The 63,977-nt window shown below is 27.9% G+C and overlaps 1 protein-coding gene across 1 annotated transcript; it reads left to right on the top strand.

Moving 5' to 3' along the window:
* The first annotated feature begins 16,255 nt into the window (after window positions 1-16,255).
* On the top strand, window positions 16,256-18,467 carry LOC136976894 (transcription factor HES-2-like). Its single transcript, XM_067272267.1, has 4 exons — window positions 16,256-16,309; window positions 16,395-16,499; window positions 16,728-16,818; window positions 18,157-18,467. The coding sequence occupies exons 1-4, from the start codon at window positions 16,265-16,267 to the stop codon at window positions 18,399-18,401; spliced, it is 486 nt and encodes a 161-aa protein (XP_067128368.1). The 5' UTR covers window positions 16,256-16,264; the 3' UTR covers window positions 18,402-18,467.
* Window positions 18,468-63,977: the final 45,510 nt, after the last annotated feature.

Genomic DNA, 63,977 nt, shown 5'->3' with positions numbered 1-63,977 from the left:
TTGCTGCATAATTCCATAATCCATGGATTTTATTTAAAGATTCAAAGCAATTCACATTACATAAAGACTCTTCAATTGTTGCCTTATATTTTTACTTGTTAAGGTTTTTTCTCTTAGTGTTTTGTTCTTATTCTATTTTCAAGCCAGAAAAAATTAGATAAATGTTTTCATTATCTTTCTTTTCATATTTTAAAAAGCTGTTTTAAGACTTTCATTTCTAGAATTGTATTATATTTTACTGATGTATCGAAATATAGCTACAATGTAAGCGAAATAGCCAAAATAACGAATGAAATATTATAATGTTAATTGTTATTGTTCTTTACGTTTTAATCAATTTTCGAGAGAAGTTTTTATCACTTTCATTAAGAAAGTATCAATACTTTAACATAACAAAGTAAGAAACTCATAAGAATTTGTTTTAAAATAAAAAATAAAATTGAAAGCCCTATTTTTATATTTACAAATTTTTCCACCAGATGGAAGCACTATAATTTATTAGTGGTGATGTCATTAATTATCAATAAGGCTTATTTTCATGTTTTGGGACTAATTATTACTCTAATAATTTCGCTTCTTATTTTTATTTCTTAAAATAGTAATAAAAATTTTAATATTTTAAAAATAATATTAAAATATAAAGTTACATAGTAATTGACCAATTAAGCAGTCAAAAACAGTTTTTTCAGTCTAAAATTTGAAATTTAAAACTCAAGAAACTTGATTTAGAATCGAAAAACTTTTTCGTTTGGAATATTACTTATTATTAAAATAAAATATGAAAAATAACTATAAATTGCTCAACACTTAAATGTAAAATTAATAATTTCTTAATGATAAAGAAAAAATTATACATTTTGTAATATTAACAATTTTATTACACTAAAGTAAAATTTTAGGATTTTACAGTTTATAACTTGCTTTTACAGAATAGCACTTTAAATATTTAATGTATATTAATATTTATATTTAACATACATAATACATTCATTTTATCTATATTTAATTTTTATAGCAATAAATTTATAATCGGAAAAATAAATTAAGAGCACATTTAATTAGTTTTAGAATAATCATTTTGATCTGTAAATATCTTATGAATATTAGAATAGAATTAATAAAGCTAAAGCGAAATTATATAGAAAGAATTCAAAGATTTGACCTATATAATTTTCATGTCTGAATTTTTACAAAACCGTTTCCTTTATCAGCTTTAAAAAAGTAAATTCCAAATCTTTCTTTTTATCATTTCACCCTATTTAAATTTTTCAAATATATATTTTCTATCTTTAATTTTCTCTGTAAACAAAATTCTTTATTAAAAAATAAAACTCGATTAATTTCATCACAACTGTAATTTGATCCATTATCATTAATTTTAAGTCATTTTCTATCTTTTATTCTTATTTTTAGCTCTTATCTCTTATCCTTTCAGAAAAAAAGCATATTTTATTTGCTTGAATAATTTCTAAATTAACTAATGTCATAAACAAAAATCACGAAACCAGATAAATTTGTAAAGTCAAATGTCATTCGAACCCCCATCTGGACCTTATCCAATTTTACAAATACATTTGAAACAGATATATCTTTATATACTTCTTAATTTAATGAAATGCGATTTAAAATAAAAATTGCAAACGAAATAAATATCAGATTTTCGTATAGATAAATTCATATTTGGATCTTATCCATCTTACAAACACGTTGTAACCAGGTATATTGTATTTGACTACTAATATATTTTCTAATTTTATGAAAAGCAATTTAAATAGAAATTGTGATTTTAAAAAAAAAGTTTGATGGTGAAGTTTTTTTTTATAAATTTATAAATATTTTATTACATATATTTTCGAGCTTTTTAATATTACAAAATATTCATTAAATGGAAAAAAAAATTTTAAATATTCGACAGTTTACTATAAAACCTGCATTATTTCATGCATAATTTAATATGCAGAAGATTATTAAATTATAAAAATTGAATATAAAGAAATTAAGAATATTTTATTAGTTTTAAAACAAGCATATCCTTCTATGAATTGCTTATAAACGTTAAAAGTAAATTAATAAAGCTAAAGCAAAATAATATAGAAAGAATTTAAAGATTTTGAAAGACAGGAACTTAAATATATGTAATAAAATATTGATATTGGTAATCAGTAATAAACCTGTATACATGGGGGAAATGATGTTGATAAATATAAAAAATTCGTATTAATCTTAATTTATTTCCTAATTAAAATAAATAAAATATGTAAATTATTTTTACTTTATTTATATTAAAATTTTATTAGCATAAATGCTAAAGTTAGAGCTGTTTTAATTCTTTTATTTACAGTACTTGCTACAACAATATTTAATTTTAAATGTCTTTAAATAAAAATAAATGCCATAAAGTATTGTAAATAAAATAAAAACATATTGTTTTTGAAAACAACAACATATAATACTACAGTTTTTTTATTACAAATTTTTATTTAATAAAAAAAATTACTGTATTTTTATTTAACTTCGAGGCTGTCATGGCTTTTTACATTACAATAAAACTTTTTAAAACAAAATTTGATTGCTATATGCTAAATGTGGTAATACACGAGAATCTACTTGATTTTTTCTGATGTAGAACATTTTTGTAAACATTCATCGAAGATTTGAGCTTTATATCAAAATGTAGTATAATAGTAAGATTCGGTGATTGATTGGAATGAAGCTAGGATTATTAGTCAGGTGCGCTCACCATCTTTAGCAATGACTTTGGAAAAATTTCAGATATATAGATCCGGCAGTACAGGCAAATGTTTAAACTATAAAGACGCCACAAATTTACCAACAGCATGGAAGTATATAATTGATCATAACCAAGTATAATATATTATACAGCACGCACTCGGTCCATATAATTAGGTTTATTGTGTTGATATATTTTATTGTTATTTTATTTTGTTTTATTTTATTTTATGTTATTTTAATTTACTTGGATCTATGTATTTATTTATTTTCTATTTATCTTTTATATATTTATATTTAAACGAATTGTTCGAACGGATATAGAAATTTGAATTTTGTTTCGCATAACGTTTGAACTGGAACCGATACAAAGAAACGTTCCAAAAATTTCAAAAATACCCGAGAATGACCTGTGGAGCAGGTAGAAAACGTTAGTAGGATAATAAATATTAATTCTCGGATACATAAGGTGATTGCGTTAATATATTCAAAGAATCTGAGTGTTTATTGAAAAATAAAATATCATAACAGATGGCGCCACACACACACACACTCGTTGTTGCATTTTTGATTAGTAGCTTTTACAAACGCTACAGTTTAGTTTTAGTATTTTATGGAAATGATGTTAAAAAAAACAAACAATCAAATATTTGAATAGTATTTTTATATTCTTATAATGTTATCAATAAATAAATTCATCAATCATGTAATCCTGTGAGTTTTCTGGAAAATTATTGAAAATTATTCTATTTTGAATCCTTTTAACACTGTACAATAAGTTTAAATATTGTAGTTTTATTTTAAAACATGAATGAATATTTATAAATAATAATATAATCAGAAAGAAAGTTAGTATTTGTTAGACAATGTGTTTTTTGTAAGTTCTCTTAAAATGCGAAAAATTCTTTAAACTTTTGTCTAAGACATATTTCAGGAGAGGTGAAATTCTTTCAATGAAACTTTTCGATCTTCAATAGCTAAATTCTTCAGATTTAACATTAATGAAATGCGATATTCTATTAAAATATTTTTTTTAAATCTCAATATACTGGAATGTTAGTGTTCCAGTACAGACACTGATTCTTTTAAACGAAACCATCTTGAATCACTGGCAGCTTTAATAAAACCTGAAAGACCCTTGTCATTTGGGTCTTTTACTTCATTTAAAAATATTGAATTAACAAAATATAACTGGAGACATGAAGAATATGAAATAAATACCTGAGATTTCTTTGTAAAATATCCGTAAGAATGTTAAAAAAACAATGGTGCATTCAACTCAATATAGAAGACTATTTACGAAAATTGTCTCTAACATTGATTGTTCTATTGCAGAAATAAGCATTTTCATTAATTATTTGAAGCTATTTAAAAAATGCGTTTAGTTCAAAATTTTACTAAATTTGCTTATTTTCTATTAAAACCCCACGCTAAATAATTAATAACATTTTAATTGAAAATATGTTGTTATTATTTAAAAGACATTTCTATGTTTAAAATTTAATAAATAAATAAATAAATATATGTAATTCAGTAAAACTGGATATTTCAATTAATACATACATTTATTTAACAGTGATGAGAAATCATAATTTTAAAGAAAAAATTAAATTAAACATTTTAATGCTGATTTTAGTTAATTGAAAAAATTTAATTAAGCTTATTTCAATATTTAGGTTAACAATTTTAATTTTAAACTTCAATTTACTTAGCCATATTAAATATTTGAACTTTATAAAATTAATTGAGTTATTTTATTACTAGCAGGTAGGCCCGGCGTTCCTCGGGCAAAAGTAACGATAGTGAATATTAAGATTATTACGTCATAGTCAACCTTACCCGTTTTCACAGAATGCAAGAATTGGGTCCCCCTGTTTCCAGACTGATCAGAGAATTTTTAGATGGGTCTATAAATATGTTCGATTTCTCGCAAAAACGAAAAAAACTGCATCTGTGTATTGCATGTCGCTTTCTCTTAACAATTCCATTGTTACGTAATACTTCCATTGTTACGTAACACTTCCATAGTCACTTAACACTTCCATTGTTGATGGAAGTATTAAGCCTTAATCCTGTCCCTCTCCCCCATGGGGAGGAATTTCGAAAAATCCCTTCTTAGTGTGCGTTCTCGTGACATACCCTAACTGTGTACCAAATTTCAACTTTCAACTCCTAACCGTTTGGGCTCTGCGCTGATTATTATTATTATCAACTCGTCTCGATTATATAAATAAATTATGAAAACTTTAATTAAATCAATAATAAATTCTCATGTCATTTAGAATAAATTTCTAATAAAATAAACTATATTTTAATTGTTTGTTTTATTTGATTGTTAAATGTTTATCTTTCAAATTTATAAAATATTATAAAGTCTATTAGGTTAAAAATATTTAATTTTAAAATATCATTTCTAGGTGTTCTTCAATATTCTAAAGTATTACAATTAAATATTTAAAGTTAAAAATTTAATAAGATTTAAAATTTAATCAAGTATGTCATTCATTCATGTAATAATAATTTTTAATTATATAATGTATAAACTATTTTTAATATAAATATTAAATTAAATTTTTTGCTTATATGTTTTTATAGTCTTAAAAATTATTTTCAATATTTTCCAGATAGAAAAAACTATTTAAGTACAAGAAATTTCTAATTTTAATTAAGATTTATATACGTTTCCACTTCTATTATTAGATAAATATGGAAAAAATTTCTATGAGGAATGATGCAAAGATTTCATTCTTCTTATTTTAATTCGCAGAATATTCAAACTGCCCTAATTAAATGTCGCGAATCTTCGCAAAGCAATAAAATATATATAAAACTCTTAGCTTTTGTTTAGTTTGTACAAAAACTCTAAGATGATAAAACATTTTTTGTAAATCACTTGCATGAATAAAAAAGCAATGGAATTTACTCTTCCTTGAGAAATTATTATAGAAAAAAATGGAAAAAATTTCATCATATCAAATTATAATTTTTTTTTTTTTTGATAAAAAGTTTTTAATAAATGTTTATAAAATCTTTGAATTATCTAAATCTAAATGCAACAATTTATTAATTAATTTAAAAAGTATTGAATTAAAATAAAAAAATAATACAATACAAATTAGCAATACAAAAACAGAACAATTTCTCTGTTATGGGGGGAATAATACAAGTGGTTCGAAGGATTACAAATTAGCAAATCTAAAGTACAAAGATACAAAGATAAGTCATAAACACTATAAACAACAATTTTATGATTGCATACATAATGTTTCATCTATAATTACAAAGACAATGAATACAATAACAATCATTAATTTTGATGTTTCAAATAGTACTTTTCGGAGATTTTAACAAAATAATTGTATATTTGGTAAAGATTCGTTTTACTGAGATTATTTAAATTAAGTTGGAAGTCCAGTAATGAATTATAATTGCATATTTGAGGTATTTTATAATAGTCACGCAAGCTATGAAGTTCTTGACAATTGTGAATTAGATGATATAATGAAAATTCTTCAGAATTACATAAAGGGCAATAAGATTTTGCTAAATCAATATAAATATTATTAATAAAAAGAGTATATTTATTTAAACGGAGTTGAATTATTAATCGTTTTACATTTAAACTAACTAGTTGTGACATATAAGGTTGTGAAGACGGAATTTGTAATAAATCAATATACCATGGGTGATAAGTACAGAAGAGCATCGATTATCCGACTTAATTGGGGACTGGGGTTGGTCGGATAACTGAAAAGTCGGATAACCGAAAAGCATGAAAAAATACATTATTAGTATAGTGTATTAGGCCTGGTTTAAATACTAGCCTCCCTTTCATGGTCGAGCCAGTGCTGCCAGCTAAAACATGCAAAAATTTAACAAAAATATCAAAGTAGCCAAGACATAACCAAATATTGTAGCGCCACATCACTAGCGGACATTTGAATTTGCCGACTAGAACGCGGTCGGTTTACCGATAAGTCGGTTAATCGGTGGTCGGATAATCGATGCTCTACTGAACTTTGGTATAGTGAATTTTGATCTTTGCCTGGGAAATTGCGGAGTTTATTAAAAGTGAATATCCAAATTTCCAATCATTAATGTTATCTTTAAATAATGACTCCGATACACCAAAACTATTTAGGATTTGGCTTAATTTGTAATGCCATAGATGCTTAAATTTCTGATTTTTACTTTGATTAATATTTTGTTGGTGTAAATATATTATAGTATTGTCATTTTTAAATTTGATTCTGTAGTAAAATTTTATTAAACGTTTCAGCAAGAACGTGAAGAACCAAATTCGGTTTACTTCATGTCTCAAAGCATATCCTGGAATAATTCTTTCCAGATGAAATAATCTGCGTAAATAATAGACGTGAAGATATTCCAATTTATAAATATAATCTAAACTCCATATTGGACTTGCATAATATATTATGGGTATGACAGTTGAGTTAAATAGTTTAATATGAATTTTCAAATTAGTAGTTTTCAACTTGGAACATACAAATAGTAGATTATCTATGGCTTGCTTTGCTTTGATTTTTATTTTATTAAAATGTGCTTTAAAGGATAGGTTCCAATCAAATTTGACTCCCAAATAGTCTATTTCATTTACAGTTTGTAAAAGAGTATTTTCATGATATATTTTAGTGTTATTTTCAGATATTTTGCAATTATTACGGAATATTATGACTTTCGTTTTGGTCGAATTTATTGTTAAATATAGTGATTGAAGAAATTTATTAAGTTGATTAATTTTCCTTTGTAATGAAATCTTTGTTGGAGCCAGAAGCACAAGATCATCCGCAAAAAGAATGATAATGAAAGATTCTATTTCCTATTTCAATTCCATCAGTTGATTCGGTAAAAAGGTGATCAATACCTATGAGATAGAAGTTGAATAAATAAGGAGAGAGAGGATCACCTTGAAGAATTCCACGGGATAAAGTTAAAGTTTGAGAGATATTATTGCCTTGTTTTATCTTGATATTATAGTTTGAGTATAGTTTAAGAATTGCTGAAGTAAATCGGGAACTTGCACCACAGGATTTCAGATTATGCACCAACAGAGGAACGTATATTGAGTCAAATGCTTTTTGTATATCAAAGAAGGAAGCATATATTTTCCTATGTTTTTTTAATAGATAAAGTTGAACTATCATTAATAAGGTAAAAACTGCAAATTCGGTTCCTTTATTTACAGTAAATGCATATTGAAATTCGGCTTCTAATTCCATAGTTTTAGTCCATAGCTTAAATTTGTTTGCAAGGAGTGAGGTAAAACATTTCCTTATAATAGATAACAATGCTATCGGTCTGTAATTGCTAGGAGAGGAATGATCGCCCTTTTTATATATCATCGTAAGAATGGCTGAAATCCAGGAATCGGGATAGGAAGCAGATTTGTACATACTATTAAATAAATTTAATATTTTTAGTCTACAATTGTGTGATAATATTTTTAGGAAATCAGTTGAAATATTGTCATTTCCTGGAGTTATTTTACTTTTTGTTTTTTTAATGACATTATTCAATTCAGTAATAGTAAAGTCAGAATCTAAAATTTCGTTGTAAACTTCTAAACTTGTATTTAACGATAATTCCATGTGAATTTGTGGAAATCTTTGATAAAACTGCTTCCAGGTATTAAAGTCTATTGTGATAGAACTTCCGATTAACTTAGGCCGAAATCTTCGTATTGTATTCCAAAACAGTTTACCATCTTTATTATTTTTAATTAGGTTTAGTTCAATTTTGCGAAGATAGTTTGATTTTTTAGTTTTAAGTAGTTTGTTATAGGATCGTTTAGTTTTTTTTATAGTTTTCAAAATTATCATCATTAGGATTTTGCCTAAATTTATTTAATTCCTCGTGTTTTTTCGTTCTCATTCTGTAACAGTCAGAATCAAACCACATTTCTTTAGCTTTATTTTGAGTTACTTTTATTTTTATTAAGAGATATGTAGTCGTTTAAAATTGTCATCATTAGCTTGTATATCTCTATATTATTAGTATCCGTTATTTCCGGGATGGTAAGCATACGATTATCAATCTCAGTTCGATAATTTGACATTTTGTAATTTATTTTTGGGCTATTTATAAATTGATTACTACTCTTCTTTAATGAGGTTAATAAAAATTTTGCTATTGTAGGGAAGTGGTCAGATGCATCAAATGAAGTTATCATGAATTCCGTACAGCGGTCCAGCAATAGATCAGAACATATTGTATAGTCAATAGTGGATTTACCAGTATTGGTTAAGCAGGTATATTCCGCAGGAAAATCTGGTTTAATGCGTCCATTCAGTATAAATAATTTGTATTCAGTTATTAATTCTATTAGTCTTTTCCCCATATTGTTGGTCTGTTTGTCCTTGGATTTTCGGTAATTATGAATTAAATGATTAGAACCCTTATATTTAGTATCCATCAATTCTCCAATTCTGGAGTTGAAGTCTCCTAGTACAATAATGTAAGGAGTTATATGGTACCATGTATCGATCATTTTGAAAATTTCATTAATTGAAGTTAGATCACCAGGCGTTACACATAAGTTAGCATTATTATCAATAAATTATTATTCTTATTTAATACTTTGTTTTTGTTTATTGAAATGAGAAGTAAAATATAATTAATAGATTTTTTTAACTTGAATTATTGTACCATAGTCTTTTTCTATCAACATGCAAAGACCTCCTCTTGGGCGACCTGGACCTGCTGATTTACTTGCTAAAGTGGTTACTACCGTAAAATTATTAAAATTAGATATATAGAAGTTGTCAGTTGTAATCCAAGTTTCTGTCATAGCAAAAATGAACGGTTTATATTTAGCCAGCATAAATTTAACAAATGAAGTTTTATGTTTAAGTCCCTGACAATTTCAGTTTATGACAGATATTGGATTGTTATTTTCGAGATTAGAGTGACTTTGCGTTTGATTTTGTTTTATAGTGTATCAGCTATTGGATCTTGTTGAGTTAGAAAACGGTAAAAATGAATCTGCATAAACCAGACTTTTTCTATTGATATTGTATGTAATTTTCTCTTTTCCTGTTGTTATAATATCATTATGTAGTTTGGCCTGTGGATTTAGTTTTCGAATTTCACAAAGCGTTGAAAGTAAGTTTTTACGTCTGATCCTTGAGTTTTTTATAAGGTCTGGTGATAGTTGGATATCTTCCCAGCCTTCAAGTTGGTTTTGTTGTTTTTTCCGAATGTAAGTAAAGAAGACAGACTTTCAAAGTTGATTATTACCAAAGATTATTTTTAAAGTCAATTTAGGTAATTTAATTAGTTGAATTATCTCTAAAATATCTTCTTGAACCATACTGTGAGTATTTAGTAAAGAGTCAATAAATTTATAAATTTCTTCCTTAGTAATAGCCCTTGAAGTGGGGTAATTGTATAATATGATATTATTACGATTATAATCATTGGTTAGAGTGTCCATTTTAAATTGTGTAAAATCTTTTTCGATCTGCAAGGTGTCAATCAGTTGATATAATTTAGTTATCTGTTCTTCTATCTTAGTTTGTCTTTCTTTGGTTTCACGTAGGTTTTCATGGATTAGATTCAGTTCCTCCTTTATATTAGTAATTTGGTTGGATAGTTTATCACTAGTTGCTTCTATAAGGTTGGAGATTTTGTTCCATAGAACTGTCAAAGAAGTGTTTAACAGATTGTCCGTGTCCTGTACTGAAGTAGATAATAAGAATGGCTCACCTGATTGTTCTTGAATGTGTTGGGGTATTAAATCTTCACTAATACTCTCATATTCCTCGGAAATAGCATTTATATTTTTATCCGTTTGTAAATTATAATCCGTAATTAACTTGGAACTTGTTGCTGTGTAGTCGTTGCGTTTACTCACTGGTTTGGTTCTGTTAAGTGGTGGCCTTCCTCGCTTAACTGGAGAATGTTGCATTTTCGTTAATATTAGAAATTTCTTATTAAGGTTAAATATCCAACTGTTAATCTTCTTTAGTAATAAAATCGGCGTGTTAATCAAATTAGTAACTTCAGGCTTATAGTCACAAGTGAAGTGCTTAACAAAAGTCACCGGCAGTCGGGATACGCCCCCCCAAATCCCATATCAAATTGTAATTAAAAAGTGATTGTTTGACAAAACTGTTATATTAGATAACAAAAATTATCAAAAACGAATTTCTTTTCAATATTTAGTCATCTCTCCCATGCTGAATAAAGGTGACACATAGCATTGGATTTCAAAATTTGTTTTTAATATAAAATGATCTAATATTAATTAAAAGTAATTGGTTATTTTTCATCTTTTTTTTAAATATTCGAAATTTAAAACAATTATTTTTGTCAAGAAAAGCTGTTTTTTATTGAGGATGGCATCTTTTTCACATTTATCCCATATAATCACATATGATGTTTAATTGATATCAATATTAATTTCACCGATATTTTGATCGAGAGAAAAAACTTTGTTAATATAAATCGATAATACTAGACAACAAATTTAACTTTCGTAGTTTGTACTTAATTTTATTTTATCTGTTATTTGTCACCATTAAAGTAAGAACAAAGTATTTCTATGACTTCAGGATAAGGAAATAAAAGCCAACTCGTTTATTATTAATTTTATTGATAATAAAAAAGATATAAATGTATATTAAGATTTAAAAAGTTTTTCTTGTACTTTTGGTTTCTGAAATCAATGATCATCTGTAGCCAGCCAACATTTACTTGTACAGTAAACGTACTGTACATGTTAACGTTATACATTCCTTTTAAAAAATCCTTTACATTAGTACTATATTAATATAGTCCTAAAATGTGATGGCCTAATTTGGAAATTAATTTAATAATCAGCATTAAAACGTATATACTACAGTATACTTAAAAAGTAATATTAGCATACTTAATAAAGTATAAGAAAAAAAACAGTCATGTTAATCGTGTAATTACTCAATTCGGCTTAAAATATGATAGATAGATCTTGATATATATATATATATATATCTGTAATTAGTTCTGTAGTTTTGTAGCATTAAACATGTTTTATTTTTGGAGTTTATCTTTAATTACTTTATCTGGAATGATAAAAAATTTAAAACTTTTTTGCAAAGTACAAATCTGTTTCAGATAAATCGTTACTAAATGTAAAATTTTTTTTTGTGGTTTTAGGCCCTTTTCCACTCAAAAGAGAGCATTAAAAGGCCCCTAATTCATTGATATATGCATAGAAGTTAAAATGATCTTAAATGCAATACAAGTAAAAAAAATTTGTTTATAAATTTTTATTTTTTTCCTCATTAAAATCACTTTTTTTTTATTCCTTTCGTAATAAAAAATATATTTCTATTTTAAAATTTGCGAAATAAATATAATTCCACACCATACAACAAAACAATATTTGTATTATTTTTATTTTATTTTATTGGTTTTTATAAATTATTGAAAACGTTTTACGTTAAATGACTGCATATTTATTATTTATACCTGACGCTTGAAATTTTGGATCTAATTTTATTGAATTAAGCAATTAAATAATAAAAATGTAATTTATTATTTAATATTTTCGAAATGTCAAAATGTCAAAATTCTTAATAAAGTTATCAAAATATTTTGATAGCGTGTTTAAACTTGACAAAGTTTGCATTGTAGTTTAAGCAGGTACGGCATTGTTTAGTATACGATGAACTGTCGAAACGAAGAAGCTAAACATAGAAGAGGTCTATGTGGCAACTTCTATTGAAATCGTGGGAATGATGAGAGGAGGTTTGACGCCAAAGCGACGACAAAAGAACGACTTCTGAATCGTGAATGACTTTCATGATAGCTTTGGGCTAAATGTGTAGCTGTCACCTCCGCCCCGTCGCAGCTGGGGCACACCTTTGGCACGTGACGCTGAATGGAAGGGAACGGATTGAAGTTTGGCAGGTGGACACTGCACGTGTACCCGGGACTTTCTCCAAATGTGTTTTGTTCACATACTCCACCAATTAGCCCGAAATTTTCTTTAAAATCTGGTTCTTGTATATACGAAGGCCCATTTTAACTTTCCCGAATCCTATACGTTGCTAAATACGTGTAAGCAGATGCAGGAATAGAAGACAGCACGATTATTAATTTCTTAAATTTAAAACTTTTACATATTTTTTCTGTAAAATGCAAATTTAAAAAATTATATACAGAAATCGAAAGAAGAAATAAAACAATGAATAAAATTTGCATTTTTGAAATCTCTCTCTGTATTGGCTAGTAATTATAAATAGCATAAAATTAAATACGGTATATCTTAGATTATATTGAAATTAAATTTTATACTTTAAAATGAATTATTTTATAGATTTAAATTATAGTAATTTTTATTCATAGCTTATTATAAAATGTATATATTAAATTTGCATTTAAGACTATAATTATATATATAATCAAAATCGATACTTTTTATTTTAAATGCCTATTCTAATTTTTAATTTAAAACTATTATTTAAATTTTTACCATAAAAAATACCTGTTAGGTAAGTTAAACCAATGTGATTAGTAGTCTAATGAGGGCTTATCTGATAAAGGTTACGCTCGATTTTTTAAAATTAAGCATGCTTCAGGACTACCACTTTTGATAATAGCTTAAATTTTGGAAAAATGTGCTCTCTTCCGAGAAGTAGCTATGTTTATGGATTAATTTAACAAAAAAATCTTAAATAAATTATTAACTTGATACATAATAGATTAATCAGAGATATAGAGACATTTATGTTAATAGTTACAGATTAAAATGAGTATCTGTTGGTTTAACATTGCAATATATTATTAATATTTTTACATTTATGCTGTAGAGTTTTGGCTTCATTAACCTAATTACCGTTATTTTCATTGCCAAAAAAATAGGGCTCTAAGGTAGATTAAATGAAAGAAAATGGAAAATAAAAGTATATTTACCAATATTATTGACCATTCTGAGATCATTCAGAAATAACTGTATATCTTTTACATGTCTGATGAACGAGTTTACAGTCTAAATTCGCTTATTTAATTATAACACAACAGATATAGTATAGAGTTGATTGAACATAATTTTTGGCTAAATATATTTACAGAAAATATTTAAAAAAATTAAATTATTAATAAACTAAAACTTTCTTCTCTTTAGCGTATTTTGGGCTCATTTAACAGCAGATCTCTGCGCAAAATGTTAAAAAGTGCAAGGCATTTAAAAATACATTATTTCCTCATAACTTCATTACGTAGTTTATTCATGTAGGTATATAGCATATACACCTTATAGTATAGGCATATAGTATTTAGATGTTTAGCTATATAAGTATTCTATATACCAATATAAGTATTATAGAGCAACACAATACAATAGACTAAGGAGGAACTGAACGGATACAAAATAAATGTGTTATATACAATATAGGTTACTATTTAAGTTTTTTAATTCTTTCCATATAGAAGGGGTAAATCCTCAAAATTCCCACTTTTTTCAACAGTTTTTATATTTTATCGTGAATATTTAAATACTTATTAGATAGTCTGTAATGATAAATGAAATAACTAATGCACAAAATCACTGAAGCTCTAATGAACGTAATTGCAATTTAATTTTATTAGAAATATAAGTTAATATTTTAAATTAAAGATGTTAGAATTTTAAAACTGGAAATGTATTATCTATGATGTGAGTATTTTTAGAATATATTAAAACTCGTATTTATACTTATAGGACTAGTGCTAACATGTTCTTTTTCATAAAATCAAAAAGTTTTAAGATATTTTGCTAATATTTATAATATATTTAAGAGATAATTATTAAGTAGTAACAGTAATAATTATATTTTACTAGCGTTAAACGGACTCTGCAAATTAGTCAGGCTTATTTTATTCTTAACGAATATAATAAACTTTTCTTACTAAAATTTTTATATAATTTAAACATAAAAAGATTTAATATTTATTAATTAACATCAGCGACAATAACCTAAATATTTTTCTTTTTTTATAATTAAGTTATTTGAAGAAATATCTTTACAAATGTCTTTTAAATCAGACAATCTAATACTATTTTAATGTTATTATTTTCACGATTAGATATTCTTATAGAGGAAAATTATAAATGATATTAATGAGAATTTTTATCAAAATTAACTCATGTTAATGATCTGTATATGTACTGTACGTTATCTTCGATAATAGCATTTCTGCTTGATTAATTTTTATTATTAAAAATTTCACAATTAGAACAAAATGAGATCGAAAGATAAACACAAAGCGTAAAGATATGAGAAATTTTGCCGTTAATAGATCGTAGTTAAGAAATTAAAACGGGATAAAGTAATCCCATAGGCTCCAGACAAACGAGCCAAATCCGGATTAGCCACGCGACAAACGACCCACCGCATTTGAACCTGTCATTAAAGAACAGTTGTTAGGAGGCTCCTTTCTCCTAACGCATATCAACTGAAGTTATTGTGCATAGTTCGGGTGGTCTGCTTTTATTATTTTTTTAAACGGATTTTTTTCGACCTCCTCGATTATGACTCCTGTTAGAATTTTAGCCCACCCAAGTGAAGCTAATCGATAATTGATATTTTTCTATCGCATTAATATGTAATTAAAAGGGAAAACCTTCTTTGCTTCGATGTGATCTGCATAATAGAAAAGACAAGCAAATTAATCAAGAGCCACCCGTGACGAAATTAACGAAAGCACTTAAAATTTTTATTTTAATAGCATAATTTAATACGAAAAACATAATTTAAGCTCATTTCGAAAGTTTCGAGATGTTTTCCTTTCTTTTCTAACTTACTTATTCAATTTATTTAACATTTTTGTTTACATAAGTTAAAATTTTATTTTTAATGTTTTAAAAGCCTGCAAATTTCATTAACTTTAACGACTTATTAATACATTATTGAAAGAAAGATATTATTATGCTGGTTATTTAATTAGGAAATTTTTATGTAGGCCTAAATTTATGCTATTCTGCATTTAATTTTAGTATATTGTTATATGGAAAGTTATAAAAAATTAAATATATTATTTAAAATATAACTGTACAGGTTATCGTTAGTTCTCCTTTTTATACAATACTAAAAATACAGTTATAAAATTGTTTATATAATTATAACACTAAAATATTTATTGGTGATTAAAATGTAATAAAAAAATTATAGTAGCGAGAGTAATTCTAGTAAAAGGCGTATTTTAATAAAACACCAAACTGCTCATCAACAAAGCAGATCTGTTAATGCGTGATCAATGATAGTGTGGGTTCCTCTTTTCTGCATCAGCTCCGTAGATAACTGTTGTAGGACCGCCAAACTATTGTTGTGCAGTTTGGACTGGGGCACAATAAACCCCGAACATAATAACCTTTCTACGAAAATTCGTCCGGGAAGCGCGTGCCACTCTCTCTCTCGCCTTCTTACCCTCCCTACCCCGAGTGACCAATCAGTGGTGACACGTTAGATTTGTCACGTGATTCGGAGAGACCCATGGTTTAAGTTTTGTCACGTGGTCAGACCCTTCAAACATCTGGACAGTTAGAAAGGACATGGCTGCCCAAAAAGAAGAAAGTACAGCAGCCCAAAGAAGAAAGGTAAATCAATTTTCTTACGATAGAATTTTAAAGTTTTATTAGGATAAGATTAATAAGTATGTATAATTGTTATAATTCTATTTAGGTGACAAAACCTCTTATGGAAAAGCGTAGGAGAGCACGAATTAATCATTGTTTAACTGAACTTAAAAGATTTTTGTTAGCTACAGAAGGAGATAAAAATTTAGACGTAAGTTTGATTAGTTATTTAACTTAATTAGTTCGATTCTTTTGATTAGTTATTTAACTTTTATTTCTTACATTCCATTACATAAAACATATCTTTTTGTGATAATATCTTACAAATAAATAAAGTTAAATGTGACAAATAAACTAAAAAAAGGAAAATGTCTCACAGATACACTTTTATACGAAACTATTTAATTTATTTAAGTCTTTATTTTTAAAATTATTTTAGAATGGAAGATCTTCAAAATTAGAAAAAGCTGATATATTGGAAATGACCGTTAAGTACTTGAGACAAATCAGTAAGCAAGAGAAAAGTTCAGGTAAGAATTTATCTGAATTATTATAAATTTCTTATTAAGTTTAAAATTTTTAAAATAATTTCGTGTAAAGTTATTAAAAATTAATATTTATTTGAATATTTGAAATTAAAAAGCTCGAAACAAATAGATGACTTCACGATGTGTAAACTGTTCAGATATACAGTAACATTCTTTCATTGTTACATAAATAGAGAACTTTTAAAGATATTTTAAAGAAATATTATAAATATTAAAAAATTATAAATATTTCATTAAAATTTTAAAAAAATATATAGGCTTAATATAACATTATATCATTTTATAGAACTCAAGTAACAATCTTATCTTTATAGTTCACCTTTTAATCCTTTAATTTTTCTCTAAATCAATTTAAACTCTGTCTTCTAAATATAAAATTTTAAATTAAAGCTTAAATTTTACATATTTTATTTTTTATTTAATAAATTTCAATTATTTATAAATATGTTAGAAGATTCTCGAAAAACGAATCGAAGCGATTTCTATCATAAACAAATGAATATTCTTTCAATAAATTCTTTAATTTTTATCACTAAATTTACTTAAATTATTTAATTTTAAAATAGATTGATATCTTTATTATTAATTTACTAAATAATATAATTATTTTTAATTGTAATCTAAACATTTAATCACTTTTAATTACCTAAACGTACAGCTTCAGCCATTGAATTAACATGATTAATTAATCATTTTTATATCGACAAATTTGCAAAAAAAAAAAAAATTATATTAAATCTATAATTTTCTGTATTTTATTCTTAAAATAATATTCTAATTTTAATTTGAAAAATTAAATTATTTTTAAAGCAAATTGTACACCTACTTTGATTAAATTTAAATTAAGATAACTTAGGCCTATATTTTCTTGTAAGTATTCTGTGTAAATATATCGGAAATTATTCTTCTGAAAGGTTAAATTTAAATAATTTTACAGTACTTATATTATTTTAAATTATTATTTCTATGTAATAACACATTAATTAGTAGCCATAACTTCAGTAGTTGATAATTTTTTTTTTTCAATAAAATTTTAGATTTAACAAAATAAATAAAAGAAAATAATAAAGACATTTTTACCAGAAGTTTTTGAAATATCAATACAATATATTTGAATGGCAGACAAACAAATTATTTCTAATTTTCTAGTTCTTAGAGGCGCCAACGGGTCACAATTCTTTATAATCCATCCACATTAGTTGTCACATTAGTGAATAATTTCTACGTCATTTCGTCGACGTCCTTTATTAAAGATTAAAATTTACCTGACAAATTTATTTATATTTTATTTATTTATTATATTTTTATTATATTTCACAGGAGAAAACTCTAAAAATGAAAGATATCAAGCGGGTTATAGACAATGTATGGGTGAAGTAGCTAAGTTCGTATCTATTACCCACCCGTCTCTTACTGCAAAGTTTTTAGATCATTTAGATCGTCGTTTGGCTTCGGAATGTTCGAAAGAAGACCAACTTGGAGAGAAAGAGCATTTAATTTACATTCCTTGCAAGATGCAACCGGAATTTTGCCACCGAAAACCTGAAATGTGGAGACCTTGGTGATGATTGATGATCGTTTCGTTTGCTTTCGTGTTTTTACTCATTTTTTAAAAAAAATATATGTACATTTATATAAAATGATATTATTGTTAATAAATAGTCTTTTTTATTGTTAATTTAGTAAAAAATTTGTAGAGTTTTTCTTTATTTTGTCTAAAAACTCACTCGTCTTTAAATTCATGTAATTTGAAAGATAAACCTAAATTTATATCGAAATTTTGTACAAATATTCATAATTTTACGGAAAATTTTTAAAGAATTACTCACAAATAAAGGCATTTACATTCTTTTATATTTAAACAAAAATGCAGATAATATTGTTTCTAAGTTGATCGTCTGAATTTTAGCTATCATTTGTATATTCTTTCTTATATAAAATTTTATTATTGTTAATAAATATGGCTTAAATTGTTATTCTGATAACCAAAATAAGTAGTTTATTTTATTTTATTTATAATTTTTAATCAACTTTAACAATGGATTCTATATTACATTTTAAATAAAAAATAATTTAATTGCATGTATATTTACATTTTATTCAAAATTTCTTTAACACAATCACATTAAAAACATTAAAAAATTTATTAGAGATTTTTTTTTTTAATAAAAAGATTATGAGAATGAGTTTTTTTTAGAGTTACATCATTTATTTCTTCTAAATTCATTTACTTTAAACACGATAAATTTTTCAAATAATAATTATTTTCTAAATAGCCAAATATGATAATATAATTAATTAATTCAGTTTATTCAAAAGTTTAATTAGTTTTCATTTTTTTTAAACAATCTTAGCTTGCTTTTCTATCATATTTTGCCTGGAAACTTCGATTACGCTTAGTTTTATTAGAAAAAAAACGTTCAAATTTATAAATCTTTAATTAAAAAAGGATTAACGTGTCTTATTTTTAAAACATTTTAATAAAAACAAACGTTTTTATGTGGATAACAAAGCTTTGATTTAAGAATAAGAAAGTACACGATGCAAGAGCTAAGTATGTCCCACCGATTTACAGATGTTTTTATTATTAGATGTATTGTAGTGAGTGGAAGCAACGACCCTGCTGTGAGGCAATCCAACGTGGTTTAGCCCATAGTCCCAAAGATAGAGAAGCCCACAGAAAAGACCTGAAGGTTGTATTTTGATGAATGTAAGCCATAAACGGAATTTCGGAAACAGAAGACTATCTAATAGTTTCTTTCCACTGAAGCGGTTATTGACCAATCATGAATAATTTAGAATGATTAAGTTACAGTATATATGTAGGCCTATATATATAAACCATTATTTTTCGTTTTAATTGCGTGTTTTTTTTTTGTTTTGTTTTTTTTGGATAGTTCAAGATTAAAACGCAATCAAAACATTATAAGGTTGTTTCGTAAGCTTTTTACGTATTAAATTCAATACTCTAAAAGTGGCCAATTACTTTATGAATTAATTTTTGTATTTTTATTGTCTATCTATTTTATTGTAGACTATATATAATATTAATTTTTTGACTTTGCTTAATGAATAGATTTAAAACGGTATTAAAAGACCAAAAAAAAAAAAAAAAAAGGAAAAGAAAAAATCAAGATAAGAAACACAGAACTACTTAGAGGGATTATTTTTAGATGAGTATAAATAAAAGAGACTTAAACAATTTGTTAACTGATCTTTCCCCCTTCGTTTAAGTCGTAACCAGCGAAGAAAGCCAGGGATATTTCAGTGGTGTAGACCTACATAACTCTGTTCTAGCTTGGGGGCTTGTCAAAAGATCGGTTAGTTCGTTTGCCTCCCGCTACGAAGCTCTTCACCACCTCTTTCCGCCTTCCTCCAACAGTACACCCTTCTTTGTATCTAAGGCTCGATCGCTTTTAACAATGTAAGCGATACAAAGCCAATGGATCGTTTGTAGCTCGTCTGCTTTTCTTTCGAATTTTACAGGCGCGTTTTGATTTTCACCCACTCTAAGTAGTTGGATACAGATGCGAAATAGCATAATTAATATATATTTAAGAATTGTTTACTGAAAACGAGTACTTTAAAACGATGTTTCTATCACAAACTATAATTACAAAACAAAATATTTTTAACTTTAATTTAAAATGTAATAGATGGATAAAATCGTAGTTTAAGCTCTATATAAAAATATGCCAAACACTTGTTGCTATTTGCTAAATAGCAGTTGATATTCGATAAATTAAAATTACTAAATTTCTATCGGAATTTATTTTATTCATTACTGAATTATTTAATTTGAAATATATAACTTAAAGTATTTTTTTTCTTCTGGGAGTAAATTTTTGTAATAAAAATATAATTATTATATCAGGATTTCGTGGTTAACTGAATAAAACAAATTCTTGTAGTAAAAAAGTAAAAATACAATAAAAATAACAACATAATTTATAAAATATTAAGCAAGCGTAGCAAATTAATGCTAAATTATTATTATTTTTTTACTACAGTAATTTGTTTATATATATATATATAATAAGTATATATAATATATAGGCATATACATGATAGAACGACATTACGTTTCTCGATGAGAGAGATTAGCTTAGGCTATATCGATAGAACAAAAATAAAATAAATTCACTTCTCTGTATCCTTTGTTCGTTTACCTTTAGGCTATACATTCTTTGAATATTTAGAAAACCGCTTGAAATGAACGTTTAAAAACTTTATAATGATTCAAATGTTTTAATATACTTAGCAAGATTTATCAGGATTAAATTAAGGATGTAGAGCAGGGGTGGAGAACCTATGGCACTCATGCACGTCGGAAAACTCATCTGGCACATAATGTAACGTGGGATATAGGTTTATCATCCTTCTTTTTCAATCATTTTTTCGATTTATCACCTGATCATTTTTTTTCCAATCAGCTTCTTTACATTTATTCTAATTAAAGCATATTCGTTTTTCGATTCTTTCATTATCATTAATCGAATCGACACGCATAAACATTTAAAAAATAAGCATGCTTACTATATGGCAAGCGGAATCAAAAAAGTTCGCTATCCCTAATGTAGAGAATCTTACATAAAATTTTAAAAATATTAGAGTTTGTTTAAAATATGCGGTATTCGGCCTAATTAATTTCTCAAATAGAGAATTTCAGAAAATTGGAAAGTGCATAATTATATCAGTTTATTTAAAATTGAAAAACGATCCTGTTGCATTAAATAATTAATTTCTTATTGATCAAATATTTTCAGTTTATTTACTAAAATAATAATGGGAAAACAGTACTTGTAAATTATAACAAAATTTATATTATTTTAACTTAAAACAGAAAAGAAATAAAAACGCAATAAAAGATTTTAAAATTATAATTTTATATAAAAAACAATTCTGATTAATGAAATGTATAAAGATTTAAATATTTCAAAATTAGTTAACTTTGCAGGTTAAAACTTCTCTTAAATTTGGAAATAATAACATTTCAGTGCATTAATTAATACTAATGAAATGAGAATGTTTGAGTAGATTTAAATATATTATAGAATATGAACTTATTTCCAATATGTGCATTAAATATAAAATGCTTTAAGAAATAAATGTCTCGTCTTATAGAACCTTCGATGATTCATCGCGACACTCGCGATGAATCATCGAAGGTTCTATAAGACGTGATCAAAAGATCTTGTTTGTTCGCGGAAAAAAAATGAAAAATATATTTGCTAATGCCATTTTGTATTTTAGTTTATGCATTATTTCTATTTTATAAAGTTATAAATATACAATATAAAATATTTATAAATTTTACTTGACATTTCTTACATAGTTGAAGAAAATAATTTATTAAAATAGTGTTTACTCCGAAAATGCTTGATTTATTATTTAAATTTCTATTAAACAATCTTCGTTTATAATAGATAAAATTTAATTTTTAATATAAAAAATTTATTTAAAAAAAAATAATAATTAGATTCATATTGTCTTAAATGTTTAAACATGTTAACTTCGAATTTTCTCAAATAGCGAAATTTGCGCTGTCGTTTATTTATATTCTTACTTCTCGTTTAAGTCTATAATTTCCGTATAAATTTACTAATATATACGTCAAATTTTAATCTTACATTTTATTTTTTTAATGTAATAATTCTGTAGTTAAAAACAAATTAACTGAGAGAAAAACTAGCAACATTTTTATCGATTTTTTTTTTTTTTGTAGCATTTAAAATAAAAAAAGTTATAAAATTAATGATATAAAATCCAATTTAAACGGGCGTAACTGTAATTTTTTTTTTGAAGATTTTCGGATTAATTATCTGTAAAAAATGTCTATTTTAATAAGCTAGTTGGGGCAAATTTACGAGTAAAGATATTTATATAGGTTCTAATTGAGCATGAATTTAATATTTAAATGAAGCAAGTGGTTTTAATCACAGGTGTTTAAATAGGTAAATTAATGCCATTTTACTAAAGGGATACTTTGTAAATATTTCGGTTGCAGCCTTCTTCTATAGACTGGGATAAATGGGTTAGACAGGTAAGCGCAAAAATTGTGTCCAAATATTTACCATTGAGCGACGACCAGTTTTCTTTTCAGGTAAAGGGGAGGGTTGTTAGAGGCACATCACCTGGACAACAACACAGGTAAGACCTAAGAATTCTGCTCGATTGGACGCTTTCTTTTCTGCGTCATTTAACAGGACTCCTGGCAAACATAGGTCTTTTGTTGCGTGGCTGTCGATGTTGGAAAAACTGAATACCGCCAGTTTGGCGTTTCACGCCTGATCATCAAATTACTGTACCGTTTGGGTCAACGATAGCTAAGTTGTTTGTTGACAATTTCTGTTTACTGTATCAATCGCCACACTTCGACATCTGTACCTTTTTGTTGTGGGTATTTCAGAATAGGAAGAGCTAAAGTATTTGCTAGGTGGATAGAAGATTCTAATACAGTATTTATTTAATTTACCCCACTAGAAATGACGAAAAATATATTTAAGTGTTTAATATATTAACACAGTCGAATGTAAATTCAGATAATTATACCATTAAATCATTAGAAAGAAATTTAATAAATAAATGACTTAATAATTAATAACTACTTCTAAGCATGGCCTAATTATTTAATTATGTATAGATTAGTTAATAAATATAATAACTTATATAGTTATAAATATAAATTCATGTAAATTTATAAATTATACAATAATTCGTGGCATAAGCAAGTAATGAATGTTGTATTTCTAGTCAGGAATCTTCTCATGTTACCTTCAAGTGAGAAGAAAGGCTTTTATCTGAAGCGATTTTTCCTCCTACCTATTACAGGAATGTTCTCAACTTTCAACATTAAATAGATCAAAAGACCTTTTCTCCTTGTCCTTTCTTCAAAAGGAAAAAAAGTTTGAATTTCTAATACCGAGAGATGAATATATTGGTTTTTTTTTTCTAAGGTTGAAAGTGGTCTGTTTTTACATCGCTTTCGGATATAATTTATGGATATTTAATCTAAAACATTTTAATAGTTTTTTTAGCTACATAATAATGGAAATATTATAAAAATACTTTTTAAAAATTATAAAAAGTATTGCAAATATAACTGTTTGGTTCTTTTGTTATCGCAATATTAATTTTAAATAAGTACCAGTGATACAAAAATATTATAGCTGAAATTATATAGATATGTAGATAATTAGGAAATGGATATAGATGGATGTAGGTGGATGTAGATGTAGAATGGATGTAGATAATTAGGATGATTGATAAAAACGAAATAAAATCTCCCATAAAAAGTATATTTCATAAATTAATAAATAACTTTTTTTAAAAAAGCATATCTAAATCATATATAGGCCTGTTACACTAAGAACTTAGAGTAGGTCAGAATTTAATGTAAAAGAAGTTAAAATATATAATAATTATAATTTAATAATATAAATTATTTCAATGCTATTAAAACAGGATCTAGAACTTTTAAAATAAAAAATAAAGGTATATATCCAAGAGAAGACGGACGTGTGCACCACTTTACATTAAAAGGATCTTTCTTACAATAATGTTTGCTACTACGTTGGAGGAATAATTCTTACAGGGATTAGGACCAAAGGATAGATAGATGTTTGTTAAATGGCTTAATATAATCGGTTTAAGAGGATTTCTGAACTACACAATAAACAATAACGCTTTTAGAATCAGGAAATCGGCATAATCGACAACAAACTTCAGATAAGAACAAGGCACAAATATAACAAATTTCGTTATAAACACGATAGAAGTCCACAACTCGGTTCTATTCTTTAAGCTATGGCTAGTCGTCTCCTGTCACTTTAGCCAGAAACAAGTTGGCATTGGCTGTCAACTGCAGAAAAGGAACAATTCACACCCAACAAGTCATCCAGCTTACAGAAGAAAGACGTGAGGCAAGAAAGTCACCCGTGCCCATGAAAGCGAAATTGAAATTGCACAAAACCACAAGAAAAATAGAAAAAAATGTTCTATAAGTGAATATATGTTTAGAAATTTCAAATTTTTCTTCCATGATTAACAATATATTTTCTAAATTTTTTCTGGTATGTTGTATAGTTTATAGTGTAGTCCATAGATTATGTTTTCATCGAATTATTCTAGTCAAATTCCTAGGATATGGGGAAAGTGGAGAAAAATAAGGGAAAAAAGATGGATTAGACACTGGTTAAAGCAAAGAATTCGATTTTTACGCGATTCGCGCCAACCCAACGAATTTAAATAGAGGTCATGTTTGTCACATTTGTCAATGTCAATGATTTAAAAAAAGTATTTGTACAATGTAACTATAGTTATACATTGTATCTATAAAATAATTAGCTTATTAAAAATTCTTAAATATAAAAAATACCAAACATAACATTTAAAACTATATCGCCTAGTTAAATCCTAATGAGAGATATTTGAAATTAAAGTTCATTACGTATTAATTTTTCATAATCAAATGAGAGTCTACTTCTTAATCACTACAAACAAATTCATATTTTTTAAATTAATAATATAGATAATAAGCGGTTTAAAGGTCATTCTGTGGTTTTCTTTGAAGTATATATTATTTAATCCATTTACATGACAGTTTCATCACTAATGTCAACCAAGCAGCCTGAATTAAGATGGATTGAGGTCAATAACTTGAATATAAAAAAGATATCTACTTACAGAAGAAAGCAAACTTTTAAAGAAAAAAATAATAAAAAATAAAATGAATATATTAATAAATAACTCTTTAACTACACTTTGATTATGTTTGAGAAAAGCTAGTGGGATAATTAAAAATAGATTCTTTTTATCAAATACATACCGATAAATAATCTTTCTGCCATTAAAAAATAATTTGATAGTTAATTATAACAATGTTTCATTTTATATTTACTTTTAGCTCAAAGAAAATTCCTTGTACTTTGAAAATAATTATAAACGCACCATTTGAACTTAATTGTGTTTTCTGGATGGTCATGGGCATCGTTTTCTGGATTTTTATAGTCTCAAAAATTTGAATGCACATTAGAATCAGGCTCTTCACTCTGTTTCGGAAATTTGCGTGACAGTATACGATGACAATATAGACACATCCCTCCCACTACTTCCCTCTACTATTCTAGTTTTGGTTTTGAACTGGTTTGATCGTCTTTTAAATTACAGAAAGCCATCAGACCATCAGACGAATCTCCTATAAAACTGTGTTTAAGCAGAAGGTTATTCACTATGCTGAGGAACATGTACACAGATATTTTAATGTAATACTATATCTCTTGTAAATTTTATGATTGTGCATACCGACGTGATATCTCGCTGTTAAAACGCTCGTAGTATAGTATTTTTGACTGTGATTTTGTATTGGTCCGCAGATCCTTTGTACTGATAATGAAATCATGAATGAATACATCGAAAATGTGGACATCGTGAACCACTGTTTAAATACATTAATGTTTTCCGGCTACGTTTTCGATATAAGGTGCGCTTTATATCTTCAATGTAACTTTTTTCGGGTTTTGACATCTCAAAAATCGGGCGCGCATTAGATTCGATGGTGCATTAGAATCAAGAAAACACTGTATATTAGAATGTAAATATCCAAACTTCATTATTAGAGAACTTCATAATATAACGTCTAAGGAAAATAATTATTTTTGACATCAGACTAACATTGCACTGCAGTTTTATTATTTAAAGTTTTTATATAATTGCTCGAAAATATGTAATCATGATTATAAATGAACGATTTTTATCACTCTTTTTATTTGCTTATATTTTGTGTATATTATCATTTTATCACTTTTATATTTTGTCCTTTTAATTTATCTTAATTTATTGTCAGTTTAATTTTTAATCGGTTCCATTATTATTGTTAGGCCCTATACATGGAGGAGTGGAGCAAGTTTTCCTTGTCGTAGGACATTACCTTTATTAAGTAAATAAACAAAAAAAAAAAAACCTAAACTTGGTATAAAAATTTTTATATTATTTAGTGTTGATTCAATTGAAAAAAGTTTTATTAAACCAATTCTTAGACTCTTTACGCATAAAAAAACAAACAAACAAACAAAAACAAAAAATTGTAAATTATTTGTACTGTGCATTTAAAATTTTATATTAAAATATGTATTTTTTCACAGCGATAAATAGAATTTTTCCTTAATCATATAAAATTATAGATTTATTATCATCTGTTATTTCGATTTTCTTTTAGCTATGTAAGAAAACAAATTAAGAAATAAATTGAATATTTAAATTTATAAGTTTACTGATTTTTGTAACTTATAAGCAGAACCACAGTTCTTTCATTGATTTCCGACTTCTAAAATTTTATTTTGATAAGTTACATTAAGAAATGAAACTAAGAAAAAGAATTACCAAATATTTTTTACTTTTAGATAAGAAATACTGAAATACTTTATGAAAAATTCATAAAATATAAAATATATTTTATTTCTTATCTGTAAAAATAAATAAATAAATAAATAATATAGAACATAAAAAATCGAAGCTAAATGTACAATGCATGAAATTTACTAACACATTTTTATATTTACCATAAACATAATTTATATTATAAGGCTATATTAGCCTCAATCACAGACGTAAAATGTGCGTAAAACCAGACTTTTTACAGAAGAATGAATTAACGCTTTCGAAAGAAAACCAGAAAAATTTCAAATCTCCCAAAATTAAATATTTTTGACCCTACAAGACTTCAAAGTTCTACCGTCGACGTCTCATTTTTATTTTCTCTTACCATTGACTATCCTTTATTAGATTTTAAAATATTATATATAATTGTTAAATTAATATGTACAGTACAGTATATGTAACTAATATTGTTTTAAAAGATTATTATGAATTTCAAAACAGATATGAAAGTGTCCTGAAACGTTAGATATATTGGGACTGAGTGACTGAGCATCCAGTATATTTAATAAAAGTATATTACAATACAGACCTGTTACAATATATCTAAGGTAACATATAAATTAATTTGTAAAGTTTAAGTCTACTTATATATACATTAAATTTTTTTAAAAATCAAAATTATTTGACCCTCCATGCCTCATAGACTGAAGTTTACGTTAAGATTAAAAAGAGCTTCGCTTAATCTTAATGTAAACATCACAGCGCTTGTTTTTTGAATATGCCATTATCCATAATTATTTAGCAATGGCATTTGAATTTTTAATTCATCTTACGCCATTTTTAGTTCAAAATAATTTTTATTTCAAAATTTAATCCTTATAATTTATATTTTAAATTTACTAAGTTTATTAATAATTAAAACTGATACAAACTTTTCGATATTATCATCATATACAGCATATTTATGGATCCACAAAATGTTTATATTCCCTGTCAATAACGTAAATTTTGTTTATAAAAATAATCTTGTAACGTTTAAAATATGTTTACTTGTTTTTGTTTTGTGTAAATTCCCATTGATTGTGGATACGTTTCACCCTATCATCAAGTTTTCAGTGTATATTAACTGAAAGAGCTGATCATTTAGAGTAGTTAGTAAACCGTTATTAACTTTCAGGATTGGTAGCGAGTAATTACACTCTCTACAGGTATACTTGTGCACATACCATCGTCATTCATTTCTACAATAGCCAACGTGGCAGATGTCAGCTGGTGGAAGCTGTAAGATAGCAACGGCGTAACGAATCGTTTCAGCTCCAAGCGGCCACTTTGAAGCAGCTTCATCTTTTGTCAATGGCGCCAAACCCACCTGCACTCAGTGTACACACAACTTTCAACTTTTTCTAGGACGATGGTAGACACGGCGAAACAGGCGTGACTCACGCATGGAGTGGATACCAGAACACATCCATACATCAAGTCTATCAAATCCGATAATTGTTAAACTGCTGTATCATCGACCTACTTGCTGCTTTTCAGTTGCTTCTCGGTTATTAATTCATAAATGACACATTCAAACAATAAAAGAAAAAGAACTTTAAAATATTTGAAATCTTACTCTTTCGTTATAAAATGATACGACTAAAATATAATTTTAAGTTTATATAAAAGTGTAATCAAAGATATTTCGCTGATAAATATACAAAGTTAAAATTATTAAACATCATTTACTTTAATTTATACATAAAATTTTAAATTATTAATATGTTAAAATTCACAAAAACCTCGTCTAAATAATAATTTATAAATTTTACGCTTCGTAAATTATCATCTATAAAAATTTCATACGGTAAACAATTTATATCAATAAATTCCGATCAACAAATAAGAAATAATAAAGATAACAGAATTTTCTATTTTATAATTTATTAGAGTTTCATAAAACGGACATTAATGGATATTGTTGTTCTTTAAAAACAGTTCCGTAAATGTCACTCTCTATAAATTTAATAAATTGATTTTTTAAAAATTTATGTTTATCGTTTAAAGCAACTACTTGTAACTGAAAGGTATTTAAAATTTATATGTTTTGGTGACATTAATTGGAAGGTAACAATAGACGATTATGAATACAAGTATATAAAATACTAATAGTTTTAATTAATAATCTGTAATAACGAAAAAAGAGACTCGAATTAATATTACACGAATTCGAATTGCCCAATTACTGTAAACTTGAAATTATTAATTAACTCTTGATGCTTTTAAGATGCTCCCAAGTTCGTACTTGAATGCATGAATGAGATAAATTAAATATTAGTACGAAATGAATAATTTACTAATTCTTTCCATAGGCCTATTGTTTTCAATTATTAGTAGCTTAAAAAAATAATGGATTTTAAAATACATAAAATAAATGATAGTGAAAGACAGTAATTTTGAAGCTAATATTCACTTTCATATGCGGTATTAGCGCCTTTGACAGTTAATTGTAAAGAGTAATTATTATTGTGAATGCAAATTGAAATGAAAAAATATTTAATCGCTTTTAAGATCTTATTTTTATATAAATCTGATTAATTATTATAATTTATTTTTTTAAAGTCCTATAAACAAGTTTATTTATTTTAAAATCCTGTAGTTGTTGGGAGTGATAATATTATAATTAAATTATTATGAAATGTAATTATAAGTTTATGAGAAAATATAATTAAATGTTTCTGATTTTAATTAAATTGGATAATTTTTCATAGAATTGAAAAAATTTCAGATTTCTGACTTACTTTTGTAAACGTAATTGAGGTGGTGTTAGAGAAATTTAAGCAGATAAGTGAATCAACTACTGAATAAATATTTTGCAACACAAAAAATAGAAAAAAATGTTAATAAAAACATTTATTAGAATAGAATTTATTAATGTAATTAATAGACGAAGTGAAATTGAAATTTTTTCGTAGTTTCATTCGTTTTATAATATGATAGGGTCAGGGTCAATGTATAATCCATTGATTCTGATAGGGCTAATCATTAAGTCTGATTGAAATTTGACTTGTTACTTTCTATTTGGAGTTTCCTCTCATTAAATTAATGAAATTTATTAAATCCAATATAAAATGCCATTATATTTTGTTTTGTACATTATTAATTAAATTTATCCATTCTCAAAGAATAAAATAATTTTATCTTTTAGCTTAAAGAATTAATTAAATTTAAAATGTTTAATCATTTATTTGTAAATATTTATTATAAAAAACATAAAATCAGTTTATAAGGATATAATGTAAAAAAAAATTGCAAAGTTTTATTATTATGAATTTTTAATGTTAAAATTATATCTTTGAATTGCAATAAAACCTTTTAAATAACCACATAAATTTGATTACAAAACTAAAACATTTAATTTAATTAAATTGCTTTAGTTAAAGTGTACTGGATTTTTTTATTTTTATTCGCATTTTTATATTTTAATTTTAATTTATAATTTAATTAACTTTTAATATTAAATACTTTAATTAGCATTTTTTATGTTTATTCAGCACAAAATTTTTTTTCTTTTCTCTTTTATATTCGTATTTTTATTATTTTTTCTTTATTTTATTCTATATTTAACTGTTTTTTTTCGTCAAAGTCTTCAATATATTCTTATTTTAGTACAGATAAGTTATATATTGCATTCTGAAGAATTATATATTAGTTTTGGTCTTGGATTTAATTAAAAAGAATTCTCTAATCATTAAAATTTGACAGACAAAAATTATTTTTGATAAAAATTCAATTTCAAAAACTGATTTTATGATGATCCATACTTTTATCTCTTCCTGTTTCATTTCTATACTTAGAAAGCATTGCATAAGAAAGCACATGAAATTAAATATTTAAAATTCAAATTTTTTACTAAGAATTAAACAAAATCCTTAAAGAAAAATTTACAGATAAAGAGTGAAAAAAGATCGAATATATTAAATTTCATATCATTTCATCATTAGATTTTACATTTAGAAAAAAAGAATTAAATATTTTAAGTAGAAAATATTGTAAAAAAAATAAATATCAAGATAAATAAATTCTTATGTAAATTTATCCTTTGTGCCACTTAAAGATATTAATCAATAGAATTATACAATAACTCTTCTAAGTGTTGAGTAAAATAAAAAATTTATAGTTTACTACAAAAACTCCTTTAATTTTCTTATAGTAATTTTGATTATTTTGACAGAATATATTCTTATACATATTTTAATGGTCTCTTCCATTCTAAATTTTCTATTTTACCAGTTTCTTCTTTTAATTTTAGAGATTCTACTTGTTTATATTCTTCATTTGCCCGCCTTAACGTTACATTTAAATCGTTTTTCTACATATATCAAAAGACTGCTGTAACCATTGAAGATCTATTCTTTTTTGATTTTTTAAAATTTAAATTAATCTGTAAAAAACTTCTTTACGACTGTATCCCGCATTAAAATACAAAATTTTGTAAACTTTTCTATTTTTTATACGTTTATTGTTTATATTGTTTGCATTTTTAGTCTTTTTTTTAACTTTATGGGTTTGTTTTTTGTTTGAGGAGTCAGCTGCCATTCTTGTAAATAAATAAATAAATCATTAAATTATTTTATAAACTAATATATTTTTAAAAATTATTAGTTATTTGATGGATCATATCTAATAGAAAATTATTTTATAATATATTTATAAAATTGAAATATTACTTTAAAATTTTTATTATTAAATAAAAAATAAATAGACTCATAACTAATCTAATATAATTAGGAAAAATATTTAAAATCTTTTCTTATGTTTAAAGAAACTTTGATGATAGTTATTTTAAGTATTTGCCTCTCATAAGTAGAAGAAATAATTTGAAAATAATTGAACGTAGATAATAATTATATTGTAAACATTAAAAAAAGTATGAAAGCTGATTAAGACTTAATTGATTTGTTAAATGTAGCAAATAGTCATGTTTTGAGATCTCCTGAACCCCAAAATAGTCAAAGAACGGTGTGTTTTTGTGTCTGCTGACATCTATTTTATTTAATATCTCAGGATGAGGTGAAGATTAAAAAACAAAATTTTGCGTGGTAGCTTGGGTATAAAAGACATTGATGCTATTAAAGTTTAATGTTAAAGGTCAAAGGGTGGAAAGATAGAGTGGTTATGTGTCTACGACTGGGATCGAACTTAATGAAAATTTTAATTGTTATTAGCATTTACAACTTTAAAAAAAAATAAAACTCCTCTCTAACCTCAAAATTAAGCCTTTTGTCATTTTATAGTAATCAATAATATGAAAAATTTTTACAATAAAAATCTCATAACAGATGGCGCCACAGACAATTTTAATTTTCAGCTAATATGTCTTACAAGGAGACCCTACGGCTTTGGGGAAACGGATTTTGATGATCTTCGGTGTGGAGGTAGTACACCGTGTGAATGAACTACCTGTAAAATACTAAAGTGCAATACTCAAATGTAATCGAGAAAAATGAACTTAAAGTTTTCTTTAGCACTTTATATATAAGTTACGCATATTTCCACTTGAGCGAGCTGTGCCGTGACTGGTAACGCTCCTGACTCGTACGCTTGCGTACTCGGGTTCAATTCTCTTGTTTTGTATACTATTTTTTTTATTCATAAATACTTAAATAATATAATGTTATTTACTCATTCATTTTAATTTAATTTCTACTGTTTCAAGTCTAATATTTTTACTTTGAAAACCCACCTTTTTCAAGTTGAGAGAGAACTACTTATGCCGGGTTTGAACATGGGTGTAGAGTCTTTTTCACTCACTCTTTAAATTAAAATAAATAAATAATAAAAAATAAATGAATGAGTAAATAAATAAATACATTAAAAGTATTTATGAATTTAAAAAAAGTATACAGAACAAAAGAATTGAACCCGAGTATGCAAGCGTATGAGTCAGGAGCGTTACCACTCACGGCACAGCTCGCTCAAGCGGAAATATGCGTAACTTATATATAAAGTGCTAAAGAAAACTTTAAGTTCATTTTTCTCGATTACATTTGAGTATTGCACTTTAGTATTTTACAGGTAGTTCATTCACACGGTGTACTACCTCCACACCGAAGATCAAAATCCGTCTCCCCAAAGCCGTAGGGTCTCCTTGTTAGTGTTTTTCGCCAGGAAAGTTTTGCGACCCTTTGCTGAATTTTTTAAAAATAATTTTACTTAAATACTTTAGTATATGAAGATATAATTTAACTTGGTGCATTTTCAGCAATGACTACTACACCATCAGATACCTCGCTATATGTCGCTAGAATTTTCCTTGACCAGTTACATTTAAATGTATGTTATACTTTGATCAAATATATAAATACTTTCATTGTCAACTATCTCCAAACCATATAAATAAATATGCTCCTACTGTTTTCATCGTAATAAAACACGTTTTTACATCTCTTATAGAGAACTAAATTTTTCCACGTTCCGAACTCCGTCTTCATTGTTGAGGACTCACTTTACCTGAATTTTCATTTATGTAAAAATACGTGTAAAAGCTTGATGTATTATTAAGCCTAGATGAAGGGCTAAAGGTTGGTTAAACACTTTGTGTTACTATATTTTCCAGTCTCTTCTATACGTCAAGACGACTGTTTATTTGTTATTTTTGTTATTGTTTTCGTATATTTTTAATAGGGTATCTCGTGTTATTCCTGAGATCCTCCTGGCTTTGCTATTGGAATAAATTAAGTAAATATTTCGTGTGCTTTGCGATTTTCTAATGTTGAAGCAAATTAGAAGCAAATTATACAGTATTTCTTGCAATAATTCATTTTTTTTTTTTTTTTTTGATATCTTCGTTCTAATATTTATAAATAGGAGCTAATAAGCATTCATTGTCTCTTGTAAAGGCTGTTCTATATTAAGAATTGCTTTATTTTTATGATCAAAGTACACTAATAAGTGACTGTATCAGAGCGAGCTATAATATAATTATACAAAATTGTCACTTGTTAAATCGAAGCTATCGATGTAAAATATTAATATATTTTATTGAATGCTTTAACAAAACTAGGGATGGTAAAATTTACTTGAACAGTTTTTAAGAAAGTAAAAATTTTGTTTCTATATCACTTTTCTTAAAACTCCATACAATTTATTATTGTTTTAAAAGCAGCTTTACAGATAGACCGGATAAAGTCAGGATAAACAATGAGACAGAAAATTCAATCCTGGCATAACAATGAGTTTTCAAGAATAATCGATTCTACAAAACAAAAATTATAAGGTTTTTTTTAAGTTAGACATTTTTAAAAGTTTTAAATGTTCTTATTCATAAATTCATATATAATGCTTTTTATTATATGGAAACTACTCAAAATGTAAAGTATAAGAAAAGAATACAAATATTTTCTAATAAATTTTAAAAAGTTATTTTTATTTTTGGGAATTCCACTTAAAAATGATTTAAATATTTAAATATTTATTTCGTTTTATATTTTTAAAATAAAATTTTATATGTAGTCTCTTGTTATTTAGTGTTACAAAGTATTACAGTAATCTCCCCATTTACCCAAGTAAATGGTTCCACGAAAACAATGTGTAAATGGAGCCATAGAAAGCTGTTTAAAATAGAGATCTGTTCTATATTACTTAAAATTGAAAAGTCTTTCAACCGTGTTAAAGTGAATTCACGTAAATGGAGAGATTACTGTATTATTCTTTTGAATTTGATGCTTCACGACATGAAGTAATAGTAAAATATCATAAATTTAAAACTTGTTTCGAAATAATTAAGATATGTGCTTTTCATGCAATATTTTATTTTCATAAATATAATTTGTAAAGTTATAAAAATGTTAATTTATCACATTTTAGTTTTATTTAATTTAACTTGACCTGTCTACAATACTGAGTAGACTATCGAATCAGTAATAATATAGTTTTCTAATGAAGCTCGGCATTAATATGTCCGAAGAAATCCTGTTGTTTTCAAATCCAAAGTGAACCTTCAATAAAATTAACAGTTTAGTAATTAAGAAGAATATTTATTTAGTGCGTATGTTTATTTTTAAATTAATTTTTGTTCGTTAAGCAGAATGTCTTTCGCAAATACTTCCTTAACTACAAAGCAATAGACTTAACGAATAGAAAGTATTTTTCAATTCAAAACGAGAAGTTAGCGTCAAAACTTTTATCGATAGACTCGAATAAATTATGAATGTGCGAGAAAATGTGAATTAAAATTAAAAAAAAAAGTTTAAAATTTTATTTTTAATGATTTTTATTAAAAACGTAAATGGCATTTAAAAATTAATTACAGAAACGGGGACAGTATATAGGGTCATTTCGTACAACATGGGCCAGAAAATCATTATAACAGGTGCACCATTATTATGGTCCTCCTTATTAGCAAATTTAAGTTCTTTAGTGTGCATAGAGAATTTCACTTTATTCAAATCGGAATAAGCAGCAAAAGGGTAAATTGTCTATTTTATTATTGAATTATAAATATAAAAACTATGTAAAGTACTGAGTGCATTATTAATGCCAGTACGTGGATGAAACTTTATTTATAAGACTAACGTGTGTCTTGGACTTACCATACTCGTATGTCACATTATGAGTTTGGGAGCTTGGTGGCCGGTACTATATGAATTTGGTTCCGTTCACTGCAATAGAGTTTTTACACGTGTCAATACTAGTTCGAAAGTTACAGTTATTTTTTAATAGGCCCATGTTAGATAAGTCCGGAATGACTCAATTAAATTTTAAAAAGGAGAAAAAGCATAACATGAAAGTAAATCTCTAAATAGAGCTTTCTATGATTAAAGAAAAATATTTGTTTACTAAGTATTATGATTACTTTATTATTATCTTTAATTAATTCATTAAGATAATATTAAATACTATTACGTAAATCTTATGAAATGTAAGATAATAAACATATTTCATTAATAGCTTACACTGTAAATATTGACGACAATAAATAAATTATCCTAAATACACACGTTTAGATTAAGTTATTATTATCAATCGTTTAGTTTTCGGTAGTCAGTTCATGTCATTCTGATAATACTATTTACGTTATTTACATCATAACAATTTTCGAAACTTGGCACCGTAGTGACATTTCAATGGACTAGTAGTTTAATTCATGTGGCCAAAAATTTTTAATTTTAGAAACGTTTTCGGTCATAATCTGCCATCTTCAGCTTGCAGAAGTTACAAATAACAAACTAGAATACATTTGAATAATTTACTATAATGAAAATTCAAATAAGTTATACAAATTCTATTTTAGATTCTGTACAAAGGTTCTTTTCTATATATTAAAACAGAACTTTTGAATTAAATAATTCAAATAAATCAGTTTTTTTTCTCTTGACGTCCATTGTGGGAAATTATATTATTAGAACTGGAAAATATATAAAAACTAAAAATAAAGTTGGAAAGAGTTATAGTTATCATTAGATTGATAAAAGCAATAAATTAAAATAATGAATTCAAATAAATATTTACAAATCGAAATAACTAAAACAAAATTTTAATACATGAAAATCTAATTTAAATATTTAAAAAATAATATTCCAACTTGTTATTTTGCTATTACAATTCGGCAATGATTAAGAAAATATCATTTATAGAAATTTTTGAATGAAATAATTTATATTAATGTCTTTATTCAATATTTTATTTTTTATTTCAGTAAAGATTAATTTAAATTTATCGATTTTAAAATTATGAGTGGTCTACATCTAAACAAATTTTAGGAACATGACAGAGTGTTTTTTGCACATTTTCTATCATTTTTCTTCATTTAAATCATAATCAGATTGTTACATTTTTATGCTGAAAGATTGACAAATCGATTTAGTTAATAGGCACTTTAGTATCTATAAAGGATTGCACTTAAAAATGACTTATCGAAAAATTCGTGAGAGAAAATTTTTCAACGAAAGAAAGCCGTACTTTAAACGATTTATTAATGGTTCTAACTGCAATTTTTCTTTCGATGTATTTTTCTCACAATTTAATAAAGCTATTAAATTTGGCCATGAGTCAATTTTTTACTTTTTCTTTCTTCCTTAAAAAAATAAAAATGTTTTTTGAAATAGATTCTCTCGAAAGAAAACTATGGACATTTTATTATTATTATTATTATTAACGTCATAATGATTTTAGGCTATTGGCAAATGAAAATTATCACCTAATCCAGTACGAGTGAAAATAATAAAATACCGTATATCTCGGCGGATAAAACGACCTTTAGATAAGACGAGGTATAAATTTTCGTCGAAGTTTTATAGTTTTAGCTTATATCTGTCCTATAAGACGATCCCAAACTATCAACGGCCTATGAATTTAGTTAAGATCAGCGATCATCATCTGAATAATAATACTGTATAGCGTATACGGAATTAGGCCCTACAGTATTTGTAATTTTTCAAATGAACAAATTTATTTTCTTTCATCTGGCAGCACTGCCTTGCGATTGTTGCAAGCATTCGCACTGATTCGGCATTCGAGTAATGACCTTGACTATTCACAAAAACATACTCTACTCTCTATTAGTAAATAATTACGGTTTGTCCGTTTTTTATAATGGTTTTAATTTATATAAATTTCAATCTAATTTTTTGTATCTGTCCTATAAGACGACCCCGGATTTTCGGGGCCTTTTTTTATGATTCAACTATCGTCTTATCCGCCGAGATATACGGTATTTGAAAATTTAATTTATTGACAAATAGAATGATTTACTCTTTATCATTAGTACCAGTGATAATGCAGTCGTAAATGAAAAATTATTAATAATAAATGATTAGATTTTATGTCTTTTCAAAATAAGACTTGATATACATCTAAACGAATTACTTTTGTAGCATATTAATTTGCGTTTATAAAGTATTTATTTCTTTAATATGCGGTATAATTTTGTATATCACTGAATTCAATTTTATCATTACATAAGTAACGCACCCTTCGTAAAACTGAACTACTGATTTACGAACAAACTGTTACATTTTTATATCCAAAACAGAAAATTCTACTCATCATCATTAAAATTATTATTAAAAAATATACTTGATTATTATAAAATTACAGCTGTAATGATAAAAGTAAGAACATTTCTTCTTTTTAATTCATGTCTTGATCATAAATTTTATAAAATTACTCAAGTTCGCGTTAGTAAGAGAACGATACTTAATAAAATATATGCTCTCCATCTCAAATTAGTAGTGTCTTGCCCCTGTACATCATACTTTTTCTTTAACAAGAGTTTAGAGTCGTTCTTGTCATCTAACTCTTTTCAGGAAAAAAATTTTGAATTAAAATAACGTGACTTTCGGTGAAAACTAAAAGCTCTTGCTTGTATAATTAATCGGCATCTCCTGCATCTAGGCTTTTCATATCTAGTCTCGATTTTCATTTAGCTAACTCCGTTTACGAAATTAAGGAAGGACAGACATACAGACGACAGTGAACATTTATAGGTCTACAATTTAAAAAAAAAATTGTAGCCAATTATTATAACTGGATCTATTCTTTATTTAACGAATAATACGAAAGTTAATTTCTAAAGGCAGTAATAAATATTTTGAAAATTTTAATGTTATATATCAGGGATGGCCAAAGCTTGTTACGATAGAAGCCATATACAAAGAATCAGAAATACGTGAGAACCGAGAGAGAAATAGCACCAAAATAGGAACCCTACCCCCTTAGTAATAAAGGGAAGTCCGATATACGGGAGTCTCAATAAGGGTTTAGTAGAGCTGCTGTGGTTACATACTATTACACAATTTCATATAAAAATTTATAACAATTTCATTTAAGCAGTACCGGAATCGTGTTATAGCATTTAATTTACTAATATTTTTTTCTTTTTTTTTTATAAGAACTAATATTAATTCATATTAACGCTTTCACTAATAAATAATTTTCTTTAATGGTTTTTAGGAGGTTTAGAACAATATTTTATTCATTATTAGTAAAATAGAATCAAAATATGCAAGGTTTTTATTTACGAAATTATAAACCAACTAGCTTTTTTAGACAATTTACATTACGACTCGTTGACTATATGAAAGTAACGGAACTAGAAACAAGTAACGATAACGTAATTGTTGGAGACGTTATCGTTAATCGAAAAGAGAAATTTAACCGATCTTAATGACATTGTTTCTTGGACAATTATTTCTGCCATTACTTATTGCGTTTCCTATTAATCAATGGTGTAGGGTTTGGAATCGCCTAGGGAAGCGATTTCCGCCCTGTTTTATTATAACGAACTTTCATAACGGAAAAACCGTTAGAAACTTCCGTGGGAAGAACCGTTAAGTTTCAAATCGACGACCGGCGGACGATTGGCCGGCGGGAAGTGACCGTTGGCGGCCGTTGTGGGAACATTCGAATTTGATTGGAGGGGGTTCGAACGTTGGACATTATTTAAGGAGTAGTTTCGACGGGAACAGGGTTCGTATCGGGATCGGCTGAGCTCGTATCGGGAAGATCGGATCGGATCGGATTAGGATCGTTACCGAAGTTCTAACTGTCTCTCTCGTTGGACGCAACGGAAATCTGGTGAAAGTAAACCCCAGTGTTTAGTACGAACTTGTTCCTGACTCGGAGGTGCTGTTAATTACGAGTCTGTTTGTGGAGGTCGTAAGGAGTTTCTTTCGACGAACGTGTACGGGAATAGTCGGTTGTCGTTGGATTAGTGTTTGTGCATATTTAATTGTGACTCTAATCGGTATTATTTTGTACATTTATATTGTAAATATAAACTTTGTGTTTCGTCAAACCGACTGAGTGGTTATTTTGAACATTACTAACGGACTAAATGAACTTTACCTAAGAGTACTTTTTCGTTAAGAAAAGTCCTTAAACTTGTCGTTTACCTCTTGGGATCATCTTCAGATTCTGAATACTCATACACGTGAATTTATTATAATTGTTAGTTTACTTTTTCTTATTTTAATACCAATTCCTGATTCATTTGGTTAGCGATTAAATATTAATCGTTAAAAAATTCTATGACTCACTACTGATATGTATTAACCAAGCATACCCTCAATAATATGCTTTTCTTGTCAATTATTTAGGCCTACCATTGTTTTTAAGATCTAACATTAAAGTGATGAAAATTAACATAAACTCTATAGTCAAAATACCTGCACATTTGATTTCTCTTAATTTTTATAAAAGTTATGCAATTATTATTATTTCTTAAAGAAGCGTATTTATGAGTCATTATATCAATCTGCTTTCGAGTTATTTTATATTCATTATATAATAAATCTATTAGACATTGGATAGTTTACTAACAGCATAAGCTACGTTCTCAATATTTATATATTATAACTTTATGTAAAATTGATAAAAGTATAAACTGTTAAAGTTTTGTATAAACAACGAATTTAATTATTTCAGCTGATATTTAACAACTAATTAGTACAAAATATAATTAAAAATATAAAATACTACAGTAATACTATTCGTAGATATCCATATAAATTTAGTTTTTATATTTATTTAAAAGTAATCACTAGACACGTCTTCGATTTTCTTATAAGCGCTAATCCATTGGAAGTAAGACAGATAATAAAGTATATAAAACTAGCAGATAGGCCCGGCGTTGCTCGGGCAAAAGTAATGATAGCGAAGATTAAGATTATTACGTTAAAGTCACAGAAGAAAAAGAGTAATTTCATCAACAAACTAAATATTTCTAATGAAAGGTCGAATTTGAAAATCGAATATTCTAATATTGTTCGATTTTCACGACCAACATGTTCTGATTATATCGTTCGATTTTCATCGAATGTTCTAAAGAAGAAAAGTCGAGAAAAACCGAATCAATCTGTTTAAATTTGAAAATCAAATATGTTCTAACATATTACTTTTTTTTTTCCTCCACCGCCCGTGAATCTTGCACGTCGCTTTCTCTTGTTCTCCATTGTTACTTAACACTTCTATTGATACTTAACACTTCCATTGTTGATGGAAGTGTTAAGCCTTAATCCTGTCCCTCTCCCCGTGGGGAGAAATTTCAAAAAATCCCTTCTTAGTGTGCGTTTTTGTGACGTACGGTAACTATGTACCAAATTTCAACTTTTAACTCTTAACCGTTTGGGCACTTAACATTTCCATTGTTAACACTTCCATTGTTGACACTTCCATTATTACTTCACACTTCCATTGTTGATGGAAGTGTTAAGACTTAATCCTGTCCCTCTCCCCCGTGGGGAGGAATTTCGAAAAATCCCTTCTTAGTGTGCGTTCTCGTAACATACCCTAACTGCGTACCAAATTTCAACTTTCAACTCCTAACCGTTTAGGCACGTCTCGATAATGTATATAGAAGCTTTAATCTTGTCCCTCTCCCCAGTGGAAAAGAATTTCGAAAAATCCCTTCTTAGTGTGCGTTCTCGTGACGTACCCTAACTGTGTACCAAATTTCAACTTTCAACTCCTAACCGTTTGGGCTCTGCGCTGATTATTATCATTATTATTATTATGTTGGGTTAAGTGAGATATACTCGGTTAACACCGGTGGCTGTGTACTATGCCGGACCAAAGTCAAGGCATAGTAACCAAAACAGAAATTAAAGAAGTGTATCAGTGTGTGTGTCTGTATTCAGGAATTTTCTCACAATATGACATGTATTCAATATAGTGGCCTTCTGTAGTGTGATGTATATGTTTCTATTCAATTGTAATGTGCCCAGGCTTTTGTGTAGTGTGTGTGGTATGACACCTGTAGAGGAGAGAACAACAGGTACAATAAGCACTCTATCCATCCTCCACAGATGCCTTATTTCCTGGGCGAGTTCTGTGTACTTGCTAATTTTTTCAGTGCATGCGTTTTGTATATTGTGAGTGTTTGGAATGGATATGTCTATAATGTATGTGATTTTATTGTGTTTGTCAATGAGTGTGATGTCTGGTCTGTTGTGGTAAATTGTTTTATCTGTGATTATGGCTCTGTCGTAGTACATTTTGTGCGTGTTGTTTTCCAATACTGTCTGTGGAATGTATTTGTAGTATGGTTTGTGGATGTCTACTAATTTGTGTTTCCTTGCAAGCTCTTGGTGTATTATATTTGCTACTTGATTATGTCTGTGTAAATAATCTGTTTGTGCCAAGAGCTTGCAACCAGAGGTGATGTGTTGTATAGTTTCTGGCATGATGTGACATTTTCTGCATGTGTCATTTGTGAGTGTTGCATCTTTGAGTATGTGTTTTCTGTAGTTTTTAGTATTTATGACCTGATCCTGTATGGCAATCATGAATCCTTCCGTCTCCCCAAAGAGGCATCCCCGAGCTAACCAGCTGTTTGACGCAGTTTTGTCAACAAAATCATGGGCCAGATCATAAGGATGCCTGCCATGGAGTGCCTTTCGAGCCCACGATTGCTTAATGGTGTCTATGCTTTTTATATGTTGTGTTGTGTCCATATGATGTGAGTGTAAGTTTAATGGTGTGTTATTCGAGTCTGCTAGAGTTACGGCTTTATGTAATTGTGATCTTTCTTGTTTTTTGTAGAAAAACTCTCGCAATGACTGTATTTGTTTGTAGTGAAGGTTAACTATGTCAATCAGGCCACGTCCGCCATCTTTACGTGGAAGGGTTAATCTTTCTGTGGCGGATTTAGGATGATGTTGTTTATGCTTAGTAAGTGTTGTTCTTGTTTTCCTTTGGAGTTGCTCGAGATCTGTGTGAGTCCAATGTATAACTCCAAAAGAATATGTGAGTACTGGGATGACATATGTGTTTATTGCTTTAACTGTGTGTTTTGCATTTAACTGTGTTCTGAGAATAGCATTTAACCTACTTTGGTATTCTTTAATTAATCTTTGCTTTATTTGTGCATGTTCTGTTAGTTTGGCCTGTTGGAATCCTAAATACTTGTAGAACTCGCCCTCTTCCATGGATTCAATAATGTCTCCATTTCCAAGTGCTAAATCTCCTTTCTTCAGGATTCCTTTTTCTATGTGAAGTGTTTTGCATTTATCTAGGCCAAATTCCATTTGTATGTCCTTGGTGTATGAATGTGTGATTTGTAGGAGTTGATGAAGTTGTTTTTGTGTGGATGCATAAAGTTTTATGTCATCCATGTACATGAGATGTGACAGTGTAAACTGTGTTGTTTTTTCGTGTCTGATATTGTAACCATATTGCGTGTTGTTTAACATGTTGGATAATGGGTTCAGGGCTAAGCAGAACCAGAGAGGACTCAAGGAATCTCCTTGAAAAATTCCTCGCCTAATAAAAATTTGGTTTGTTTGTATGGAAGTGTTACTAACCCTGAGATGTAGTGTTGTTCTCCAGTGCTGCATAGTGTTTTGAAAGAATGCAATGAGTGATGGATGTATTTTGTACATGTGTAGAATATGTAGCAGTCAACTGTGTGGAACACTGTCGAATGCTTTTCTGTAGTCTATATATGCCATGTGTATGTTTTTGTGTTGTTTGTGTGCTTGCCGTAGAATGACTGAATCTATGAGTAACTGTTCTTTGCATCCCCTGTGGTTTCTACGACAACCTTTTTGTTGTTCCGTAAGAATGTCGTGTTCTTCAACATGTTTGTATATTTTGTTTGCAATACAGGATGTCAATAATTTGTAGAGTGTTGGAAGACATGTAATTGGTCTGTATTGTGTGGGGTCTGTGGTATTGTTGTTTTTAGCTTTCATGTAGGTGATGCCCTGGGTAAGAAAATTTGGCATGTCTTGTGGATTGATGATGATGTGTGTTAGGTGTTTAGCTAGTTCCTGGTGCAGTGATGTAAACTTTTTGTACCAGAAATTGTGAATGTTGTCTACACCAGGTGTCTTCCAGTTGTGTGTTCTGTTAACAGTGTATTGGAAATCATGTATGTTTATTTCAACACAGGGCATAGATGGTATGTTGTGTAAGTTTTTGTTCTCTTCCTCAATCCAGCCTGCTTCAGCATTGTGCGTGACAGCACTGGACCAAAGAGAAGACCAATATGTTGTGAGTTCTTCTTCTGTTGGTGTGCCACTGTGCTGTGTATCAGTGTTTGCTTTGTTATTAATTTGTCTGTAAAAGAGTTTTTCATTGTTTGTAAATAATTTATTTTGTTGTTTTCGTAGTGTACATGTTTTGTATCGTTTAAGTCTACGTGCTTTGGCAGCAAGTTTTTGTTTTAGTGTATCAATGTATTCTGTAATGTGTGTGTTGTGATGTTCATGTTTTGTATGCGTTTTTATTTTTTTAAAAATGTTTTTGAGCTGTTTCCTTAATTTGGGTGTTATGTTGCTTTTAGAGTATTGTGTCAGCCTGCCTAATTGCTGTCTAATGTCATTTATTTGTATTTCTATTCTTCTCTGCCAGGCAGGCTTGTGAAAGTATTGTGTTTTCTGTGTATTTGTCTGTGACTGTACTTTCAGTCCATGGTGTGTCACTACTGTGACTGCCCCAGCATAAACTAATGTATGAATGTCTGCGAGTGTAGAAATTGAATTAATGTAGTGTGTTATTAAGTGAGTATTTACATAATTTAGTGTTTTTCCTACTTCCTTTGACGTGTTGATTTTTGGTATTCGTGGTCGTTGTGTGGGATCTGTGCCTGTATATTTAGTGAGTGTTTCCTGAAATATAAGTGAGAGCGTATTAACTAAATCCATGTCTATGTTATCAGTGATGGATGAAGAAGTGTCTGTAGTATCATTAGTGGTAATTGTTGTATGTGTGTTATTATCAATGCTTGTTGCTAGATTATCCTGACAGGTTACATGATCTTCATTAATGTTAGATGTTTCTGTCTGTTGATGTATTTGATCAGCAACCTGTTGTTTGGTAAGTTCAAGTGTTGTTTGTGGAATAAGGTTGTTGTGTATAATTGTTCTTTTTTGATCAACAACCCTTTGTTCGGTGACAGTGAGGTGAGGATACTGTTGTGTGAATCTATGGTGTAGTTGTTGTCTGTATGCTGTCATGTTTGTTTCGAGTTTTGTGATTGTGTAGTAAGTACGGATGATAAACTCGTTCATTTCTACTGTCCATTTCATCCGTTGGCGTGGTTTTCCAGCCTTTGTGGTCTGTGGATGCATTACCATAGAAACACCAAGGCTGGGTTGGTTCCTCACATCTGTTGAGGGCATTGCAGTAGCCATGCTTGGGCCGGTGCTGCTTTCGCCACCGGTAACCAAGGGAGACTGTGGCCTATTTTTCGAACGTGAGCCTCTGCCTAACCCACGAACGCGGACCTTGTTAACCCGGGCGACGTCCGAGCCGGTATCACACTTTGATCTAGTTATTACCATAATAAATATCACCACAGAGTGTGGGTGTGGTCACTCTTAGCTTCATTTCTTCCCATAGACCTTACTGGCATGGGTGTCCCTACCAGGAGCTTGTGCTCCAGCCTGCATTGCCCTATGGATCAGTAAAATTACTGGGCTCTCCCACCACGACCAGGTGGTGACCATGGGAGAGTTATTATTATTATTATGTTGGGTTAAGTTAGATATACTCGGTTAACACCGGTGGCTGTGTACTATGCCAGACCAAAGTCAAGGCATAGTAACCAAAACAGAAATTAAAGAAGTGTATCAGTGTGTGTGTCTGTATTCAGGAATTTTCTCACAATATGACATGTATTCAATATATTATTATTATTATTATTATTATTATTATCATCAACTCGTCTCGATTATATATATAGATACGTTTGAAGCGATTACAGTTGCATTAATTTCATTTATCGCACTTTTATTTCTTTGATGTAAAATCACTTTTATCTACTTCATCCCTATTACAGTTTTTTTAGTGTTTTATTTTAACTGTACTAATGTTTCATGTTTAACCTTTGATATAGTGCATTTACTCCTACACACTATTCTTAATGAAAGTTGTTAAATTTTATAAATTAATTTCAAATAATTAAAAAATATATTTTGATATCTTTACTTAGAAAATACATTTCTGGACATAAAGAAAAAAAATATAAATTTTTGATAAAAATGAAATTATTCTTAGATAATATATTAGAAATACTTTAATATAGTCTGAATATTTTTCATTTATTCATATCTTTTTCTTTTAAATTATTAATGAAGTAAAAGGAAAGAGTTTTTTTTTTGTTTTTTGCATTATTAATATAATAATTCATCGAACAAAGATCATATCGTGCAGGAAATAGCATTTTTGATAGTTTAATATAAAAAATATAATTTTAAATTCGTTCTTTTGAAATATGCATTCATTTTTTTTTTTATATATTAAATATATATTTTATTTTATGCGAAGGAAATGGCGAGCGCAATGCGATATTTCTCAATTTGGAGGGAGGAGGGAAATACTTATGTACCGTACTGTACATTGATAAAGACCAGATTGAAGTTTTATATCCAAAACAAAAACTAATGAGAAAATTATTAATTGATTGTTTTTATAATAACGACTTTTTATTTCAATCTTCTATCGCCAAACTTATCAAAGTATTTTATTAATAATATCATTTGTTCACAATATACAAAAAATACTATAAATATTCATTTATTTTTTAAATATATTATATTAGTTGTATTCAGTACGTGTAATTTATTAAGCTATAAAATTACTTAGAGTTCTTGCCATTTATTATAACGAGTTTACTGTTAATTTTAAATAAGATTATAAAAGATTGAACATTAAGCAGATTTATTTCACTATTGCAAATAGTCTTAAGTTGTAGAAAAACTTATAAATTAGATAAAATATACTATGTAAGACAAATAACTTTTGTTTTTTAATTATGGTATTAAACTCTACAAATTCCATCAATTAAGTCTGTTCAATAGTTGTTGAGTCGTGCGATAACATTATAAACATTAAAAGTAAGCTGCATATTAGGTAACAGTGCTAAAATATAAGCAGCTTTGTTTTCAATTAATTTACTTAACCTTATATATTTTATTGTAATGTATGGGCTTTACACGATCAAATGTACTCGTTAGATGCTCAATTTTTTATTTTCATTTAAGTTTTCTACTAATATCGTATTTTTAATAGGCTCTCTTTATACATGTGTGAGATAAGAATACAACAATATATCTTACTAGTTAATTTAAAAAAAAACCATTAAACAATTATGAAAAGCCATTTTTAATTATGGTTAGAAGTATATGGTTCAAATACAGGGCCATCGAGAGAGAAAAGTTTGGGATTTTTTTCTGGAAAGGAGAAAACTTAGGGCTCCTACCTCTTATAAGTTAATGTTACTTTTACAAAAATCAAATAAGATCTTTAAGTCTACTGTTTATAAATAAAGAAACAGTTTATGTATTTCGTTTGTTCAAAGAAGTGGCAAAAGGGGCTTGCTAAGGAGCAAAAGAAGTTTGCTCTACCTCTGGGTCTATACAAGCGCTTGACGGCCTTGATATCGCCTATAGAAATGGTATACTTTTAAATTCATTAGAAAGAAATTAAAATACTTACATGTAATTAAATAAATTTCTATTATATTATATCAAATAAAAATAATTAAATCGAAAAGAATTAACAAGAAAATCTACGGACACCAAAAAATGACAGTTAAACAGTACATTTGTAATGTGGCGCCATCTTTTACGTAAATATTTAAGTAAATTTTATTTTAATTTAATATTGAAATAATTTATGGCCTCCTTTTATTGAATTTTTCAAATATTAACAATTTAAAGCAGTAATTTATCTCTGAACTATATTATTTAAATATAAAAATAATAACGCCTGCTATTGTTGAAAATATAGGCCTAATTAATATTTAAATAATTGATGATTTGAATAAAATAATTAAAATTACTTTGTATAACGATTTAATTTAAAAATACATTATAATTTAGTATTTTATTATAAAAGCAAAAAATCTTATTTTAACAGCCGTGAGAATTAATAACGTTTCTCATTTTTGGATTACTTCCAAAAAAAGTATGAACATAAAAATCGATTAAAGCGCAAAGTAATTAACAATATTTAAAAAAACTGTAATATTCCGTTAAACTGAATAAAATTTTACTTGTCAAATAACCTGGAGATAACGAATTTAACACGTAATACATAACCGTATATTAAAACCTTTATGATTAAAAATATTTTTAACTAATTTCACTTAATAATACATTAAAAACCTTGTCAAAATGTCTTTTAATTATGAAGCGTTTTCAACTGTTCTTGCTGCCATCGTCAGGAATAACGCCATTATTTTATTAAATATAGATCCAATTAACGCCTGCCGAATGGGCAACACGGTTCAAGTGTAAGCTTAACTCTACGGGGGAACAGGAATCGAATCCGTACGGTCGAAAATCCCAGGAATTTTTTGAGTGATATGTACTTACTACCCGGTCGCCCCCATTGTGGGCCTAGCAGAACCCACGATGGCTTTGTGGAAAGGCCGTCTGAGTACCCAAAAGGTAGAAAGAGTAAATATATAAAAAATTCGTGATTATTTTATAAAAATAGAAATTAAAACACCCAAAAATAATCACAGTGCTTCAAAAAATATTTTTAAATTTAATCATATAAATCTTTTTAATTTCTAAGAAAATACAGTTTTATATTTAAAATACTGTATAATAGGAACAAAAAGAAATTTTCTTCATTTTTATTAATTTTACTTTTTCAACGAAACCTTTTGCAGACAAAACAAGGCAACAAATTAATGTTTAAAATGTAATACTGTTTGTATAATTTAATTAATTTGAAGTTGTTTACTAAATTTAAAATGTGTTAAGTTAATTAAATTTAATTAACTTATTAATAGTTATATAGTTATTAATGAAGTTAATTTAAATTTAAAGTATCTCACAATATTTTTATAGTCAGATTTTATTTTTTAACGAATATTTTCAGTATTAGAAAGTATTTTATAAATTACAGTATATAATTCATACAAATAAAAAAATATTTTGGATAATATGCGACAAAAGTCAATAAAATATTCTTTTAAAGTCAGATATTTCCTATAAATTAATGCATAAAATATTGAATGATTATTAATATATTGAATATAAACTATGACAACTGTAATAATTTATCAAAAGTTAATTTTCGGTCTAACGTTTTCCTCTAGACAATCTTCAGAATCCGTTACTTTTCAGAACAAATTCCCTGACTACTTATACAAGAATCAGAGTTGTAGAATTTCGGGAATCAATTTCTCCGCATCCAAATTCACGAAGTAATTCCGAATATCTAGATCGAAAGAAAATTGGTTTTTTAGGTAGTGTGCAAAATTTCGACATTTTCTATAAAGCGGTTGCTGAAATATAAGCAATTAAAAAGTGCAAAAATTGCCAAAAAAGTGTATTTTCTTTTTTTTTCTTCATCCAGCACTGCAGACTCTTTCGACAAGCTTATCTTTACCAAAGAAAAATTATTTTAAAAAAATTTTGACTGTCGTCTAAGTTGTCATAATTTTTACTTAGCGAAATCTTTTTACATGTCAGATGATTTTGTTTGTTTGAATCGGGTGCCAGAATAGGTATCTGTGTGAGTTATAGATAGATTGTGTGAGTTTTAATTATTTCAAATTTATTATTTATATGTGACAGGTTCAACTGCATCTCACGGGTTAAGTGACGCACTACCTTCTGGCTCATAGGAACCTTCCGAAAAACGCGCGAGCGGCCGCGTATTTGGGAACTGACGGAGGAAGAAGTTGAGAGACAGAGAACCCGAAAGTAATGCATTTTAAAACACAATTAACAACAAAATAACAAATATTTATTTTTTCAGCTGAATATTATATTCAAGAAACAAGAAAAATGAAAATAGAGAGAGAGAATGTTTACAGTCGATTACGTAGATAAATACCTTTGAAGTCCGGCGATCGCTGGCCAGTTTGGGTTGCTGAGGGGTAGAAAAGTCTTTCAATTCTACGAAGAGTCGGGAGTCCAGGTAGTAATATTCGTAATATCGTATTAATATCCAGAATTGATCACAAATATTACATGTCAACAGTTCTTTAACACTGAGTGGCCAAGGTCCGATAAAACAGTGGGAATCCGAGATCAGCGGCGAAGGAGTTCTGCGGTGGAGGGTTATCATTTTCATGAACAAACGGAAGAACTCTGCGAGGGACCTGCTGTCACCTTTCCTTTCATTTGGGGACTTATCCTCTCCATTCCGATGCCCAAATTTGATAATCTTGTGCAGGGAGCTGTCTGTTAGTCCAATCTCCAATTTTGGTGAAAGTTCCTTTGATGAGTAGGTTTTTGCCGGAAGATGTGTAATTTACGGAGGAAAGAGAATTAAAGAGAAAATCTCGCGAACTTTCCCTATTGTATTTGTCATCTCGATTTAAATTGTTTTTTTTTTCTCTCTTTAAACAAATATTAAATAATTAAATCACCTAAATTACAAAAGTGCCTGGCGTTCACACACACACACATCTACACACACACCTACACACACACCTACACACTTATATATAATAGACCGTTGTCTGTCCTCTATACGCTTCTAAACCCTTTGATAGTATTTATTGACCTTCCAGCGGAAAAAATACAAATCGAATGCCCATTGCATTCGAATAGAACAGTGGTTCCCAAACTTTCTTGATTCTCGGCGCCCTTGCTAAATGCAGATTTTCGCAAGGCGCCCTATGTCAAATTCCAACAAGTACAGTACATTAAATTCTAACATTATAAACATTTTATAACATTTTGTGGCGCCCGTGTGAGGAAGCCGCGCTGCCCTAAGGCGCCGCGGTGCATACTTTGAGAACCGCTGCAATAGAACAAAAATTTTAAACATTCTAAAATAAATATTTCAGATGTTGATAGCCGTACCTTTGATCTTACGAATAAATAAAATATAAAGATACACGTGTAAAACATAAATATATAAGAGCAAAAACTAATAGACGAATACGAGCGCTACCCCCATGCGCACATGCTTAGCGTATATTTCAAAAAGCGCTCTTACCTTGTCCCGCGAGATCGAGGTTTGAGTCAGAGGTTTATTTCGAGAGGAAATCTTTAAAACGAGATATGTGGAGGCGTTACACATCTATAAAATGCTAGTATTTCCTTTTACGGTATCTTTCATTCTTTATAAATTTTAAATAGAGTGACCCAAGGGGTGACTGGTGGTTATAAATTTTATAAAGTTTATTTATATATGTTATACATATAACAAATTGAAATAACAACTAAAGAATATAAAATAAACACACAATAAGAAACAAAAGTAAATGTTTATAAATCATAAACCAAAGCTAATTTTCATGCCGAAGAAAGTGTGTATGATCGCAACTCTAGCATCTAAACACTCTCCGTAGCTTTTTGTTTAAATATTTTCATTCGATCGTTCAAGAGTGCATGTGATGGAGAGGTAATATGTTTTTATAACTGTAGCCTCAAGCCACAAAATTTTAGCGTCTTCTTGGTTCAATTTGGTTTGATACGGGAACGTAACACATGAACGATCTTCCAAAGGGAACAAAAGGATTTCTTGGGAGGACATTCTACTGGAAATTAGGTCCTTTATACGCGAAGGAAAACAGAAAACTCCGCAAAATCAGCGATTGTAGACTAGAAATTTTAAAATGCTGTCTATCTGACGTAGTCATGGCCACTTCAAGCGGGTGACGTCATCAAGGGAGCCAAAATAATTCTTAATTCCTAATTAAGTGACTGATTTGAATTACGAAGTGACAAAAAAATAGAACCAAGCATGTTGAAAAAGTAAAACTAAAAGCTCAACTGTCAAAGTGTTAACGCTTGCATTATATATTCATATGGATTTATAGTATTGCACGTTCAACCGCGTGCCAAGTGGTGGTCTTGCTGGTGCGTTTTTCGTCCGACGAGAAATAAACTTGTAAGAACTAGTATATAACAATGCTGGCCATTCATACTATCCAAACTCAATTCAAAGGAGTTTTGATGGTGATCAGAGAATAGAAATTTACTGTACATATTTGCAATTATTCGTAATGGACGCAAAAATAGGACTCTCACGTGGGCGCGAGATACCCTAGCGTAAACGCAAATGCTTATACATTAACCTGGAATTTAATTGCGAAATATTATATAAAAATATACTAAATTTAGTATTTTTCTAAGTATAAAAATGATGCCCTTTTACTAAACAGTACGGTTAACATACATGGTTTTAATTAAAAATTACATCAGACATAGTAACGTAGTGTGTGTTTATAAGTGGTCAAAGTTATTCATCTAATGTAATCGGATTATTTAAATCATTATCTTCATTTATTTATGTAGATGACTTAGTAATTAATTATAAATATTTTAATATTTAAAATTCTTTAGATCCTTTTCCGAAATTCTTATACTATGCACGCAAATGTTGCCCCTCTCAAAATTTTTTTCTCTAGACCCGAGTTTACTGTGTCTATTTAGAAACCCGGTTCTGTCATCGGGACTTTATCTTTGTTATTTCTTAAGAGATTATATAATGTGGGATTCCATTTACAAACAAATTTTAATTTCTTTTTTTTTCTAGCAAATTCATTGATGTTGAACGTAATATCATTAGGCTGCAATTTGAAAAAATTGTAGAACTATAAATTGGCCCACCAGCGGCCAAGCAGTCTTCTTCGTCTTCGTACCCTAAACACTGGGAGTTCGGTCGTGGGTTCGCGCCTCGCTCGGAAGGGCCGGCCACACGGAGTTTTCCGGGTTTTCTCCACGTCTGTAACGCCTAAATAGGGGCCAGTTTCCCTTAAAAGATCTCCCGGAAGGCATCCCTCCTAGGCAGATCGCCCAAGTGTTGCGTTGCTAAAACAAACAAACAAACAAAACAAACAAGAACTATAAATTCTCACTGTCTGTCTGCCTTTCTTTAATCTCGAGAATGGAGTTAGACAGATGAGATGAAAGCCGAGACAAGATATGGAAAGCTTAGAGGCAGGAGGCCCCAATTAACTATATACGAACTTCCGATGCAAACCGGAAGTCACGGTTATTTCAATTCAAAAATGTTCCCCTGAAAGGTGTTAGATAGATGACCGGCACAACTCTATTGATAACAGGAAAAGTATGATGTACAGGGGAAAGACACTATTAATTTCAGTTGGAGAGCAACTACTTTTAATTAAATAAATTTTTAAAAATATGCTTAAAAATTGAAGTGCGACATTGTGACAATGTCACAATAAATAATTGCTTGTTGAAAATGTAAACTTTGTATAGTTCTTATCGAATGTGTTCTTTATTCCGGACTAATGTGAGCGGATTAAATTAATAACCATCTTCCTACTACATCTAAGGGCAAATAATTCTGTCAATTTCTATTTCACAATCTCTAGCTGATGTACAGTACGTATGTGCACGTCGGATCAATGCCCTGAATGCGGCGTGTTTGTAAGAAGATGGATCGTGCGAACTTGTTGGGATGTAGGCCTACAATAGAAGAAAGGTCAGTTTAACATAGTCTTTGAAGTAGACCGAAAGCATTTGAAGCAGAATTAATTCCTACTAAATTAGTGTAGTTTTCATAGCTTATTGTTAAAGCAGAACGTATATCTTCGTTAAATTAAATATATTGATAAAGTCATTATTTAATGTTGTTCGAAAGCATTAATTAAAATTAGAAGATTTTTATATAAAGATAATTAAAGATATGCGAAGCGTTTAAAGATAAATGATTAAAAACTGCAATTATGAGTTAAATAATTCGATTAGAAATGATTGCGCAACATTAAATTAATATATTAAAGTTTTCATATATTAGTGGTAATAAGATATATATAGGCTATATATATTTGTAACTTATTAATTTAATAACTCATTAATTTATATGTTATTTAATAAATTAGGGGATAAAATAATCTACATATATATTCTCTAAAATATGTACTACAAATAAATTTTTCATATGTGTGTATCTTATAATATATACAATTCGTTAAAATATGTTTTAACTATTGTTAAAATTAAATTATTAAATTATTTTTTTGAATTTTGAGATATAATGCTTCTGCTGTTTCTGATGATGACAATAATAATAATAATAGTCTCGCTAGTCACCACCTTGTCGAGATGAGAGAGCTCAGTAGTTCCAGAAAACCATAAAACGTTGTCATAGAGAGACTAATGGAGAGTAACTCATGCTAGTCAGGTCTGTAAGAAAAAATTAAGCAAAGAGTGCTTTACAAGAAAGTTTGATGCAGAATGGATCCTACTAAACAATATCTGTTCCCCATGTCAAGAGCGGCTGATTTACAAATACCTGGCTCTAGGTATTTTAGCATACCCACTTCTGTAACAGAAAAAAAAAATATGATTGAGACATGTTCTCAGCTTAATATCGGTTCGGATGTCGTCCTGGTTAACAAATTTTGCGTTCATTGGCTAGGCAGAGGCCCACATTTAAAAAAAAAACCTGTAGTCTTGGCAACCAATAACGAACGCAGCACTGGCCCAAGTTTGGTTACTGCATCACAAACATATTCACTGTCTCCCTCACATAATGGATAGATAACACATGCCAACCGACCAAACGGTGCATATACTGTTCGTTTCAGATCTGTAAGATCGGATTAATCTTTGTCATGTGATACAGATCTTTCCTGTCATGTGTGTTAGTTGGCAGAAAGTATACAAGTAGAATCGAATCGTATTTATTCTGTGAATAAAATTGTTTAGAAAGCGTCAAAGTGGAAAAGTGCATGCCATGCATTCTTGCCGTACAATCTCGCAAAATTATCTCTTAAACTTGTTTCCATTTCAGTTTATCAGATATTTTAATAATAGTACTTTTACTTATTATTTATAAGTTTTAAATACTTTTTATTGTCGATAGCTAAGCATATTTTTTTTCCTTTTTGTGGTCAACTGTAAGCTTGACTTTAACCATGATGATCGCCATCTTTAATCTTTTTTATCTGATCCAAACGACTACCCTCCGCTCGGATTAGTTTGATAACGATCCAGTTGATCCTAGATGGTGTTTATGTACGCGGATAGAGATTGATCAGATCGCTATAGTTCGTTTGTATGCACGGTTTAAACGATCAAAGTAATCTTTGATCATTTTGATTCCAAAATACATTCCGAGAATATTTCTGCAGAAAACAACAAATATCGAAATTACTCAAAGCAAAAACTTTTGCAGACAAAATCACCATTACAAAACCAAAAACAGTACCATTAAACTTACATATCACTGATCTGTATCTAAATAGCGTATCAGGCGAATCTCAAACAACACACTGAAAATATACTATAACTGATTATTGTCGTTAATCACAGACGTGGATCGGAACAAATCAGACATCACATTTATCGGCAAACAAAGCAAAATAATATACATCATAAACATATCTGTACCAAACACCCCAATATACAAATTATATATATATATAGTTTGTAGTTATTAATAACTACTCAGAACCCTCCATGAAATAAAGCGTCAGTTGAAAATGGATGAGGACTGTACCGGTATGTATTGTGCCAGTAGTACTACTTTGTATAGGCGTCATACTATATAAATGTCTAGAAATATTAGGGCCTTACAAGTTGTAAGGTTAGTGTAATACTGTATTAATAAAATAATATAATTTATTAATAAGAAGTAACTGTTGTAACACGTTTAATATAATTTTTTAAATTACATTATTGAATGTAGACATTTCTCTTCTAATTTATAATAAATCTGCAATCTTCTGTAGTGTGATATACGTGCTGTTGTAGCTTACAACAGCACGTATATCACACTATAGAAGATTGAATACTAAACATATGTCAAATAGAAAGTTTTTAAACACAGATATAAACATCAGCAACACGTAAACAAAACATTTGTTTCCTGTAGTTATGCCTTGACTTTACTGCGGAATAGCACTAGACACCGGTAGCTTATATATGACGTGAAAGATAGTCGTGCATTCCAACAGCACCATAATAATCAGAGGTTATTTCAATTAAAACATGATTTAATACTTGTTTGAAAGGGCTTAAAACCACAAATAAAGAAAATATATATACATATATTTTTAATATTTAAATTAATTTCAAGTATTTAAAAATTAATGTTTTAACTATTTAAAATTAATTTATAAATTAAAAATTCAGTATAATGTTTGAATATTTAAAAGAACTTTTCGTTGATAAGAATTCAGAATAATTTGGCATCGTGGTCTTGTAATATAAATTATAGTTATTTTTTAAATAAACCAACAAAAAATAAATAAACTAAAAGATCAAAGCAATTTTAATATATTTTTAAAAGAATTTTAAACATAATTTATGAATAATTTATGGATTATTCAAGGAGAAACAGATGGACACCAGAGAAAATTTATAGGCTTGCAATTTCAAAAATTGCAGGTCTATAAATTTCCATTGGTGTTTATCTGTTTGCCTGTTCTTCCTTAATCTCGAGAATGGAGTTAGATAGATGAACATCGAGACCAGATATGGAAAGTTTATTAGGCAGGAACCCCAATTAACTTATATACGAACTTCTAGTCCAGACCAGAAGTCATATTATTTCAATTCAAAATTTTCTCCTAGCGGAGTTAGATATGCCTCTATTATATTGACCGGCATGACTATATTCTTAACAGGAAAAGTATTATGTACAGGGGCAAGATTCTACTAAAATTAAGAGCATCGTGACAAAAATTGCAGCCCAGTATTGTGACGATGTCGCAATAAATAATTGTTCGTTTATTTTTTTATACAGTAAGAATATTAAAAATTTCTTTGACAAATGCACTAAAACGATTTAATAAATAATTATTACACAATAAAAATGATATTAATACATTTATTAAATGACGTATTCATGCAGTACTTAATGCATTTGACGCATAAAACTTAACTTTAGTTATGTTGTAATATTAAATTACCAATTCAAACTGTTTATGAGTTTTCCCTTCGGTGGCACATTTTATTTTTGTAGGAAGTAAATATTTATAATTACTGGCTTTAGTAGAATTGAAACTGTTCCGAGTAGTCTTTTATGAGAATTTTATTTATAGTATAACGAAACATTAAAAAACTATAACTAAAACAACCTAATGTCATCTATAGAAAGGCTGACTTTTTCCCGTAGAAGACGAGTCAGACAGATATTTTAAATCTGCTCTAAAAAAAAAACCAATACTTTGAGAACTTTTTGCAGGAAACAACAAACATCTCAATTACACAAAGCACTGAGTTTTACAGACAAAACGGCACACCATTAAACTTACACAACACTGACACAAGCTGTAGCTAATACAACAGATCAGATACAAAATCAACAGATACCATCAGATAGTCATGTATTGTACGCGGAAGGACCTTCGTGATAGATACCCTAACAATATTAACCGTGATCAGGTTGACAGAACTACAAGATATATTCCTTGAATATTTATTTATTTTTAATATCACACCGAAAAGTGCACTTGACAAGACGAAGGAACAACTGGAAGAGTAAAGGCTAGTTCATACCTCGTGATAATGGAAAAGTGAAGAGAAAACGACACTGAATAGGTTTAGTGCGCAACATTTCTATCATTACTAATGAGAATACTTCCGTTCTCTTTTGGTCAAAGAGAAAAGTTAACATAAGTTCTACTTTTCTCTTTGTTGGTAGCCCATAATCTTTCGCGTGCTTCAACGTGGAGACTGAAATGATTTGAATAAGAGCAAAATAATTTTCAATGAATCGCAATTTATTATTTACATATTTTAAATTAAACATATCCGAATAGATATTATTTCTTACCTATGCTTATATATTTGTAACTTGCCTAAAATATATAAAAAATTTAGAATAATCTTTTATAAAGTTATAATAAATTTTGTTTTTACTTCTTCTCGAATTAATTAATCGCATATTTTTTAAGTTTTTAAGGGTTTTACGACGGAGGTTTCATTTTCGCTACGCTCTGAAAGGTTTATTTTAAACTCCAAGCACCGAAAGCTCATGCGCGATTCTCTTTTGTTCAACAGCGCCTCTAGCTGTTTGAGCGCCCGTGTGCAATACCGATTATGCCGCCCCTGTTTAACTACGACTACCTACGCTGAGCTTGCCAGCAATACTAATTTGCCGCCCCCTGAACGTGCCGCTTGCGTGCGGTGCACGCCTTGCACGCCAGCTTACGGCGGGCCTGCTTATGTTCATTTGAAGTATGATCGCTTAATGGAAAGAGAATAAAAGAGAAGAGGCACATTTTCTTTTCTTTTCCACTTTCACCAAATATGAACTAGCCTTGAAGTTTTCCGTGGCCATTTCCTTTCAAGTATCGTAAGAATATAAAAGGGAAAATTGATAGCTGAAGGACTTGGGAGTAGCTACTTTAAAAAAAGAAACAAAAGACCTTTTAAATACATAATTAATATTTTCTGAATTTTGTTTTAAAAAAAGTTACGTTATTTTATTTATTTTATTTTTGTGGTTCTTTATGCTGAATATATTTTTCAATTTAAATAAATTTATATTAAATTTTATTGATTTAATTAATTTTATTATTTATTTTTATTCCTTGTTTAATTAAATTAGTTAATTAATCGTTGCGATGGATTACAATGGAATGAGAGTATTTACAAAGACGTTATTTAATGCTACGTTCTCAATTTTTGAGTAACACAATGATTTATTTTTTTCCTGAAGTGTTGCATAGCAACCAACTACAATATTTAAGTCATGGCTTTGTCGTTTTACGTAATACTGTATTAATAAAATAATATAATTTATTAATAAGAAGTAACTGTTGTAACACGTTTAATATAAATTTTTTAATTACATTATTGAATGTAGACATTTCTCTTCTAATTTATAATAAATCTGCAATCTTTTATTCGTATTTTAGATTCTGTATTTAAAATTTTTCTTTTGAAAATAAAATACTGACTTTGGCAAAGAGTTACTACAGTTGAAATAAAATAAATATTTACGATTGTCCATAAGTTACGTAACGCTATTTTTATACTTTTCGATTACTATTTCACTCCCTGTAACGCTCTGTAACGTGTCATCATACATACCTATCCCTAAAATTACGTAAACCATATCCTTGATCAAAGCTCCTTGATTGTACTCAGGATAATATATAGCATGCGATTATTTTATTAATTAGAAAAATTACTTTAAGTATATTACAATAGACATTACATTAATTAGTTACACTATTAAAATTGTCTATATGTATAAATCAGAGATATAAACAGTACGGTTCGCTATGCAATACTTCATTATTCAGTTTTGTAAATTTAATTATAAATATATCACAAAAGTTTATTTGTTTTATTTTCTTTACATTGAGCATAACGCACTTTTGGAAATTAATCACAAAAGTCAATGTCTTCAATTAAATTTACAAAATATTCTAAACTAAATATTAATTTTTAAATATGTTAATACTATTATATCAAATATAATAAAGCTGGAATTAAAAAATGAAAGCTTTTGTAAAGCTAAAATATTTAAATTGAAAGAAACCGAGAGAAATATTCAGCGTAAAGAACCACGAAAAAACAAAATAACTTTTTTAATTAAAAATTTAAAAAATATTAAATGACATTTTAATAAGATTTAATTTAAATATGAAAATCCGGAATGTGAACAGATTTCTAAATTCAGATTTCAGTAAGCTGTATTTATTTATCATATAAAAAAATTTAGAATATTAAAATGAGAAGAAAGGGAAGTCATGTACTGTACAAGTCAGAATGAACGTCTTACACTATAAATAGTAAGTAAAGATTGACAGGATGTCATCTGAAATTTATGTATACCATTCATATAAAGTACGACTAACAAATTTCAACTTACGGACGAGTATATCTTCCAATTTATGCTTAATACGTGTCTTGAAACGTATCGTATTCTCCTTTTATCGATCGTAGTCTAGTGACATGTTATTATTGACTTCATGACATTCCTACTTATCTCTTCGTGATGTTTGCCTGTGGCGAATTGGATCAACGAAAACATGATACTGAAATTCTTGCTTCATTTTACACCTATAAGAGAAACTATATTTTATTATTATATTTCATCATTATGTGAATTGAAATCGTATCAGAAATATAAAAGGTAGGAAATAATATATTGTACAAAAAAGACTTCTATTCTATAGACGAATGGAATTAATAGTTATCGAAAATATACAATTTAAGAATAATTGGAGACACAAATTAATTTAAAATAGTCTTTGCGAATATGTAAAATGAGATTTAAAAGTTTTGAATCAAAATTCGATTATTTTTTTTATATCAAAAAACCATTTTCCATTTGATCTTGGGTTTAATCAATCATAACATAGCTTTTATAAACTTAATTTTATCTGCATATATTAGTACAAGTATATAATATGAATTTAAAAATAATAAGAAAATAAGTATTTTATACTAAACAATATTATTTTTTTTAAAATGTATTTTATTTGTTCTTTTAATTTTTAACATAATTATTCATTTTAATTGAATAAGAAAATACCCAATTGTGTTAAGGAGAAAAAGTCTTTAAAATGTCTTAAAAATTTTGCTTGCTGTGTTTGTTATAATTGTTTTTAATATACATTTCTATCTTTAAATTAAAAAACTTCAAGTTCTTCAAAATAAACGTAATTTATTTTTATTACTTTTTAAAGATTTTTCAAGTAAATAAAATGAAATTTTAGAATCAAAAAAGTATAATGAGAGAAAAAAAACTATTGTATAATTTTAAAATACTTTTTATTTTTGTTTTTATTGAAAACTGCAATTTGAACTGTTATAGCGATTATTTTTTAAAATGATTCTTAGGTGAAGTTAAACACATTTTTGATGTTTGCAAACATATTTTACCAGTTCTCGGATTGCATTTAAAAATTTTGAAAGATGCAATCCGAGATAGTTTAATGTTATTTATTTGCGAATATTTTCGTCAGTGTTTTTATTTTTTATTATTATTTTCAAAAAAATGAACAGAAACTCTCTGTTAGTACTGATAACAAACTAGCTAATAATAAGAATAGATGTTAGAGAGTGATCTTAAATCAATTGGTTGAGTGTATTTTTAATAATGACATTATCAACATTTCTGGTGTTTAACCTATCAGCTTTTATTTCAAAACAGCCAGAAAATAAGAATATCTCATTATTTTTACCATCGTAGAAATTTGTAAGGAGTATCAAATCGAAAGAATTTTTGGAAAAGGTATTAAATCACTTGATTTGAAATCTTATAGAGAGTATTTTGGAGTATACATACTCCAAAATACTCTCTATAATTCAATTATACTCCAAATTCGAATTATAATCTTTAATCACATTTAAGTATTTCTTATAGCTTCATCCTGCTCATTCCTAATCTTCGAATCCGATGCAAACCTCTTGATTCTTTAAAGTATTAATTTTCATGTAAATATTCTCGTATTAAGTTTTTAATTATTATTTATGCTATATAATCAATCATTTGCGATCAAGCTTTTAATACGATATTCTGTATACGTGGTACTGTACATCAATATACTCTCTATAAAATATTTAGTAAGTTATTTAATCCAATAAAATATGATAGATTCTCTTAAAGTTATACGGTGTTAGACTATCATAATGATGACAGAGTATTCAGATGACATATTGGTCGAAGGGTATCTTGAAAACAGAAAAAAATTTTCTTTATCCTTTCAGAATAGGCTTTAGTGCATACTAAAGCCTATTCTATAACTAAATTAGAATGTAACTAAATTAGAACGAATATTGATGAGAGAAAAATCTAATTAATTGCAGCTTATTTTATATCTTTGAAGATTACTCCTATTATTATTATTATTATTCATGTTTTTGCTTCTAGTAATCAGAGAAACAAATATACTGTCTGTAATATATAAGCCTATATAGATTAAACTTTATAGATTAATAAATTTCAATAGAAAAAGTTATTGAATTGTTTTTGATTCTTCTAACCTCTATAAACGTATATAGTTTTGGTAAAATCAATACATAAAATAAACTTTAATTTAAAACATATTACAAATTATATAATGAATATATAAAATATATTCATTTATTTCGAATAAATATATTTGAATTATATTTTCAGAAAAATTAAAAAGAAAACCATTCAGAATTTTTGGCAGATTATCCTTTTTATTAATATAGAAAATAAAAAAGTTGGGAAAATGTTACAACGCATCTATAAACCTCTAAAAATGCATTTAATTTTGCTAAAATCAATACACAAAATAAACTACAATTTAAAACACATTAATGAAATAAATATTTGATTTTTATATTTTCAGAAAAATTATAATTAGATAGAAAACCGTCCAGAATTTTTGGCAGATTTCCAAAGTAGAAAAGTTGGAAAACTGTTAATATGCATGCCTCTTGTAATATAAGTAATCTTAACTTATAGTTAAGATTACTTATATTACCTGCTTCTGCAATGCAAACCAAATGTTATTTGTTTCACAAGACAGTGTTTGAAAACACAAAAATATGTATGTGGTGCACAGGGAAGAAAATCTGTATAAAAAGCCAGTGCGGAGGGAATGTGTCTTAATTAGTTTATTTATTCCTTACGACCTATAACTTGCTAGTTATCACGTAATTCAGCAACTTAGACTAACATAGAATTTCATTTTTATTTAAAAACTATACTTTTATTGTCTATTTTTTTATTTTTCGTTTCAGTAACATAGTATGGGAGAACGGGGCTAATTGTTACAATTTAAACTTCAATTTTTAAAATAATTTTCCTACTGCATCTAAAATATTGAAATTTTTACTAGTAAATCAGTAAAACTGTGGGTACTATACATATTTTTCCGATTAAATAACTGTACATTATAAACTGAAACATTTTGAACATTTGGAATTCTTTCAAATATAAAAACTTGTCCCCACTGTGGGTCAAGAAGAGTCGGGAAAATTGTTACACTAAAATGTTTACATAAAAATCAGACCATATAGACAAAATATTAAGGGAAAAAAAAACACTAACCCAAGGATTGTCTCATAGATCAGGATCATTTGCAGATTTTTTCCTTACCATCCTTTGCTGCTTTCTCATACATTTTCGTCTATTGATCCTTTATTAGTTTTTGTTGTGTTCGTACCATTTTTTAAAGATTAAACCGGAAGCAATGCACGTCAAAAGTACAAAGTAAGTTACAATGTAACAATGTACCCCGTTCGTATTGTAACAACTTGCCCCAAGGGTCTCTTTTACCTTTAATGTAGTCCTCGTAAACTAAGCAAATAAAAAATTGGAGGTAACAGAGTGAAATTAAAGCTAAACAGTAAGCAACCTAAACACAACGAAAATAAATTATTTTTAGAACATAAAATGGAAAAAACTCCCAATTTTAGCTCACTTGCCATTACAAACTTCAAACTTCACGCTTGTTAAACAGGCTACGTGCTCTGCAGATAGTGAAGTGCTGCATCTAGCAGAAATGTTAAAAAACCCATCGTAACAACTTGACCAGTCTCCCCTACCAAATTTTGGTATGTTCTAAAAATTTTGCTAGATGATTACTTGCTTTTTATTTTTTTCTAGGTAATATAGACATTGGAAATGTTTCGTCTTAGAATAGTTTTTCGTGATCGTCTGATAACTTTAATTTACAAAAAAAGAAATAGAATTAAATTGATTTAAGTTTATTTTTAATAACTATCAAGTTAGATTTTCAGTTCGTGTAGCATTTTTTTCTTTCAAAAATTATGCATAATTTTTAGATATTTATTATTCTCGAGGAAAAGTTGGAGAGTTGTGGAGAAAGAGTTTGTATTGTGTTGTGACTATTACTTTCTAGAGAATGAAACCATTATCTTAGCAAAAGAAAATGAGTATACGGATCGTTTGATCCATAGTCTATGATCCGAGTCCACAAATTACGG

Source organism: Centruroides vittatus, unplaced genomic scaffold (genome assembly GCF_030686945.1).
Source record: "Centruroides vittatus isolate TY-2023 unplaced genomic scaffold, ASM3068694v2 contig_426, whole genome shotgun sequence".
NCBI lineage: Eukaryota > Metazoa > Arthropoda > Arachnida > Scorpiones > Buthidae > Centruroides > Centruroides vittatus.
Note: the sequence above shows the minus strand (reverse complement) of the source record. Positions and strands in the feature narration are given on the sequence as shown.

Bases quoted from the DNA above. Each gene is read 5' to 3' on its own strand.
- LOC136976894 (XM_067272267.1), top strand. From the start codon at position 16,265: ATGGCTGCCCAAAAAGAAGAAAGTACAGCAGCCCAAAGAAGAAAG. The intron at 16,310-16,394 runs GTAAATCAATTT...AATTCTATTTAG, and splicing joins CAGCAGCCCAAAGAAGAAAG to GTGACAAAACCTCTTATGGA. The intron at 16,819-18,156 runs GTAAGAATTTAT...TATATTTCACAG, and splicing joins TAAGCAAGAGAAAAGTTCAG to GAGAAAACTCTAAAAATGAA.